At 35.1% G+C, this 72089-nt stretch overlaps 1 protein-coding gene across 3 annotated transcripts; it reads right to left on the bottom strand.

Moving 5' to 3' along the window:
• Positions 1-16533: 16533 nt before the first annotated feature.
• On the bottom strand, positions 16534-60079 carry CEP43 (centrosomal protein 43). Of its 3 annotated transcripts, XM_044675796.1 has the most exons (13): positions 59911-60079; positions 58584-58637; positions 56861-56915; positions 55002-55090; positions 48088-48225; positions 40699-40782; positions 37731-37790; positions 27274-27497; positions 26308-26420; positions 24238-24306; positions 21297-21336; positions 19682-19781; positions 16534-16861 (listed from the first exon to the last, which is right to left on the bottom strand). In XM_044675796.1, the coding sequence occupies exons 1-13, from the start codon at positions 60031-60033 to the stop codon at positions 16787-16789; spliced, it is 1224 nt and encodes a 407-aa protein (XP_044531731.1). In that variant the 5' UTR covers positions 60034-60079; the 3' UTR covers positions 16534-16786. The 3 variants fall into 3 exon arrangements, with proteins under 3 accessions (XP_044531731.1, XP_044531732.1, XP_044531733.1); XM_044675797.1 differs by lacking the exon at positions 37731-37790; XM_044675798.1 differs by lacking the exons at positions 16534-16861; positions 37731-37790; positions 40699-40782 and having other exon boundaries at positions 18384-19781.
• Positions 60080-72089: the final 12010 nt, after the last annotated feature.

Here is a 72089-nt window from a genome sequence, read left to right as displayed (position 1 = left end):
TTAAATCATGAGTCTTTTAAATTTTTTAACTAATTAAATTTAAAAATCAAATTTTTAAATTTTGATTTTTTTGCTTTTATATTGCCTAAATTTGTTTTAGTATTCCACCTCCTTCCTCTGAGAGAGCCATCCTATATAACAGTGATGGCAAACCTTTTAGAGACAGTGCTGGGCTCCCCGACCCCCACCCCTAGACTGAGTGCTGTGCCCCATCCCCACAATGAGTGCTAGGCTTGCCCAGCACCCCCATCCCCCATCCCCACTCTGGGGAAGGAGGAAGTGCTCCCATTGGGCTGCTGAGCAGTGGTGGGTGAAATGAGAAATATCCTCAGCAAGCATAGAAAGGGGAAGGAGAGTGGCCCCAGTGCTCTGCTCCTCTCCAGCTCTGCTGCCTAGGAGCTGCCCACCTTAAGCCTGTGCACTCCTACTGGACTACTGGGCAGAGGTAGGAGAGGGGGGATGTAAAAAATGTCATTAGGCCTTTAGGTCATTAGGGCAGAGGAGGAGGGGAGCAGCTCTGCCAGAGTTCCTCTATATTTCTAGTAACTAACTCTTGTGGGGGGAAGGGTTGGCCCAATTGCCACTCTGCATGAAGTCTTTGGCACTCATGGTATAGGTTCACCATCACTGCTACATAACGAGTATTTTTAAAGGAAAAATTAATCAAGAAAAAGAGGAAGATTTTAAAAATCAATAAAACTGATCAATATGTTAAAAAGATCTAAAAATATATACAACCTTCCACAACTATAGACTTTCTACTGTGACAAAAATTTCAAGAGACTGATTTCTGGATAAGAATATCAATTTATTAAGCTAGCATTAATCAAAAAATTAGTGGCCTATGATCCTCTTGATAATCAAAGACAAGTTCCTTCATGCAGGTCTATAAATTCAATTTGGGAGTTCATTATTCAGCCCCCCTGTTAAACATACCATGACATTATTGGCCAATGAGGCCATTGTCCATCAATACTTTCAACCCCTCCTCATCTTCTGGGGAGTGGTGAGGAATCCTATAGTTTAGCAGGAAAAGCTTTATTATCTCCCTTATCTACTAACTAGGTTTTAGAAGGAGGAAACATTCCTTGGAGTTCCAAAGAACAAAGAAATGAGCACAAAAATATTAGAGCCTCTAATTTATAACTCAGATATAGGAATAACTCAGTATATATTAAAAACAAATCTCTTAATCCCACCTGCTTCAGTTTCCCCAATAAATCATCCCAAATATATTATTTATAAATTTCAGGACTGACTATACATTTTATGGAAGGTCTAAGATGCTTGGATGTTTCTTAACATGATATTAAAAAGTGTTTGATAGATGCATGGGTATTATTCTTCTGGCACAAGGGTCTTCTTACAAACAAGATAATGGTGCATGGAGAGACATGAAAGGGACAGGTAACCTGATCCCCACTGTCCTGTCCACTATATCCAAGGTCTCAAAGCCTCATGCTGTAGATGTTTTGAATTTTGGAGATATCTTCTGTTGCTATCACCTTCCTCTTCTTAGGACTTTTAGATTCCTGCTGGTCTTCAGAATAGCTTCTTTGGCAGATGTTTTTCCCAATCCAGGTCACTGGAAACATCTTGCTCTAAAACTGCTTGAAAAATAGATCTTAATGGAATTCAACATAGCCACTAAAGTTTTGCATTGCCAATAGCTAGGTTATACAATGAGAGCTAACTCATATCTCGTGATTTTAATCTTATTAATATAAAGGATATCCAATCATGAATTTCTGCATTAGAGAATTTGCGTTTTGTATATTTCTTGTTGCTCTTTGGTGCTACCTGAATCAAGTATTTGCTTTGAAAAGTGCCAATAACAGACTGAAAGGAAATTCAAAACTCTATGAAGATCTAATGTTTAGTTTTTCTAGCTTAAAAATTTGATATATACCTGATTTCTACAATTTAGTGTTGGATTATGCTCAATGCCTTTGTATCCGATTAGAAACAATTATATTTGACATATATAATCTTATCGTCTTTCTTTCATTTCAATTATTTATTCTCCTTAATTAATTTTAATTATTTATTACTTATTATTTACTAGCATTTACTTATTATTATTTAAAGTTGTTCACTTTAATCTTCTCAATCCTCCCTTAGTAGAATGCAATTCTGCTATGGTCTTATGCTATACTATAGGCGAGCTATAGATGACAGCCCTTTTTGGAAACATGTGGCTTCTGTACCTAAGCTTTATGGCTATATAAGTGAAGTCACCCAAAAGGTGCTTTACCTTTTTATTATTACAATAGACTTGGGATGGGATTTGCTTAAAAAAAAAGCCAATGCAAATGATTCTTCATCTTATTAATAACAAGTTATCAATATTCAGGTACCTACCATGCTCAAATAAACTAGATATAACATCTACATAGACTGCTTTTAGATCTTCTTCCAAACCCTTGTGTAATCTGCTGCTTCATTACAGAATATATCCTATACACAAGTGTTAGTGTCCCAATAACAAATTTTAAGCAGAATAGAGGTCACAAAGAGATAATGGAAAACAGACCATAAATAATTTTTCTCAAAGTAAATAATGGCACAAAATTCTTTTAACAGAACAGAAAATGTTTCTGATGTAAGTTTATTAAATAGTAGAATTATATCCTGGTTCTACATCTTCCTAGATCAGTGATGGGCAAACTTCTTAAAGAGGGGGCCAAAGGAAAGGAAATGCTTATCTGCCAGTCTGTTTCTAAGGCAACTTTTTCAAAGTTTCATTGTATTGTATATTACTCATTTTATTCCTCAGATTAGGAATAATGTCAGGCAGTCAGGGATAGAACATTTCAGGGGGCCACACCTGGCCCGCAGGCCATAGTTGCCCATCAGTGTCCTAGATCATAGTCTAATCTAACTATTCTTATGCAACATTGAGATATCTGAAGGATTTTTAGTGATTGATGACAAACAAGGTCAAATCCTCATCAGTCTAGGTTAAGAGTCATGATCTTAAACACAAGTAGCTTAGATGTAAGAAAAGGATTTATGTTCATATATTTCACTGATCACTTTCTGGATGATTAGAGTTGCTATGAAAAGAGCAACTTTGCTATAGAAAATGGATAATGGTCTCGTGGACTGATGTCAAGAGTCAAAGACAGCCTGTTGCAGTGACAAAAATTCTAAAAGCCAGGCTCAGAATCAGCTAAGTGGGAATATTTTCCACTTTTAGGGGAATTAGGGAAGAAGAATATTAAAGTAAGAGATTTAAGAAAACATGAAATTCTGTTAAGTGCTTTGTTTTATTAAAACATGATCAATTTTAAAATTTAATAAAATTGCTGTTTTGCCACTTCTGAATTTTGTGTATTTTTAAAATGTCTTAATGATTCTCTTCCATTTTTTTACATCTTTGTCTCTACCCACTAACTCATACAACTATCTCAAAAAGAAGCCTTGAGTTGTAACAAATAATTATAATCAGGCAAATCAAATTGACATAATGGCTATGTCTTCTGTACCTCTAGTCCATCTATCTTTCTGTAGAGGTATAAAGCATGCTTCATTCTCACTCTTCTCAAATCATAACTGAATCGTACCCAGAATTTTGAAGAACCGAAAAGTTATTTTTCCTTTACATTATATTATGATCACCCTATAACTGCTTCTCCTATAATGGAAAAAATGTAAGGAAATGAAATCAATGCTAGTAACCTAGAAATGGAAATATCTAGTCCAATCCTCTCCCATTCTACTCTTCACCCAAACTATACCCAGATCACTAGGTATCCAAACCTTTTTCCTTTTCTTTGATCTCTTTGGGAAAGACCGAATAGTGGTATCGCTGGATCATAGGGTATATGAAATTTTAGAGCCCTTTGGAATAATTCCAAATTCTTCTCCAGAATGGTTGGACTAGTTCACAACTCCATCAATAGTGCATTAGTGTCCCTACTTTTCCACATATCCTCCAGCATCTGTCATTTTCCTTTTCTATCGTGTTAGTCAATCTGGTAAGTGTGAGATGGTACACCAGTATTTTACTTTGCATTTCTCTAATCAGTAGTGACTTAAAGCTAACTGTTGATAACTTTGATTTTTTTTTTTGTCTAAAAAATGCCTGTTCGTATCCTTTGACCATTTATCAACTGGAGACAGCTCTCATTTTTACAACTTTAGCTTGGTTCCCTATATATTTGAGAAATGAAGCCATTATCAGAGAAACTTGCTGCCATAAATTTCCTCATTTTCCATTTTCCTTCTAATTTTAATTGCATTTGTTTTGTTTGTGCAAGAGCTTTTTCATTTCATGTAATCAGAATTATCTATTTTATTGCCCACAATTTCCTCTATCTCATTTGGGCATCAACTATTTCTTTATTCTGATAGGTAGATCTGATAGGTACATTTTTCCATGCACTACTAATTTACTTATGATACTTCCCTTTATGTCTAGATGAATTCATCCATTTTAACTTTATCTTGGTACCTGGTATAAGATGTTGGGCATGTTATGTCTAGTTTCTGCTAAATTGCATTCTAGTTTAACATCAATTGTTGTCAAATGTCCAATTTTTAACCCCCAAAACTTATATCTTTGGGTTTATCTATTCCATTGATTATTTCTTAGAAAGTACCACTGTTTTGGTGATTATTATCACTTTGTAATATAGTCTGAAACGGAACTGCTAGTCCACCTTCCTTAACAGTTTTCCCCATTGATTCCAATGATGTTACTAACCTTTAGTTCTTCTAGGCTAATTTTATGGGGTTTTTTTCTAACTCAATAAAATAATTCCTCGGTAGTTTGGTATGGCACTGAATAAGCAAATTAAGTAGAAATGACACTTTTCTTATATTGATTCCATCTACCCATAAGCAATTTGATATTTCTCTCATTCTTTAGATGTCTTTATTTATGTGAAGTATTTTGTAATTGTGTTCATATAATTTTTTTAACATTAAAAAAAAAAACACACACCTTACCTTCTGTCTTAGAATCAATATTAGGCATTGGTTCTGAGCCAGTAGAGTGATAAGGACTAGACAACCAGGATTAAATGACTTGCCCAGTCACACAGGTAGGAAGTGTCCAAGTCCACATTTGAACCCAGGACCTCCCATATCTAGGCCTGGCTCTCTATCACACTAGGTCAGCTAGCTTTCCCTTGTTCATTTATTCCCTAGGTTTGTCTGGGCAGGTAGATGTGTAGACCTATCAAGCATTTTATATCATATGTAGTTATTTTAAAAGGAATCTCTCTTTTTACATTCTCCTGTTGGATTTTGTTGGCAATATATAGAAATGCTGGTGACTTATGTGTATTTATTTTGTATCCTTCAATTTTGCTTAAGTTGTTTCAGCTAACTTTTTAATTTTTAGTTAATTCTCTAGGGTTCTCAAAGTATATGATCAAATCATCTGCAAGTGATAATTTTGTTTCATTTGATTTATTTTTATTGCTATAGCTAGCATTTCTAATACAATATTCAGTAATAGTGGTGATGATAATGGCCATCCTTGCTTCACTCCTGATCACAATGGGAAGATTTCAAGTTTATCCCCATAACAGATAATGCTTGCTCTTGGTTTTAGATAGTGTGTAAATAGAATTAGCTCTAGCCCATTCATAGTTAAAACTCTAGCCACCAGAGATGATGTCATCCCCACCTCCCTTAGTGGGGAGGGGAGGGGAGTTACCCACACGTGACAATAAGTAACAAATCAAGAACAAGGGACTGCCCTTTGGGCAGTCCAAATCAGTGTAGAGGCTGCCATTTGTCCACTCGAATTAGAGGTGGACCCACAGGAAGTGATGAAAGACACTATATTCAAGTATGTTGGCAATTTCCTGTTGGGGAGTTCCTGCTTTGAACTTGGTGCTGAAGGATCTCCGCCTAGACCTCAGGCAGCTTCCCCTCTGAATTGTCATGTGGGTAAGTTAGGCTGACTTCCTTGGCCTACCTTGGCCTTTCCAGACTCTCTATTTTCCTACCATCTACCTTCCTAATTGTAAATAAACTACCTTAAACCGGATCCTGACTTGGGTCTATTTTAATTATGGAATCTATCTGAATTATTGATTCCTGGCGGCCACACCTTAAATATATATCTATATCTATATATATCTAAATTATCCAATTATTACAATAGACACTTTATATTTTAAGAAAGACTCCATTGATTCCTATGCTTTCTTATGGTTGGTTTTTAATAGGAATTGGTGTTGTATTTTTCAGAGGTTTTTACTGAATTTATTGAGATATTAATGATTTTTGTTGTTAGAGCAATAATATTATTGACATAGTCAATTGTGTTAATAGTTTCTTGATATGGAACCTGCCCTACATTCCCCTGGTATAAATCTATAAATCCGATGTGGCCATATGTATGATCTTTGAGATATATTTCTATAACCACCTTGGCTAGTGTTTTAAATTTGCATGGATTTTCATAAAGGAAATTGGCCTACAGTTTTCTCTGTTTTTGCTTCCCCTAGTTTAGGTATAAAAATCACATTTGTTTCAGAGAAGGAATATAGGACTCTATTACAAATACCTTATATAGTATCGTTATTATTCTTTAAATGTCTGGTAGATTTCACTTGCAATTCAATCTAGTCCTTAGATTTTTTCTTAGGAAGTGAGGAGTTCATTGATTGCTTGTTTAATTTCTTTTTTCTAAGATAGGGTTATTTAAGTATTCTATTTCCTCTTCTGTCAATCTGAGCAGTCAATATTTTTGGAAATATCCATTTCACTCAAATCATCAGTTTTATTGGCATATAATTGGGCAAAGTAACCACTTTGTGATTTAAATTCCTCTATTAGTGGTGCTTATATCTTTTAATTTTTGACACATTTTGATAATGCTTTTTTTAAAATCAAATTAAACCAATAGCTTGTCTATTTTATTTTTCAAAAAGTCAGCTCTGATCTTTATTAGCTCAATAAATTCTTTACTTACAATTTTATTAATCTCTCCTTTTTCAGGATTTCCATTTTGGTGTTTAATTGAACATTTTAAATTTGTTCTTTTTCTAGTTTTTTTAGTTGCACGCCCAATTCATTGATCTGCTATTTCTTTTATTGTTGTATACAATTAGATATAAAATTTCCCTTGCATATATTCATTCTCTTGGATTAGATTTAGTTTACAATTAGTTTTTAAGTTATATGTTCATGCTCCTTTATTAAATGTAGTTTTTGTTGTATTATGGTCTGAAAAGGGTACATTTAACATTTCTGCTTTTCTGCATTTGGTTATAAGGTGTTTGTGCCCTAATATATGGCTTATTTTTCTGAAGATGCCATACATATAGCTAAGAAAAAAGTATACTCCTTTCTATTCCCATCCCGTTTTCTCCAGAGGTCTCTTTTCTAAGATTAAAAAGTCTCCTTTTTCATTTGGAGAATTATTTTTTTAAGGTATTAATTTTCCTTCAGTATTTTCTTTTGTGCCTTTTACCAAGCTATTGTCTTTTCATAATTTTCTAACGTGCTTTCATTTGCCCAATTTTTCCTCTTACCACTCTTGATCCTTAAAATCATTTTACCTCCTCCACGAAATCTTGTTGGGCTGCTAATTTCACTTTTTTTCCTTTGAGGCTTTGTTTATAGCTGTTTTAATTTCATTGTTTTCTAAGTTTGTGTCTTGATCTTGTCACCATGGTAACTTTTATAGTCAAGTTCTTTTTTTTGTTTTTTGATCTTTTTTTTCTACCTTATTTCTTGATTTGAAATTTTTTGTGAATGGTCTTCTCTGCTCCCAGCATGAGGTCTCACATGAGGGGTGGGACTATCTCAAGTATTTAGGCTTTTTTTACACTGCTATTTTCTGAGAATTCTAGGAATTAGACAAACGTTTTCAGTGCTTTGAGGCAATGATCTAGAGATGCATGGTCAATGCTCTCTTGATCTGTATTTTTGTCCTTGCCCAGGGAGGACCTCCCATCCCTTGGATTTGCAATCAATACTGTTCCTCAAGGACCCTCAACCTTTAGGCCTGGAAAAAAACCATGATTCCTTGGGGTCCCTGATTCCTTGGAGCCAGAAGTGATATTATTATTCAGAGCTCCCACCATTTCCTCCTGACCAAAAGTGCTCCTCACTGTCCTAGAAACATGACCTAGAAAAGGATATGGGTTAAGTTACCAAACAAGAGCCCAGTGCTTGCACAGAAGTACCTGTAATGCCTTCCTGACCAGTTTCCAGGTGGCCTTACTGTCTAATCAGACATCCTGATGATGCTGCCGTTTCTGTCACTATCAGTTAGTTCCATCACTAATGCTACATCTATGTGGGCACCAGAGTAGCCCCCACCAACATGTCACATCTCTCTCAGATCTCTCAAGTTGTCTTGGGCTGGAAGAATATCTCACTCTGACCTTTTGTCAACTCTGCAATTCAGTTTGAGGCATTAGTTTAAAATTGTTTGGAGGGAAATATTGGAAGAGCTTGCCCAAGTGCTTCTCTACTCCACTATCTTCTCTACCCAAGGAGTCCTTCATTTTTTCCCTAATGGTATTCCTTACCTTTCACCTTTGATTTTCTCTCTTTAAACACATATGAGATCTGATTCTGTCTTTTTAATTACTTTTCTGACTTAGGAAGATGGCATAAAGCTTAAAGGACAAAGATTATCTCTTTTAACTCCTTTTAGGTTATATGCATTTGAACATATTTAGCTCTTTCAAGTTTACCTGTCAAGGTATCTCATATGTAGTATCTGCATTTCAGACAATTTACCTAACTTTGGTTTTCTCAGTAAGACTTGTAAGTCACTAATCCTATTGAAAATCTGTTCTTCAAACTAGAGGTTTTATGTTCTACACTGCAGATTATATGGTTGTTGGTTCCCTTCTTCTGCATTTTCTGCCTGTGTTTTGATCAGATTCCAAGCTTTCTTTTCCAGTAATCATCACATATTTTTGTTAGATCTTGACAATGGTGTTTTGGTAAATTATCCCTTTTTTTCCTAGTGCGTGGAGTACTTTCTCCATGAATTAGAAACTGGAATTTGGCCAATATATTTGCAGGTGTATGGAATTGATAGAAAAATATGAAGAAAAAGTGGCTTTTGGCCTTGTAGTACCAGATTTCAAACTTTGTTATTCCAAAGTGGCAATCATCAAAACAATCTGGTAAGGCTAAGAAAGGAGTGGGGAGAGCAGTATAATAGATTAAGAATACAATATATAGTAGTAAATGGTCGAAGTTATTTTAGCATGTGATAAAGAAACAACTTTTGGGGCAAGAAATCAAAATTTGACAAAAATTTCTGTGAAAACTAGAAGGTAATTTGGTAGAAACAAGGAACAGACCAACATCTCCCACCATAGACAAAACAAAATAAGGTCAAAATGGGTATATGATTTAGACATAAAAGGTGATATAATTATAGGAAGATGGGAAAATTTACCTGTTAGATCTATGGATAAGGGAAGAGTTTATGACCAAACGAGAGACAGAGAAGATCATGAGAAGTAAAATGGATAGTTTTGATTACAATAAATGAAAAAGTTTTACATACACAAAACCAATGCAGACAAAATTAGAAGAAAAGCAGGAAAAAGGAAAACAAAATTTACAGCAAATTTTCCTGATAAAGGACTCATTTCTCAAATACATTAGGGAATAGACAAAAATTTGTGAAAATTGCCATTCCTCAGATAAATGGTCAAAGGATATGTATGGCAGTTTTCAGAAAAAAGAAATCAAAGCTATCAATACTCAAATGAAAATGCTTTAGATCACATTAATAAGAAAAATGCAAATTAAAACAATTCTGATATACTACCTCACACCTATCAGATTGGCCAATATGACAGAAAAGGAAAATGACAAATGCTGGAGGGGATATGGAAAAATGGGAACACTAATGCATTGTTGGTAAAGTTGTGAAATGATCTAACCATTCTGGAGATCAATTTGGAATGCCAAAGGGTTATGAAATTGGGCACATCCTTTAACCCAGCAATATACCTACTACAGCTGTATCCCAAAGAGAGCAAAGAAAAAAGAAAAGGACTTTGTGGTGGCAAAGAACTAGAAATTGAGGGGAAGTCATCAGTTAGGGAATGGCTAAACAAGCTGTGGTATATAATTGTAATGAATGCTAGCTACTGTGTTATAAGAAATAAGTAGGGGATAGTTTCAAAAAACCCTGGGAAGACTTATACAAACTGATGCAAAGAGAAGTATGGAGAATACTCTACATAACAATAATATTATTAGCAACAATAAAACTTAACTATTCTGATCGACACAATGATAAAAAAAATTCAAAGGACTCATGATGAAAAATGTTATTCACCTCCAGGGAAAGAACTGATAAACTCTAAGTGCAAATTGAAGGGCATTATTTTTTCATTTTTTCCTTTTCACAATATGGCCAATATGGAAATAACTATATGCAAGCACATGACTTCACAGGTATAATCGTTATATTATTTGCCTTCTCAGTGGGGTAGAGGAGCTGGACAGAATTTGGAATTCAGATTTTTTTAAATAAATGTTAATTTTTTTAAAGAGATGAAGAACATTCCTAAACTCATGACATAAAAAACATAAGGCATTAATAAAAACTTATTTAAAAAAATAAAATTGATACACTTGTCATTGGGTGCTTTGAGTTAGATGCAAATGAGATCAAATTGTTAGATGCAACATATTTTAACTACCTACTCATCACCATCTTGAAGTAGCTTGAGCAAGAGGTGACAGTAAAAGATAACTCACACAGACAGAAACAAAATACAAATAAACATACATATACATCTTTTCTCCCCAATCTCCTATGCAAGCAATGCCCTAAAAAGGGAGATGGCATCCTATAGCTAGATGTCCAAAACAGGCTACTTCTTTCTCATCCTTTGTCAATGGAGTTCCTTCTACTTATTCTCTAGAGACCTGGCATGGTGAACAAGGGTTGAGGATAGTCTGAAAAAAACTTCCCAAAAGTAGAATGAGTCAGTGCAAGAGAAGAAAGTCAAAAGAGTGAAAATGCATCCCATTCCAGATACAAAGGGATAAACAATTCACCCTTTCATGCCACTGATCTAATACATGCAGGGTGTATTGTTCTACAAATGAGGAAGTATAGAAAGTTTAGATGGCATTTTCACTGTTCTAATTGGGAAGGAATCATGACACATATACAAATATACTGTATTTTAAGTTTATAAGAGTAGGATACATAAGAGTATGATTTTGGTGATGAGCAGTATATGTGTTATCTAAAAACTAATACTGGTTTGGCTAAGGGATGATAAATTTTTCTACCACAGCAATTCTTGAGAACAATCTACAAAATAAAAGGTTATGATCTGACACCAAGAGAAGTAATAGTCAAATCTACAAAATTATTTTTAAATTTCTAAGTTAAGAGATATGCCAATAAAGTACTATATGAGGGCCATTGGGGAAATACAATAAAAAAGACTTTAGGGTCAGGATAGAAAAGGGAGGGAGGGAATAAGCATTTATACAGTGGCTACTATACACCAGGCCCTGTGCTAGGTACCTTTTACAAATATTATTTCATTTAATCCTCATAACAACCCTGTAGATGGGTGCTCTTATCACTACTTCACAGTTGAGGAAACAGACTGAGAGAAGTTAGGAGACTCACCCAGGGACACAAAGCTAGTGTCTTGATGTCCCATTTGAACTCAAATTTCTGATTGCAGGCCCAGCACTTTATCCACTGAGCATGATTCTTGTAGGGCTACGGATATTAAAGGTAGGATTCTGTAGCCATGGTTAAGGGTAATGGAAGGAGTGAGGCTATAGGAGCTTTAAGCAGAAACAAACACAAAACACATATGAGACATAACAAGACTGATAGGTAGGTGAGGAACAGTTATTATCCAAATGGAAAGATAAGTGTTGTATAAATGAGTACCACCATCAAATTTTCCATTTTATAGGAACTCTAATTACTATAAATATACAATTTTTAGGAATACAAATTTTATGAATTTGATTTTGTATCTCCATACATGACTTGCATTATTTCTTTAAATTAGTAATTAGATGGCATTTGCATGTTTTAGAAGTTAATAACCTTTTCTAACCAGACCCAGGTTACAGATATCTATCAATCTAAATTCTTAGTCTTGAAAGTAGAAATTCCCTACTTTATAGTTTGAATCTTTCAAATCCTGTTCATAACTTATGCTTTATTAAGTGTTCAGCTCTGGGCTTCAAGGCTTAAGGTTTATCATTGGATAAGCTAAGATTGTCTAGAAATGGGCAATAAGATTGATAAAGGGGCTTGAATCCATGTCAGAGGAGGATCAAATAAAAGTTATGTTTACTTTGGAGAAAATTCAGGAAGATCAAGATAACTGTTTTCAAGTATTTAAAGGTTTGTCATATGGAGGAGATATTAAGACTTGTTCTGTCTGGTGCCAGAGGGAAAAATCAGGAGCAATAGGTAGAAGTAGACAAGAGGGAAATTTGGATTGTGATGTCAGTAAAAAACTTTCTAAAAATTAGAGCTGTCCAAAAGTTGGACAAGTTGCCTTGGAATGAGTTTTTCTTTCCACAAAGGCCCTCAAGAAGAGACTAGATGACCCCTTGCCAGTTATGTAGTAATGGAGATTCCTTCAGGGTATGGGATGGATATATATCTAGCCAATGAGGTCCCCCTTCTGATTCTCAAATTCTGCTATCTCTGTGAGTCTCAGTTTCCTCATCTGTAAAATGAAGGATAGGAAATAAGTACTTTTATAATACTATGTTCCAGGCAGTGTGCTAACTGCTTTTTAAAAATATTATCTTATTTGATTCTCGCCACCCCGGGAGGTAGATGCTATTATTATCCCCATGTTACAGATATGGAAACTGAGGTAGACAAAAGTTACTCAGCTTGCCCAGGATCCTAATAAAGTGTCTGAGACCACATATGAGTCTTCATGACTCCAGATAGTGCCTCATCTACTGCATCACCAGTTGCCTCTTATATTAGAGCAGATGACCTCTAAGATCTCTTACAGAATTCAATCCTGTGAAACAGAAGTATATCTGCAAAAGTAAATTACTAGAGAATGCAAAGGAAATTTAAAAATTATGCATTTGCAAGGAAATTTATTTCATAAAATACAAATATCTGATTAGGTTACAAATGAAAAAATACCTTAAAATATAAGCAACTGCAAATAGAAATGTAACGAAAGGGTGGCAGAAAGGCAGGACACATGCCGGAGCCCAAGGAGCATGAGACAATACTAACAGGCAATAGTTTTAGCTAGCGCCAGGCAGGGGTACCTACCAGTTACATCTTTTGTATGGGTTATCTTTATGCATGTGGGCACCTGATTCAGTCTGTCTTCTTTCCTCTCAAATGCTCCGGCCCTGAGGTTGTGGCTTCCAAGCAATTCTTCTTTTTCATCATCTCCCAGCCCCATATCCAATCTCTTTCAGGTGGAATCCTTTTTGCTCCTAAGAAAACCAAAACATGGAGTGGAGGGAGATCTTATCATAATCCTGGTGTAGTGCTCTTATTGCTGATGGTAGTGACAAAGAAAAAGAAAAGAGCCATATAAGAATATCGTCACTATTCCACTGGTAGCCAGGCCTCTAAGGCTCCATGCCCTTTCCCAGGCAATAGCAATAGTCTGCCATTCTTGCTGGCATCAGCCTTTGTTAGATCCTCAGAAAATTCAAGGACAAAATATGGCAGGTTGTCTAATGGAATGGCTAATATCAACTTGCACTGGGACTTGCCCCAGGAACAAGAAATTCAATTAATAACAAAAAGGAAGTCATGATTAGGAAATAATAAAAAGGACAATGTTTAATAAACTTCTTTCTGAAAACTGTAGTACTTGAAGAAAAATAGAATGGGGTAAGAGGATGAAGGGAAGGTACACTGGGATGATGGATAACAGGGTATATGGGAAAACATGCCGAGGAGAGGAGTTAGAAATACTTTTTTCCCTGACTCAGTTTCCTCAAATGTAAAGTGAGATTGGACTGATTGATCTGTAAGGTCTCTTTCCAGCTCTCCATCTAGGTTTCCTATGATGGAAGGATATGAACACACAAAATAAGGACAATAATGCTACTTTCTGGAATCCAACACAGGGCCCAGTAGAATGCTTTACATAAAAAAATGCTGAAGGACTGGCAGAAGGAAAAAAGACGTAGAACGTTTCTTTTTCTTTATTCCAAAAGCAAAATGAGGTATGGCAGCATGGCAGGACATCTCACATACACAAATAACTACTACAAATGGAAGGAGTCGTGTACTTTGCCTAGCGTAGTTAAGTTTTTCATCTGGCTTTACATGAATCCAATCAGAACAAGATGGTCCAAAGGGATCTAGAAATTTTGGAGTTACGTGTTCAGGAAATGGGAAGAATATGTGAAATAGATTCTTTAACTCAGTTATTTCAAAAATGTTTAATATAAAGGACAGATATACTGTATACATTATCTACCTTTGCCTGATAGTCTTTTTTAATATGCTTTAAATACCCAATTATTGACATTAACAGTAAAGTATAAAGATGAGAGAACATAAAAAAGGAAAAAGCACTTTTATTTTTTTGTCAATTAATGAAGGACCTGAAATATGAAAACTTCCACTGCAGAATACTGTTTCACCGCATAAAAATATATTCCAAAAAGTATGTTACCTGGGATTCATATACATGTGTCTAAAAAATCCCTTCACACTCAAAATCTTCTGGCCTTCTACCATTCTAAACCTTAAAGCTTAATCATTATTCAGATAGGTAAATATATTTCAAACAAGGTGAAGGAATCCATCTAGCACCATAACCTTTATTTTTATAGCTGAATTTTAAGTACTAAAAGCTACTCAAAATGCATACAGTACTAGCATCATAGAATGATCTCATATTTGGTATTTTTTTCTCCCACATTTCCCCAAATTCTATCTGAAATTCAGATATTCTAACAAGTAGGAAAATGCCATATTTCAGATGCTATTATTCAACAATTTATATCTGGTTATGTAAAGGCCACATCTTTCAACAAAGTTTCAGAACATTTCATTGAAATCTCAATATCTTCAATAAAGATTTTTTAAAAATACATTTGTTACAATTCACAGGTGAGTAGAACAAAAATATTTTAATTTACAACAGCCATTTAAATTTCACATTGTTTCATGGATATTACACAAAGCATGAAAGGTATTTTTTTAATAATTTGGACAGTTTTTTGCAGTAGATACTTCCTCATACAAGATGTCGTTTACCATTTAAAGGTCCTCTTGAAAGGATTCAAATACACAAAAATATAAAAGGCCTTAACTACTTTGACATAATGCTTTATAAATCTAGGGCAGACCTGAACATCATCAGTGGTCTGTTTTTTTTTCCTTTTTAATTTCTTCTTGATATTCTTGGATTAATTGTCAACCAACAAAAAGTTAATTCCAGATTTTAATATTGTAATTACCATGAAGTGAAAAGTCCTTATGTAGCTATCACCTTTTATACTAAAAACCCAACAATTATTACTTTAAAATATTTGGGCCAATGTGAGAGTACCAGTTAGCTTTATGTAAACTATGTATTATCTCCTCTCTTCATTACATAAACGTATTTGGTTTAGCATGCTGCTTCTATTAAGGTGACAAAAATAACCATAATTTAATTGAAATAAAAAAGTATAAAAATTTAACACAAATGTAGCTGCTTATATTCACCTGCATTTATCATGTCCAATTATTAACAATGCTCAAGTGCAATTTAAAAGATTTTAGTATTACAAATGTCAATGACCTATAAATAGCAGCATTATGCATGACAGTATAAATGAAAGCTGTCAGCATTTCCATTATTGACCCTGTTTTTATAGAGTTATAATGAAAACATGCACAGTATATAAGCTTCTGTCTGAAACTGAGTATTCATGTGGTCTTAGGCCATCACTAATTTTGTTTTCCAATTTGGATTTAAACTTAGATGTCAACTTACAGGTCTGAAGCAAAAAAAGAAAGAGTTGTTTAGTGGTTTCAGACTTGTCTGGGTATCTTAGAAGGCAAATTTTTTTAAAAATGTAATTGTAATGAGTATTTTTCTGTTTGTAAATTAAAGATTCTCACACTGACACAGACTTATCAACAGTAATTTGACTGTGATACTGTCCATCTCTAGAAACTCAAAGCCTCAACCACTATTAGAGTCCATTAAATAAAATTAATTAGCAGACAGAAGAGTAATTTAAGATAACCTTAATGGTCTAACAAACCTTCCAAAAGGAAGGAAATACAAAGTTAAAGCTGATATACCAAACTTAACTTATACTGATATATCTCAGTACTAAATTATTTACCACATAACTCTTAACTAATCCAGAATGACTTCACCAATAACAAAGTATAATTGAGTGGATAAGCCTTAACTCCAGATGTCCTTACTTTTGAGGCCTAAAACCATTATTTGAAAAGTATCATAATGCCACACACACTCACTCATACACAATTTTGTGTGAAGGTATAGTTTTGTTGATTTCTTCTATTATACTTTCCATAACACTGGTAATTCCATGGATCCATTGCCTGCAATGGACAAGTGCTGAGAAAATCCAACTTCCAGAGTGAAAGGCATATTTTAACCAAATGAAGAATAGTAAATCCTCCACACAGGCTCTAATTGGAACTATTTCATTTAGTATATGCTGTAAAATGACCAGTTTTTTGTTTTGTTTTTTATCTGCAGTCTTTTTGAAACACAAGGCACAAACAGGAAGCAGACATTCCAAAGAGTGATTGTCTGAAAGAAATGTAACTGTTCAGAGTCCTTAGTCCATTTTATTAGAATAGCTCCTTCTTTCATATCTATGCAACATCTTCTAGATAATCTGCAACATCACTAAGTTGAGAAACAGTAAGGTCCTGTGTGAGGTCTTCAAGCTTTTTGTAAAGAGAAAAAGAAAAAAATTAATTTTATAAAATAACAATTATGATAATAAACTTGAAATTATTACAATTTACAAAGTAAATAATTGTTTAACAAAGCACATCAAATCCATTATTTGTTTTTTATAACAATTCTATAAGACTGGTATTAGTTATTTAATTAATGAGAAAATTTAACACTTAAGAAACTTTACTTGGGCTTATACAGTTCTGGAGAGGCAGAATTGAGATTAAAACTCCAAATTTCCCATTTTAAGTCTCATCCTCTTTTTGTTAATCAAAAATCCAAATAAGCTATAAGCAAAAAATTTAGGAAAATTTGGCTAGGCTGTACTTCAGTAAGACCAATAATATTAAAAGAAAATAGGTCCAAAAATATCATTGTTAATTTGTCTTATTGGTAACTATTGTACATCTCTCTGAATTTCTACCTATGTACTACATTTTACTGAAATTTATTAAAATCAAGAGAAAATGGACATTTAAAAACTTCTCCCAATGATTTTTTAAAGATCATTTTTAATAATCTTTAATGAAGAAATCTCAGAATTAAAAAGTTTTCTAGGTAGTCAATAAAAATTAAGTGTCTACTTTGTGAAATGGTCCAATCCACAACTTAACAAGAATCCCCTCTATATAATATACAGTCAGTGGGCATCTAGAAAAACCTCCAATGAGGGGGAAACTGAAGCAAAAATCAAACCTAAGGTATCTTTTGAAACTCTTTTGTCATATATTAAATACAGTAAAAATCAAGTTAAGTCCAATGTCATGAAACAAGCACATGTGTAGTCTAGTTGAACTATAACTCCCTACTTCCCCCATTTCCAAATCATGCTGCCTATATACTCTTCCTGGGTGAACCCGGACAGCATTCTTGAGTGTGGCCCAAACTAGATTAAAATATAAGCGGAAAACATTTAACAAAATAAAAATAAAATTTAAAAAGATTGCATTTTACAACTAAGTTAATATGAGTCCCACGTTGGGATTGATTCTTTCCTATTTAAGTTTGATATCAATGGTCTACATTGTCAAAATGCTTAAGAAGTCAGGAAGGATGAGGACTGGGAAAAGGCCAGGGAAAGGGAAAATCTCAAATAGCACTTATTTGAGGGGGTAGGGGAATGTGATATGTTAAAATGTACTAAAGCAGGCTATTAAAATGTTACTTTAATGCCTGAAATTCAAATAGCCTGAAATAAGATTTTGTCAAGACAAAAACATAGAATCAGAACATAGGAAGGGATTTCATTGGCCACCTAATATAACCCATACCCTAAAACGAATTTCCAATAGTCTTAAGAAGTCTCCCTCTTAAGGCACCCCATTCTACTTTTGAACAGCTCTAAATTTCAGTTTTTCCTAACATCAAGCCTAAAAACTGGTCTCCTGACAACTCCAATGCAATGTTCTTGGTTCTGGCCTTTGGAGCCAAATAGAAAAAAACATCTTCCTCCACATGATAGTCCTTAAAAATGCTTGAACACAGCTATTGCTGTCCCCTCTAATTTTTTCTTTTCTACGAGTTAAAACAAGCCCAGTTCCTTCAAATAGTCTTAATATGACATAATTCATCATAGCTACCTTTCTACAAACATTAAACATCATTCCTAAACCACCATGCCCAGAACTAAATCCCATACTTTAATTTAGTATTTAGGTTTAGTTTAGAGTTTAGCAGAACTATCATATCTCAATTCATGAAAGCTATGACCCCTGTTAATGAAGTCCAAGACTATCAGCTTTTTTATTGTCAATTCATACTGCTGGCTTGAATTGAGCTTATAGTCTAGTGAAGCCTCTTGATCCTTGTCAAAAGAGTTGTCTACTCATTCTCTTTCATTGTATAATGGAATTAATCTTTTGTTCTAGTGTAAGACTTTACATTTGCCCCTACTGAACTTCATTTTATTAGATTTAGTCCAATGCTTTTTTTTTTTTTTTTGATGATCTTCCCATTATCAATGACAGTGGCTCAGCAATCAAAAATACTAGTTCCTTCAGGACCAGCGGAAATCATTCTTCTACAAAGGGTGGCAAGCTAGATACTCTCTTATTATCTCCTTATTTATCTTGGCTTTCAATTGTTAGCCGTTTTTGTTATGTCATTTCCAGGATAAAGGTTATCCTCCTTTGCAGAGGAAAAAAAAAATTAAAAAAAAAACTCTGCCTTCTTTCTGTTAGTTATTTCTCATCTACATCAAGTCAAGCGGTCTGATCCCATCTTTGATCTTCCTTTTTTTTTCCTATTATAAGTAAAAAAAGCCCTTTTAGCTTCCCTTGCTGGCTTCAGCTCATGAGCTTTGGCATTCCCAACACTGAATTTACAAGATTTTGCAACACTTAAACTGATTCTCTGTTCTTGCTTTCATCTTCTATACAGGTCTTTCTAAAACTCTTAAGTTGGTGGACATTTTTACTATACAACCACAGCAATCTCTTTAGGAAAATCTATTTTATCCTCCTTATTGGAACTGTTTTGTGTAATCAAAATTTAATTCTAGAGCACCTACCCAAGGCTGACTTCCCCTGAAGCATTTTAAGCCATGGGATCCTACCTGTATTTCTCATAATCTCAATTTTTTTCTCAAAATTTAGGGTGCATGCTAGACCAAGCTCAGTTTTTCTTTCCTCATCTAGAATATTCTATTCTGTTCCTTCAGACTGACTGTACCCCCAAGAATACAAATTAATGAACTTCAAAATTTAAATGTGTGCATACATAAAGCTTCCCTAGTTTACAAGTCCATTAAATACATTTCTTGAAAAAGCAAACAATTCAATAAAAACAATGCATACATAAAAGCATACTTTATCATTGATATTGATGTCATCTAGTTCCACAGAAATGTCTTCTTCTATTTCTTCGCCAATACTTATTTCACTTTTCTCTGAGCGATGACTTATGGTGCTACTTTCAGAAAAGAAAAAAGACAAAAGGATTGCAAGGATGATAAAACATTTGTAATAATTATCCTATATAAAATTTTCATTAAAAAAATTTTAACCACTTAAGCCAAATGTCAGAATAATACAGAGTAATACTGAATTAATGATATTAAATATCCTTTGAGAAGTAGTGCAGTATAATGGACAAAAAGCTAGTAGCATAAGAGTATCGATAACTTGAGTTTAAGTCGTATTTCTGATATTCAGAATGGGACATTGGATAAAGCACTTTACTCAGGGATATACCCCTCTAAAACTATAAATTGTAAGAGATTTGCTAACCTACATTAGTAGTGGGAGTTAACTCATCATGCAGTTCTTTACACCAAAGAAATGAAACCAAAAAATTCAACTGTTCACATATATCAGTGGTTCCCAAACTTTCCTTTCCAGAAAAAAGGGGGTTTCCAAACCCCCTTTCCAGAAAAAAATATTATTTAGCGCCCCCTGGAAATTATGAAACTATTTATTGAACTCAGAATAGAATGTAATACAAAAAAAGTGTGGCCATCACCACTCTCATGGATCACTGCAGCACCCACCAGAGGGCGGTGGTGCCCACTTTGGGAATCACTGACATATATTGAGGATAGATCAAGAGCCCAAAATTTTAAATATATTTTCTCTAACATGTACTCATTAAAAAAGAGACTTTTTAACTAGTTAAGTTTCTATAATAGCTTATCTAGATGACATTTTAGTTAAAATATATGGATTATATGATCAATATATAAAAGTAAGAAATAAGACTAAATCTGTAACAAATTTTGTTTTCAAGTTTGGCATGCTTCTTTAACATGTCAACTATGCTAAAATGTTATATCCATTACATTTGAGAAAAGCTTTTAGAAACTCCAAAAACTAATTATGCTCTCGTTATGGAAGGTTTTAGAGCTGTTACTGGAAAGGAATGGAAAAACATTTCTAAAGCACTGTGTGTCAAAGAACTATGATAAATCCTGGGAATATAAGAAGAAAAAGGAGGTAGTCTTTGCTATCAAAGAGCTCAATTTCAAGTTGGGAAAAGAAACCCATATAAGTGTTCAGCTGCAGGGCAGATGACATGACTCAAAGATCCACAGAACAAGTATCTATGCCTGGATTGGCACTAAGACAGCAGACTACTGAATGGAGGAATTAAAAAAATAGGAATCAAGAAGTTGCTGTGTATTATTGCTTTAGAGTTTATTCATATGTTAGGTCTTCATAGTAACCACTATCTCACTTTATTCTATTTTAGTGAGTTTCTATTATTACCACTATATGCCTCACATGATATAAATCTAAGAACATTCTATAAAGTCAAATATAAGTAACTTTTGGATTAGCTATTGCCCTCCTGACATCTCCACTGGTAGGAAAATAGTTTATTTGTAGTTATAAATCCTATATAGTGTTTATTTTCCTTTCTAAAAATGCTTTCGGAAATTATGTTCATTAGTATATATTCAATTTACTTGGAAAATGCTTTTCTTACCTATTAAAATCATCCATGTATTCCTCTTCATCTCCAGTTCCTGAATTTAAAAGCATAAACATTTATATACACACATACATATATTCATATGCAAACAATTCTTTAGCTAGAGCTACATTATTCTAAAGTTTACAGTCCCTTTAAAATATTGGATTTTACAGAATCATTTGATAAAACCAGTCACTCCAATAACAAAAATGATAACATGAAAAGCAAAAGTTAATGTTAGTTAATACTTCACACTAGGAAAAAAAAACCTTAAATCTCAGAATCACGTCCAAAAATAAGTAAATTCCTTATCAAGCCTAAACACATTCCCATATCAGGAAAGAATATGTTAGTAAGACAATCTGTCAATAAAGTCATAATAAAACTTCTACTGATAAAGACTTATTGGTAATATTATGAATTCCTGAAAAGTTTCAATTAAAAAATACATCCAGCGGGGCAGCTAGGTAGCTCAGTGGAGTGAGAGTCAGGCCTAGAGACAGGAGGTCCTAGGCTCAAACCCGGCCTCAGCCACTTCCCAGCTGTGTGACCCTGGGCAAGTCACTTGACCCCCATTGCCCACCCTTACCACTCTTCCACCTACGAGACAATACACGGAAGTACAAGGGTTTTAAAAAAAAATACATCCAGGGAGATGGAATAAGCAAATTCTGTATTTGATTTCATATTATATCCACATCCAAATTCTTGCTGTCTCAAGAGCCCAGGATCAGGGCTTATATTCAATAAGTGTCTTAATAAGTTTCAGCTGTTGCTACAAGACAGAGCTACATTCCATTCTACAGCATAACTAATATCATTACAGTCAAATACAAGCCTGTCTTTCTCTACAAACTAATAAATCTAATCTTGCTACCAGAGCTTCAAAAAGATATTGTATAAGGTATTATACAGACATATGAAGGAAGCAATAGCTGTCATAGCCATAGTAACGTGGACAATTGAGTGAGGGATGGCAGCCTTCAAATGGACAGTAAGAGGTAGCTAGCCATATTTTGCACTCAAACACAATGACCATCTTGACAGCTATTGTAAATGCAGTTAGATACAAATGGTCTCACAATAATAACTGAATCATCCCTATCCCGCCTGCCACCCCCTACTGCCCTTAGAAGCAAGTTTCAGAAACTACTGGCTAAAATACACAGTGTCATTTGCAGCACACATAGTTACATCCTTTTGCTGTAAGAAACTATAACCTTATTCAGGATGAATCTCTACACGTGTATTAAGCAATGTGCTAAGTGATAAGAAATCTCATTCTAACTTCTGACTAAAGGATGTCAATTTACTGTTAATTAAGAATTCAAAATATCCATTAGTAGAGTTTGTATTTATACTATATATATACTATATTGACTATAACAAAAAAGCCATCTTTTTTCCCCTCTCCCACTTTTGAGAAATTGTGGTTTGAAGTCTGCATAAATATGGACTAATCAAAATGCTGCCTAAATGTCAGGCATGTTACCAAATGCTGGGCAAGCTAGGTGGCAATGCTGATGAAACATCAGGCCTGGACTGAAAAGACTTATCTTCCTGAGATCAAATCCAATTTCAGAAATTTACTAGCTATATGGTCTTAAGTAACTTAATTCTGTTTCTCTCAGTTTTCTCATCTGTAAGATGAGCTACAGAAGAAATTAGCCAACCACTCCAGTATCTTTGCCAACAAAGCAAAAATAAAAGTCCTAGTCTCAAGGAATTAATTTTTTTGTTTTGTTTTGTTTTGTTTTGTTTTTTTAACCCTTGTATTTCGGTGTATTGTCTCATAGGTGGAAGATTGGTAAGGGTGGGCAATGGGGGTCAAGTGACTTGCCCAGGGTCACACAGCTGGGAAGTGGCTGAGGCCGGGTTTGAACCTAGGACCTCCTGTCTCTAGGCCTGACTCTCACTCTACCTGAGCTACCCAGCTGCCCCTCAAGGAATTAATTTTTGAAAAATTACAGCATCTCTGCCTTGGGTAATATAAGGTAGATTGCTGATTGCCATTGGTCTAGAATTTGCAATAAGTACTGACAGCTAGAATGTGTCCCTCCCCTACTATCTTCTACCTTCTAAAACTCTTCTCCTCCCTGACCCCAGAAGCCTCTCTTGATCCCTTTGTCACATGGCACTTTGTTTTGATTTTTATAAATTATTTATCATATATTACACTATGTTAGTTACTTCTGGATGTGTTTGTTTTTCTAAATTGTAATCACCATGAATCTTATTTGACATTTATTTTCCCCCAACCTCACTTAAAAGGACCATTCTAAGACTTCATTATATGGAGATTATTCTGGATTCCCAAAGGCTATCCAAGAAGCACACAAGCTCCAGTAGGTCCTATTAAATTGAAAAGGCATTAAGATTGAGTTTAGGGATGGATTCTATCTATCAATGGATGTTGTATGAGGATAATGCCCGAGTAATTTCAGAGAGGCTCATTCCCTGCCTGGGTACAATGTGATGATTTTGGGTTTTTTTTTATCAGAGTAATTCTCAAAGACTGTTAAAGTAATAGAAGAATTGTAGTCAGAGTAAATGAAGGGGGTAAACAAAAGAAACAATCATATTAATGAAATAACAGATTCTTGAAGTATCACAGTGTTTTTCTACTACATAGGTTCAAATCTAGCCTCAGACACTTCCCAGCTGTGTTACCCTGGGCAAGTCACTTGACCCCCATTGCCTACCCTTACCACTCTTCTGCGTTGGAGCCAATACACAATATTGACTCCAAGACGGAAGGTAAGGGTTTTAAAAAAAAAAAAAAGAAAGAAAAATTAAGGCAAATTCCTGTTTAGTGGCAAACCAATGGCAAACTTCAATTTTAATTTCAAAGATGACCATTTCAAAAATAATTTACTAATTTATTTTTATTTATATTTATAGTAATTTACTAAATTACTAATTTAACACTTATGAAAATGAAAAATTTAGTTACCTAATCCCAGAGATCCAATTTTATCACTGACCATCTTCAGATCTCTCAATACCGAGCTTCCTCTCGAATCTGAGGAAAATAAAACACAATTATCAACCATAATTTTTTTTGTAATACTATTACTAGAAGGTGATCCTTTAAAATTTCTCTTTTAAAAACTGCATGGAACTTATTTTATATGATAGGACCATAATGGTATAAAAATGACTAGTCAAAAATCAATAGGCTCTGGTTATCAATAGTCTGATTATATAACATTCCTTATCAAATGCTTAAATGCAATCAGTGAAATATTTTGTCCTCACTATATCAACTATATTACTCTCATCTACAAAGATTGCAACTTTTTATTAGACGCAAAACTTATAAGGTAACATTAAAAAGTCTGTTTCACTCCATTTTTTTCTCTTTGTCTTGATTTCTTTTACCCTTAGTGTAAGAGATCTTTACTTTCAAAAACAGTGAGCCATGATGATAATTAGGATGGGAAAGGGCTAGGAGGCTGGCAAATGCATGCAGGGAATGTAAATGGGTGAGAAAATACATGGACAGCTTAATCAGTGTATGGCTAAGTATGCCATACAGTCCTAACAGTGAGTTCACTAGGTTCATAGTTGAGTAATAGACCAGAAGTTAGGAAATACTATAATAGGTTACTTATAATTATTACTTCAAGTATTTTTTTTCTCTCTCATTCTTGAGGAAATATGATGTAATGGAGAGAGCTGGACTCTAGGAAAACAACCAAGGTTCAAGTCTCACCTTTGACACCAACTAGATTTGTAATCTGAGTAAGTCACTGAATTTTTTAGTACTCTAGGCCAGTAGTGTCAAACTCAAATGGAAACATATCCCCGAGGACCATATATTGACTTAGGAAAACATAAATGAACATTATCAATGTTGCATTATGTTTTTGTTTATTCTGTTAACATTTCCCAATTACATTTTAATATAGTTCTGTGCCCTAGGGAATTTTGTCTACAAGATATGAATATGACATTTCTAGGCAACTCTAAAACTTGAATTTAAAGTGAAGGAACCGAGGGCAGCTGGGTAGCTCAGTGGATTGAGAGCCAGGCCTAGAGAGGGGAGGTCCTAGGTTCAAGTCTGGCCTCAGCTGTGTGACCCTGGGCAAGTCACTTGACCCCCATTGTCTAGCCCTTACCCCTCTTCTGCCTTGGAATCAATACATAGTATTGATTGCATTGATTCCAAGACAGAGAAGGTAAGGGTTTCTAAAAAAACAAACAAATAAATAAAGTGAAGGAACCAAGCTGCATTGGTAGAGAAATGTTTCCTCATCCATCAGTTTCCTATGCTAGTGAAATCACAGGTTCATTCTCTATCCCTATTCTTACACATGGAGAATATTTATAAAGTATACCATGCACTCTCAATAAATACATGTCTTTTCTCAAAGATTATCAGTTGTGCATGAACAATATATAAATGAATTTTTACAGTCAAATTTCCTCAAAACTGACTAATTCCTGGAAGGCTTATATAGTACCTGTGTAAACCTTAGCATCCTTATCTGTAAAATGGGGAACAATTGTACCTCCCAAGGAAGTTGTGAAGGTCAAATGAGATATTTGTAAAATGCTTTGACTACCTTAAAAAATTAAAAAATGCTAGGTACTAATAATCTTCTTATAATGATCAGTAACTAGGATCATATAGCCTCCACAAATCCTGAAATTGCACATGAAATCTAAACTTAATACAGAATTAATCACAAAAGAAAAAAATATTAAAAAACCTCCAAATAATGACAATGATAACAACCTAAAGCATTTAAAGTTTTCAAATGGCTTTACAAACATTACCTCATTTGATCTTCATAATATCCAAGTGAGACAAACAATAAAAATGTTTTCATTCTTGTATTACAAATGAGCAAACTGATATTCAAGAGTTTCTGTCACTTGCTCATGGATGCAGTAATGTTAGAGGCAGGAAGAGAACCCAGAGTTACTGACTCCAAATCTAGTACTCCTTTTACTATCAAACCAAACTAAAGCCATATCAAAGAAAATTTGGGGTTTTGATAACTTTGTGGGTACTTACTTTCAGATTCTTTTAATAAACGTGTTCCAGTAAGGGAGCTAAGCCCACTTTTTAAGGGAGGTGCATCAGAAAGTGATGCAAGGCTTCCTACTTGTTTGCTTGATTCACTTTTCCTAATTGGGAAAACAAATACATAATTTATAGTTTACAATATATTCTTTCTTTCATCATTTGAGACCTAAGCTACTTGAGTCATGTTTATATAAAGAAAATATAGACTTTACTATGCAAAGCACAGATTCAAAAGCTTTTGGTATGCCTACTAGGAAAACAGGAAGAAAAAAAACCAACAATCACAAATTCATGCAACAAGATATTTAATAAAAAATTACCTCCTCACCTCTTTTTAGAGTTTTGTTTGACATCTGTTAAATCAAACAAATCTTCTATGTCATCTTCAGTGTCACTGTTTTTATCAGAAGCCCTTTTCCACCCCATATTAAGAAATGGCAGCCAGGAAAAAAAGATTTATATATGAATAAGGGTACCTACTGGCAAATGGCTTACAGAATAAAGTCAGTAGCACTGCCTAAAAAACTAGCAAACAAGAGATAGTGAAGAATGAATTAAGCATGGGGAAAGTAGTATAATATATTTTTCTCTAATCCATAAGAATTTTTTTTTGTTACTTTTGCTTCTCAGTGTCATCACTGGCATGAAAGACACACATGCCTTTTTCCTGTGGTATTATACTTAATAAAAAGACCAGTGAAAAACATGTCGCTTATCTTTTGGCTGCATTATAATCATTCTATCTGCCTAAAAGTCAAATGTTAAGTAAAAAAAAAAAAGTTTCTACATAGAGACGTTTTGCTTCTACTAAAAGCTGTTTTCTAAATGTCTTAGATATTATTATGAATTAGTCTACCCACCTGAAAACAGTTAATGAACTACCTTACACCATAAAACTAAGAATTTAGGAAGACATACTTTTGTATGGTAATCTGTCAAGCAAAATTCACTCACCAACCAAAACTTTTTTCTGGCTTAGGAATGGGATCATCAAAGAAGGAATCTCCATCCATATCATTTTCAGTTAGACATCGACCAATTTTGTCTTTGCCATCCAGAGCTCTATTGTTTAAGGAAGAACCATGTTTTGTTTCACTGGCTAAGATATGATGGCTTCTGGTCTTTATTTCTGACGATGAGGAGATACTTGTATCAGTCTGATTTGTTTCAGTGGCCTTCTAAAATGAAGGATAAAACCATTCACATATATCTTTCTTCTAGATGAAATTAAGAATTTTCAGATATTTTAAATTCAGTAAGATTTCTGTACATAAAATTTTTTATTTAGCCAGTACATTGTTTATAACAGGAGCTTAATAAATGTTTTTCTGAATCAGTAGAAAAGTACTGAATAGAATTTTAAAATATCATCTAAGTCAAACCTCCTTGCTTCTATGTACACACACACTTCTGTATTTGTATCTTTACCTTAAAAATTCCTAAATAGATTGTATTTTTTGTTGTAAAACATTAGATGCAATCAATAATAAACATGGAAAAGAGAGGCTCCACCACTTAAAATGACAAGAAAATAATTATTCATAAGTATAAATAGTGATTTTCATCCAATATTTAAATACCACAATCTCCAAAAGCTTGAAACTGCACCATGACTTTTCTGCATAACAGACCACTGAGTAAAAAGAGCAGCTCCATTAGACCCACCACCAAGTAGATTTCTCCCTTGTATTTTATTATATATAGCCCCCCCCCAAAAAAATTCCTTCACATACTTACCATTATCCTAGCTAGGATAATTTATTTTATGGGTGTCTTGAAAGATCAGTAGACTGATTAAGTATAATAATAAAAAATAATTCCATGGAGTTTATTTCAATTATTTATCCTAGTCACAGATAAAAGTTCCCTTATGCTCTTTTCCTATTTTATTCTGGATAAAGCAGTACAGAATAGTGGTAAAAACACTGAACTGGGGCATTCAGGAAACCTGGGTTCTAATTCCTGTTCTGCCACTGACCATTTTTGACCTTAAACACAAAAACTTAAATCCTTAGGTCATTAATTTCATCAGAGGGAGTTTGACTAGATAATGTTCAAGATTTGATATGAACATTTTAAGATTTGAGTACATGAAAACATACTTGGGATTTTGACATAGCAAACATCACTAATTAGTTTTAAAATAAATTGTCTGACAGTGGCAGAAATAATATTTTGCATTAAAATATGTGTGAAATGTTTTAAGAGCATTCTATCATGAACTTTAATATTCCAAAATTCTCAGTCTTATCCACATGAAAAGAAAATAATTACATAAACTCAGAATATAATCATATGACTTCTGTACTGAAATATTTTAATAAATAACATCCTCTTGGACTAGGAAAAAAAAGTAATTCTGTCAAAATGGATGTTAACTTCTATTTTTTTGTATAATATGGTTATCCCAGATAAAGTTATACCAAATTCAACTATTAAAAGAAGAGTAGTTAAAAACATAGAGAACTTATATGCCAAAATTTGCACACTACATTTCAAAGGAGTCATGTTAATACCTCAGTACTTTGATGGACCTATGTTCTCATGCACTTCACTAATTCAATTCAACAAGTATACTAGAAGTAGGATGGGAAAGTGAAAAAAACATTGGAATATATGCACGGAGAAGTGTAAATAAAAATATAAAAAGTAAATTCAAGGCAAATACAAAGTATTATGAGGGTGGGAAAGGCACTACTGAGGGAATCAGGAAAGGCTTCATGTATAAGGTGATATATGAATTGAACTTATTGTAAAAAGGGATTCTAAAAACTAAAGAAGATGAAAAGCATTCTAATCATGGGGGACAGCTGGGCAAAAAGCAAAAATAGAAAACAATGTTGTAAGAAAGAGAAAATGGGCATTTGCTGGCACAGAGTACTATATGTAAACAGGAATAATGTTAAATGTCTTAAAAGGTAGGCTAGAGCCAGTTTATGAAGTGTTCTAAGGATCAAAAAGAACTTGTGTGTTATCCCAATGGCAAAGGGGAGTGATATGGTCAGAGCTGTGCTTTAGAAATAGCAGGTTGTTAGCTGTGTGGACAGAGAATAGACTAGAGAAGGGAAACCAATTAAGAGAAATCCTGAACTTGATTAGTGATCTTGTAAGTATATAGAGAAATAAACACATTTTATAAAAGTACAACTAATAATACCTGGAAAGTGATTAGGTATAGAGGATAATAAGAAACATAAATAATATAGGACAGGAAGTCTTAACCTGAGGTCCTAATAATAAATTTCAAGAGGTCTCTGATCTTGAATAGGGGAAAAAAAAATCACCTATATTTTAATATAGTTTCCTTTGTAAGACTAAACAGCTAATGGAAATTAAGATAGAGCACTGGGCCTGAAGTCAGAAAGACTCGAGTTCAAATCTAGCTTCAGACACTTATTATGTGACTCTGGGCAAATTATTTAACCTTTGTTTGACTCACATTTCCTCAACTGTAAAATGAAGATATTAATGGGGAGGGTTTTCACAAGGATCAAAAGAGAGCCTGATAAACATGCTTAACAGTACCTAGCATATAGGTAGGAACTATGTGAATGCTTATTCACAATATATTTTGTGTTTTAAAAACATAACCAGAAAGGGTCCATAGACTTCACCAGATTGCCAAAAGGGTCAAAAATAAGAATACCTAATGTAGAATCACTCCAATGTAGCAAACCAGAATGAATGGAAGGATGATGGTACCCACCATTGATACAGGGAAGGCAAGAAAAGGGGAGGGTTTTGGAGGGAAGATGAGTTCCATTATGGACATAATGAATTAAGAGAAGAGCATCAAGATATCTAACAGGCAGTTGCTAATGTAAGCCTGGAGATTAGGAGGAAAATGAAAGGGGATAGATAGATAGACAGATAGACAGATACATACATACATACATACATACATACCCACAAAGGTTATGGAATCATCTGAGCAAAACTGATCATTGAGCTACTGGGAACTGATTTAAAAAAATGAAGTGAGAGCACCAAAAGTAAAGGGAAATGTGCTTCCTCTCTCTTAAGTCAATTTCCTCATTTAAGAAGCACTGTCTTCTGCAGAAAGAAGCCTTTCTAGATTTCCCAAACTACCCTGTATTTAACTACTCTGTATATACCTGAATTTTTCATCTTTTGCTTACATTGTTTATATGGATAGACGTAAATGCTGTCTTTTCCATTGGAATATAGGCTCCTTGAGAGTAGGAATTGCTTTATTCTTTATATTATCTCCAGTGCCTAGCATAGTACTGAAGCACACAAAAGGTACTTAATATAACATTTGTTGATTGAGAATGGGGTTAAGAAAACCCAAAGAGGAGAGAGTATGCAGAAGAGCATCAATCACTGCAGAGAGGTAGAAGAATGAGAGGACTAAGAAGGAGTCACAGGATTTAGTGATTAAAAAGATTTTCAGTAACCTCAGAGAAAATAGTTTACTCACTAATAAGATCAGCAGCAGACTGTAAAGGGTTAAGAAGTGAGTGGGTTGTAAAGATATATAAACAACCTTTTCTATGAATTAAAAGCAACCCTCTGTTAATAGCTTTTGGTGATATATGTTTATTAAGGTTATTTAGTCATCTAAAATTAAGATGGAGTCCTCCTCCTTCAATCCACTTCCATTAAAATTTTCCTGTGTGACCCTGGGCAAGTCACTTAAAACCCACTACCTACCCCTTACAGCTATCGTGTCTTGGAATAGTATTGATTCTAATTTACAAAAGGTAAAGGGTTTTTTAAACAATGCATTCTATTCCATATATATTTAAACTGGATATTAAATGTTATTAAAATTTTTTTTTATGAAATAGACAAGAAGTATGGAGTAATAGTTTGATGGGACAGTAGAATCCAGTAGAATTTTTTTTTAAAGGCTAGAGAATTAGGTCACATTTGCAGGTAGGTAGCAAGGAAGGAATCAATGAATAAAATGTATATGTAAGATAAGAAAAGACAGAGATGATGAACAAGGGTAAAAGCTCCTGAAGGAGATGGAAGGAGATAAGATCAGACACAAGGAAGAGAGCTGGCAGTAACAGAGAGAACTCCATCCTAATTAAATATAGCTTGATTTTAAAAGGAAGAATGTGAGGCCAGAATGATGGTGATGAAAGGAAAAGAGATTATGGTCAGAAATAGAGAAATTTCCAGATTTGGAGTAGTAGAGGTACAACATGTATGGGTGATAAAGAAAACAATGAGATAACCATATGGTGTTTGCTAAGGTAAAGATGTAGGTCAGACTCACTTCCCACGATAATAACTGCAACTCATCTGTGCCTGCTCAGTCTGTGCCTCCTATCCATCCTCTCCGCCAATCTTCCAGAAAAGGTCTATACTCACTGTGGTGGGAAGCTTTCCCTGAGATCTCATAGATCAGCTTCAGATGGCCAACTCATTCTTTACACAGTTCCTCTCATGTTTCAGTCTGCTTACACCCATCATTGTCCTTTGGGAGCTTCTGAATTTTAATTCTTAAGAGACTTTGGTATTGTATAATAGCATAAAACACTATTATCATGTTGATAAGACTGTACTTCTTCCAGTGAAGTTTAAGTTATTAAAAATGTTTCTGGGACTGCTTTTAAGACAAATTTAAAAGCTACATGAATAAATCACTTTCAATGCCTTAAAGTAACACCTAGTTTTTTTAGCCCAAAATGGAACCATCTACCTTGATCACTCACCAACTTTAGCTGTCAATAATTTTAGGTTATTTCCAAAAAATCAAATCTATCTCCAAAGAATGAATATTTGTCCTTAATGAACATATTTAAAAGATTATATACCACAGGACTCAAAAGGTAAATCTATGAGCAGAGTTCTAAATCTATTTAGAAGAATGACATTCCATTGGAATAAATGTATTCTTATCAAGATAACTGCTTTAATTTGAATCAATAACAAAGCATTTATTGTTTTTAAATCAAATATATTACTTAAAAGATCCCTCAAATCTCTTCCATCATTAATAACTTGTGAATCTATTTACATCTCACCTCATATACTAAACAGAGATTGTCAAATGTAATACACAAAACAGAAACATACTAAATATAGTTTAATATTTCTTTAATGATGTTAACACACTGACATTTTGGGATTCTATAGTACATCAGGATCATCATTGTGATTTATCCATTCATAGTGATACCAATCTCTCCCTTACAATCCTAAAAGCGATGTAACATCATAGTATGGAGATGACCTTGAGTTCTTGATGGCTACACTAAGAGAGTACAAGCTCTGACAGAGCCAATATCATTTGTAAAGGCTTCAACAACAGGCCTGTCAAAAGACAGATTTTTGACCATTATCCATTAAGTTGTGAAAGGAACTATCAGTAGAAAGAAAACCTACTCACAAAAAAAAACCACATCCTTGAAATACTGGGAAAAATATAACAGTACCAAAAGTGTAACACAAACTAGATCCATATTGACTTTATGATATTCCCTAGAAACTGCTTTTTTAAATAAATGGACATTTGGCTTATTTGTCATTTATTTTCATCAAAGCAATGAGAAAAGAGGGAGAGGGAGAGAAAGGATAGATTTCCAATTATTTGAGTACAAGACAGAGTGACTTTTCAGTATATATTATTTCATTACGATGATGGGTTTTAACCAATAAATGGTTCTTATGTATATTAGGTTTTACTGTAATGCTTTAGGATTTATGTCCTAGACGTTAGGCAAAATAACATAATTAGGTACATACTTAAATAAATAAACTCCCCAGGAGGAGGGATTTAAATGCCTTGTTCTAAATATCAACCAATAATACACAATATACTTCATCATTAGTACTCCAGGATACATGTACATTTACACAAATACTGATTTACCCTATAGTTATGTTAGTGAATTTTGAAGGGCACTATCTTAATTGCTATAATACCTGACAGGCATCTCATTTTCCAAAACAGACCTGTATTTACTCTAGCTAGAATTAGAATTAGCTAAAAATCAGGTAAAGCAAGTTTTGTTTTCTAACTTAATTTCTTATGCTACACTATCTATAACAATGGAGTTTCAGACTAAAAAAAAATTTATTATTACTGAAAATCATGTAATACTTATGGCATCTTTTAAAAAAAAACTTTATCTTCTTATCAATTCTAAGACAGAAGTGAGACAAAGGCTGGGCAATTAGGGTTAAGTGACTTGCCCAGGGTCACATAGCCAAGAAGTATCTGGGGCCACATTTGAACCTGGGTCCTCCTGGCTCCAGACCTAACATTCTATCTTCAATTTTCTTAAGCAGAGGAAAAAATATCAACTTTTTGCCCATCATATACAAAGATATTCTTAATCTTCACAAGGTAAACTATTTCTTGGTTTAAGATTTAAATCTCTGAAAGTCATAGCCAAAAGTATCTAAAAAGAACAGAACAAAAAACTATTTTAAAACTTAAAAACTTACTTAAAACATACTCTTAGGAAACACCTTGTTCTAAATACAAAAATTAGCAACAATAACAATTTTAATTAAAGAAATCCACCTAAATTTTTTTTCTTAAACTAAAAGGGGAAGGAACTGATGCAAATCAATAATTCTGCTATGCATTAACTTTTTGAAAATATGAGGATACCACCAAATGATTTACTCCTAAAGAAACCTCTATGATCTTTAAGAGGTAACATGCTTTTCAAAGTGTTCAATCGCAAGTTAAGATTACCGAGTAAGCTCAAAGAATCAACAAATTTCTCATCTAACAATTATCTCTCTAATGGCTGCAACACTCCAAAAAATTGAGTCCTGCCTATTTTACCCTGGATCAAGAAGCTATAAACATAATGTCCAAAGAGGGTTCCCTAGAGGAGGGAGGGAGAGAAGGAGAGGGTGAGGGAGAGGGGAGAGGAAAAAGGAAAGAGGAAAGAAGAGAAAAGAGAATATGCTCTTGTTTACAACATCAAAGAAGTTACAATAAAGAGTTCTGCAAAGTATTATGTTATCACTACAGATCAATACATACATAACCATCTGTTATCATTACTTACTAATATGTATATAACCAGTACAATTTTGATTTGAACAATTTCCAGAGTGAACAAAATATACTGCTGGTGGAGTTGTAAACTGGTCCAACCACTTTGGAGGGCAATTTGGAACTATGCCCAAAGGGCTTTAAAAGACTGCCTGCCCTTTGATCCAGTCATACCTCTGCTGGGTTTGTACCCCAAAGAGATAATAAGGGAATAAGACTTATATAAAAGTATTTATTTGTGGTGGTAAAAAATTGGAAAATGAGGGGATGTCCATCAATTGGGGAATGGCTGAAAAAATTTTATCTGATAGTGATGGAATACTATTGTGCTCAAAGGAATAATGAACTGGAGGAATTCCATGTGAACTGGAATGACCTCCGGAAATTGATGCAGAGTCAAAGGAGCAGAACCAGGAGAAAGCTGCACACAAAGACTGATACGTTGCGGCACAACAGAATGTAACAGACTTTTCTACTAGCAGCAATGCAATGACCCAGGACAAATCCAGAGGAACTTATGAGAAAGAACGCTGTCCACATCCAGAGAAAGAACTGTGGGAACAGAAATGCAGAAGAAAAACATATCGTGTGGTTGGATAGGGATATGATTGGGGTTTTAATGTTAAAAGATCACTCTACAACAAATATGAATAATGCAGAAATAGGTTTTGAGCAATGATATATGTATAACCTGGTGGAATTGCTTGTCAGCTACAGGAGACAGGAGGAAAAGGAATCCTGAATCATGTAACCATAGAAAAATATTCTAAAGAAAAAAAGAGATTAGTAACTTAGGATAGAGTAGTTTCAGTTTAGTGACAAAATCATAACATATAAGCTTGGAAAGACAGGCTGGAACAAGGTGGTGATAAGCTTAAAATGCAAAATAAAGGAGACTATGTAATTCTGCCAGGAGCCTTAGTTTCTCAACTTTTCCTGCTTTATTTCCTCTATCATACAGGAGGTTCAAGGACCTAAAGCTGTATGTTCAGAAAACAGCACCAAGGTAAATGGTAATAGGTATAAGTCTAAACAATTAAATCATCCATGGTTCTAAAGACAAACAACATTGGGTATAGACACAGAGAGGACAAAGATAACATGTCTAGGAAAACAGAATAAGCTTGAGTGTCAGATAAGGTTCATGTTTAAAAATGCTACAGAAATTAAATGACTGGGGGCAGTTGGGTGACTCAGTGGACTTCTAGGCCAGGCCTAGAGACAGGAGGTCCTAGTTTCAAATCTGACCTCAGCCACTTCCTAGCTGTGTGACCCTGGGCAAGTCACTTAACCCGCATTGCCTAGCCCTTACCACTCTTCTGCCTTGGAGTCAATACACAGGAATCAATGCACAGTACTGACTCCAAGACAGACGGTAAGGGTTTAAAAAAAAAAAGAAAAAAATTAAATGACAGAAAGGAGCCCCAAACTACAACATATTAGTTACTGGGCTCAATACTATATTGGTTAATTTGACAAAAATCAGGTGCAAGTGGCTATTTCGAAGTCATATCCAGAAACAGTGATAATTTTTTTTTTAATTTTTTAAACCCTTAACTTCTGTGTATTGACTTATAGGTGGAAGATTGGTAAGGGTTGGCAATGGGGGTCAAGTGACTTGCCCAGGGTCACACAGCTGGGAAGTGTCTGAGGCCGGATTTGAACCTAGGACCTCCCTTCTCTAGGCCTGGCTCTCAATCCACTGAGCTACCCAGCTGCCCCACAGTGATAATCTTAATATGTTTAAGAATGCGTTGATGGGGTCAGCTAGGTGACATAGTGGATTGAGAGCCAGGCCTAGAGGTCCTGGGTTCAAATTTGGCCTCAGACACTTCCTAGGTGTGTGTGACCATGAGCAAGTCACTTAATCTCTATTACCTAGCCCTTATCCTTCTGCCTTGGAACCAATATACAGTATTGATTCTAAGATGGAAGGAAAGGATTTAAAAAAGAAGAAAAAAAAGACTATGTTCACAAAATATACCCAAGAAAAGTTTTTGGTGGTAGTTGTTCTCTTTTTTAATATTAGGTCATGAAATATACTTCTTTGTATCCACTGGATTATATTTGCCAATGAGAAGTTATTTCATTCTCTCCATAGCTGTAAAAGCAATATGACTAAGAGACAGTCAATAAGAATACAGTACAAAGAGGAGTTTCACTAAATAAAATAATTTCCTACATTTTAAATAAGTAATTTTTAAAAATCAAATTTTCTTTTATCCTTCGTTTTTAAATTTAAAAAAAAAAGATAACCCAATGGTCTAGTAAATAACTATAATGTAAAGGAATTAAAGTATAGCAATTAAGCTACTTATTTCATCATATCTTCTCAGATCACATACTACCCCCAGCTTACTAATCAGTGGTTTAATGAATAAACAACATGAGATGTAAAGTGGTCTGTGACAGAGAAACTTTATAAAACTAAGTTTTAAATTACTGCAACTAAAGAGTAAGTTCTTGAAGAGAACAAATTAAATTTATATACATGTCTATTGTTACATGGAATAGCTCTTGGGAAGAGGAAAGGATACAGTGACAAAAAAGAGGGGGAAGGGGCAGCTGGGTAGCTCAGTGGATTGAGAATCAAGCCTAGAGACCAGAGGTCCTATGTTCAAATCTGGCCTCAGACACTTCCCAGCTGTGTGACCCTGGGCAAGTCACTTGACCCCCATTGCCCACCCTTACCACTCTTCCACCAAGGAGCCAATACATAGAAGTTAAGGGTTTAAAAAAAAAAAAAAGAGGAGGAAGAATACAGTGATAAAACAAATTGAATATCCTAAATATCTGCATAACAAAAGCTTAATAGTATATTCATAAAGCTCTAGATTCAAGTTTTTTAAAAATAGCAAAAATTCTAAAACTCTACTTACCTGCTAATAAAAATAGAAAAATAGGGAAGTTTATTATTTATCATTAGCTGAGTAAAAATTGAACTTTAAAATGGTCATGCTGGGGACAGCTAAGTGACTCAGTGCACTGATAGCCAGGCCTAGAGACAGGAAGTCTCTAGGTTCAACTTTGCCTTCAGACCCTTTCTAGCTGTGTGACCCTATGGGATAAGTCACTAAACCCCCACTGCCTAGCCCTTACTGCTTTCCTGCCTTGGAACCAATACAAAGTTATGGTATGGTTATGGATAGTTATGGGTTTTTAAAAAAATAATAAAATAAAATATTCATGCCAACTGGAACTTTTGTTTTATGCAAACCACCAAATAAGTTTTTAGATTCTTTACATAACAAAATAATGATTGTTTCCAAAGAAAATAAGAGCTTTTAATGTTTAAACTCAAAATCATAAGCATATCATGATGCCAATGCAAACCAACTACAAAGACTTTTCAGCATAGGCTACTTTTCCCCTATAAGATCTAAAAGCACTTGTCGGGCCTTTTTGCTCTCATGCATTTTACCTTTTCACCAGCCTTCTCCCCGCTTTTCTTCTTTTTACCTTGTCCTTTATACCTTGGTATCTGAGCATGAGAATAAAATGACATCTTTTACCACAAAATACATATCCTTCTATGAATAATATCAAGAAATAATGGATTGCTCATAAACCACACTCTTATGAAGATAAATGGAAATTTTAAAACAAATGGAAAATCTCTATCTATGAATTTCTTGTCCCTCTTTCCATTCATATACTGGTATAAATCATATTCTTACCTAGTAATTGCTTAGACAGATACAAACAACATATAATTTTAATTTGTGATGACCCAGAAATAGCCATACTTCTGGGAAATCCAAAAGATAAACCAAATAGTCATTATACTGCATTTAAGATGGTAAATGATCTGGTTGAAGGAGTCTGATTTGGGACCTACTTCTGTCTACAGGGATCTACTCCAGCCAAACAATCTCAAAAATATCTGGCTATTTGAATTGCCTCAAGGTTGGGGAAAATGACAAAACAGAAAAGAGGAGGCTCTAAACCAATATTCTCATTTAAAGAATGGGCTAGAACTTCTTTGGAATAAGGGTGGGCATGAGTTTAAGAGTAAAATTCCTTAACCATTAGGGGATTTCCACACTTACCAAAGGACTACTAAGATTTGCATTGTATGCTTATAATTCTCTATATCCCAAAGCTAAAGGGTAAATCGAAAATATAATTTCCTTTTGGAAAACAGAGGAAGAGAAAATATAATGCTCTTCATAATACAGCTTACAGATTTATCTATAATTGGACTTTGAAACAATATTATTTCTATGAAACTACTATTTTTATAAAACTATAAAATGATAAAACTATATTACACGTGAGATTTTGGTTCCTACGTGACTAAAATAAAAATCCAAATAATGACCCCTTTTAAGGTCCAAGAAACAAAGATAACGAAAAATATATCATTTCATTTTAATGACGTAATTCGGAAAAATGAAAGACTACATCCTGCTAAAGTCCTGAGATGTCTCATCTGTGATATGGAAATGACCATGAGTCTCAAAGGCTATGCCAACAATGCATAAACTCTGGCAATTCTTACACAAACTAAATAAGCTTCCAAAAAAAATTGGCCCATTGTTAGACTGTATGTCTGTCATTCAAGGACCAGCCTAGCTAAGTCTAGAAAAGTTCACCAGATTAGCTGCCAAAGATGATGAAGTTGCAGAAGGGTTGCAATCTGTATTTGAGGAAGGACAGCCCATACAGATGAAACCATAGCTCACTCTAATACTGAATAAAAGGGAGATTTACATATGAGATTTTGGTGCTCCAAGATAAAATAGCTACTAAAAAGCTAAAAGTGCCCATTATAAGTTTAAGAACAGAGATATTCCACAAACTCTGTGATCTCATCCATGTGAGTACTCTTCCCAACAACTCAAAACTGAAGTGTTATTTCTATATAGAAGTAAACTTATTTCATGAAGAAAACACTTGATTTTAAGACATAATTTTAATAAAAGGTTCATTTTAAGATTTATTAAACTGAATCTACATATACTTAATTTTCATTATAATTTACTACAAATATCTGATTAATATAAAGAAACTAAGTTTAAAGAAAAGTCTAATAGGTGAGAAGTCTAACTTAAAGAGGATCTCTCTTCCTGCTATTTCCAGACTGCCTGGTATAGAGAATCACAAAACAAAATAGTGTTTCTTTGGCCTATCTAGAAATACAATGTAAAAAAGTTACATTTTGAGATTTTACATTCTCCCTACCTCAAAATAACCCCCATCCTACTAACACAACATTTCACTCCCAAAATTATAGGGTTTTCCTTCAAATTTCCGTATATGAAATATATATTTCCAGACAAGCAATGAATACTCTCATCTGATTGATAAGCTATATGTTTAATGACTCCTCATGAAATAAATTTGCTTTCTCATCAAGAGTAATGCTACAAAAAAACAAATGAAAAGTAAATGGTGAAATAAACACGAAGCAGAAAGTAGATACAAATATTATGAATAAGTTATGATACTATTTCTCTTTTCTGTATGTGAAATCTAAGATTTGTTAAATTGGCTCTATGTACATACTTTACTTCCATTATTATCTACTATAAATATTCTGATTAATATAAGTTTAAAGAAAGGTCTAAGTATAGTGAAGTATCAAGTCACTCAATCATCCAAAAACCCCAACAAATGCTACCCTGAATTTAATAAATTCCAGTGTTTATCTGAATCCTTCCCTTATATTAACCAAAAATATTAGCCTGTCCTCTCCCCACAGGGTACACTAGAAAAAAATACTGGTTCTGGGTTCTAATTCAGTTTCTGACACTGACTATGAGACCTCAAACAAGTCACTTCAACTCAACTTTCCAGAGTTCATTTTTTAAAGTACAACATATAAAATATAGACTAACATAACCAGAGAATACAACTAACAATTTTAAAAGCAAAATATTAACAAGTCTCACACCAAGACAACAAATCAAATTTTGTTCTTAGCTCCAAACCTGAGTATCTTTCAGTAACAAAAGCTGAAAGAAACTCAAGTTAATAGTATTTAATATAACAACAATACATTCTTGAAGTCAGAATCTCAAGCAGAATCTTTAAAATAAAAACCATTCAATTTGGAAGATAAAGATTGAAAGATGAAGAAAATTTGAAAGATAAAAAAAGCACCACAAAAAGAACCAGGTGAAAACATACAAATACTAAACAAATCTAATTGTAATTATTATAACAAATTCACATCCACAAGACAGAATTTAAAACACAATTGACAAATTACAGAAACAATCACAAGTCACCATATCTGATAAAGGAAAAATAAACTTTTTCAGCCAACTACAAAACACAGTTGTATCTGACACTACCATTTCAATAAAAATGATAAATAAAAAGCAGTTTCTGTATAATTCTTAATCCCAGAAATGCTTTACATGTTGACAGTATAAATGACTTACCTTACTTGGTACTGAATGAGAGCTTGTTATCCTTCCATCTGGAGATTTTGGTGGAGAATGCAAATCAGATAGATCTAGTTCTCCCTAAATATAAATACCATAAAGCATACTTAAGTTATAATTTTAATAGTTTTTATTAGATTTAAAATTAAAAAGGCAATCAACAGTTTTTATATACTTATAACTTAAGAATCAATCTTGATATCTGAATTAATCTTGATGGAAATGTTATTTTTATTCAATTCCTCCCTAATATTAACAAAAAGACTTGAACTTTAATATAATCATCTCTTATCAATGAATCAAAAACATTCATTAAAATTCCTATTTTCTGAGAGGCCCTAAAGATATGAAGACAAAAATGAAACAATCCTTGTCCTCAGGGAACGTACATTTTGTATAGGGAGACAATATGCATATAGATAAGTACATGTGAAGATGATACAAAAATAATTGAGAGAAGATGAGAGAAATGAACACTATGAATTACAGGTGTGTAAAGGACTATAATTCAAATACAGCCTGTAGAATGCACAAGAATGCACAAAGGCATAGAAATAAAAGATAGAACTGTGGACAAGGAGCAGCAAGCAGGTCAATTTGGCTGGAACATCATGCATTTGAAAGAGATTAATGTATGAGGAGCCCAGAAAGACAGGTTAGAACAAGATTATAAAGGGTTTTAAATGCCACAAAGAAGTCGTTGATTTTTTAAAATAGGCAATTGGAAAACACCTGAAGTGTTGAGGAAGATAGTTTAAAAAAAAAAAATCACACCTGTCCTTTAGAAATATCACATTGGCAGAATTCAGGAAGCTGATTATCATACAAAATTGCCGAAGTATAAAATTAGTTACTTTTGACAGGAAAATGCTTCAATAACTTTTCACTCAGGAAAGAAAATGAAAATGTATCATCCCTCTATTCTCACATTAACTTCTTTATTTTTATTAGTGGTAATATTCTTACGGCACACTGAATCCTTATAATAATTTTATTCTTTTGAAACATTCTGGAGTTTCTTGCTGTTGTTCTATAATCTCCGGAGAGTTTGATGTCTTTTTCACTGAGGATTTCTACTTCATTTTTCTTCATAGTATATACTTGTTTGATGTATTATTTTCTTTTTTAAATGTCTTACTTTTTTTTCTTCTCTTTGTCTCAATATTTGGTTTATCAGATGAGAAGCAAGGTTTACACTCAAGACTTTGAGTTCTTTGTTCTTTTTGCCTCTTCTTTTATATTCCTACTACAGATATCTCTTCCACTTCATGGGGGTTTTTAGGGGCAGAGTGCCCAGTGATATGGAAAACTCTTATAAAAATTTTTGGCTCTTCCTTTGTACCCAAGAAGTTTGAATTTTTTCTTTTATGGGGTATTTACAGTATTCTCATATGCATTTCTAAGTTTTTCTGTGTCATCTACAGCTTCCACAAAACTTCCAAAATATTCAATCCATTTAATTTCTTATGCCAACCCACAATACATTGAAACTATGGGGAAAAGTCACAATGTAGAAGGGATACCTGTAACTTGTCTCTATTTTCCTCATCATTCTTTGGCAAATACCCCCTGGAACTGTCCCATACAATCAATGCTATGCATTCTTAAGCCTCTCTAAGTTGTAGAGTCTTGAAGTCCAGGTGGGTCACTGACAGAATAGTATCATTATTTTGGTGATCAGATCTATAACTGTACTGTGTGAGAAACTTTCTCTACAAAGGCAGAATGGCACGCTAAAGAGTTGCAGCAGGATGGTTCAGTGGATAGCGAGGTAGGCCTGGAGATGGGAGGTCCTGGGTTCAAATCTGGACTCATATTCTTCCTTCCTATGTGACCCTGGGCAAAGACACTTAACTCCAGTTGCCTAGCCCTTACCACTCTTCCGCCTTGGAACCACTACTTAGTAAGAGTTTAAAAAAATTACATGACTAAGTGATAGCTCCCCTACTCCCACTCCCAATCACATTACCTATCAAAGGCAATTCAAACCTAGGTCTTCCTAACTCCAAGGTCATCTTTCTACTCAATATAACCGCATCCATATTACCTTTCTACCATCATAAGATTTGGAGGATAGAACATCAAATGCCATCTAACTTTAACCCCTCTAATTTTATAAGTAAGAAAACTAAAACCTTTACAATTTAAGTGATTCACCTCAAATCAAAAAGGTAAGAAGCATCAGAAGCTGACTTTGAACATCTCAAACTCCAGAGCTAGAGCTTTCCATTGTATCCTATGGGGAGAGGACTGACATTGCTTGTTTATATTCCTCTTTTCCCTCATAGTTCTATTATTATCCCTACATTGCAGATAAGGAAATTGAGGCAGAGAGTGATTGGCCCAAGGTCACAGAGCTAGTAAACATCTGAGGCAGCATTTAAGCATGAGTCTGCCTGGTTTCAAATCCACTAGAACACCATCTATCTAGTTGCCACAAGTGAAACTGTCAGGAACTCTTCACAGCCAGATTTGAAAAACACAAGCCTCAAAGGTTGTTTGCATTGGCCACTCCAAGTAGACTCTTCCAACACATGCCACCTCCAACTGTCAAAATCCTATCCAACAACCAAAAACTGTAATAAAGTTCAACTTCCTCCTTTAAGATGTCCCTAAAAACCCTGGCCAGAAGTAATGAACTCTCTACCTTTACTGAAATCTCATGGTAATTAATGGACATAGATTGCATAATCATATACAATATTGTTATTCCACTGTCTTGAACTTAAAAAAATATCATTAACCAGCATTTATGAAGTATCTGAAAGGTTTGCAAAGTATTTAATATATATCATCTCACTTGATTCTCAGTTGTAAGGTAGGTGTAATTAATATTCCCATTTTACAGATGAGAAAACTGAGGTCAAGATATTAAGTGACTTGCCTGGGTTGAAGAACACAATCTGAATACAGGCACTTATGACTCCAAATCCAATATTCTATCCACTGTGCCAGCTATCTCTGACTAAATTACTAAGCTCTGTAGGAAAAAGTTCTTTTTTGAGTTTGTCATCTTCACATCTCCAAAACATGTTTTACAGTAACAAGTAATCAATATTTCACAATTTGATTTTAAAAGATATTAGCCTTTCAGCAGCAGGAAATACACACTAACACATTTCCAAAAGTGCTAACAAATGGTTTTATGAGATGTATAATCTTGCCTAATAACATTTGTGACTAGCCACACATTTTGCAATTAAGTAGTTAGGGCTAGGGAAACACTATCTGGTCATAAGAAAGATTTCCTTTACATTAAGCTAGCTAGTCTACCTCAGCCTCATTAATAACATCTCTAGCCAAATTAACTAAGAGATTAGACAAGAAAGAATGATTTTGGTGGGTTGATATTAGTAAAATTTGATACTAAACCAAGATTAGCAAAATCAATGACCCTGGCACAATTTAAAACCTTGAGGAAATTTAAGAACACAAATATACTTTCCAGCAGACAAAATATGTTAGTCTTTTAATATTCCTTTTTTTAAAGGAAGAGTTAGGAGTCAGGCTGTTAGAGAATGCTAGTGTAGAATTTCTAGTGAGAAAACTCCTTGCAACAACATAGATTGGCAGCACCTCAGTAATTTATAGTGTTGGGAATGTCTGAGATGATGGGGGGCTAAATGGCTTTCTCATGACCAGAAATGACATCAAGATTAGCTTTTGATCCCCTAGACTATGCTGCCTTCCTTTCTACATTAATTAAAAATAGTTGTACATATTATGAAAGTGAATGCCAGTAACCTGAATAAGTATACATAAGATTATACACTGTATTTTCTTTTTTCAGTTTAATGTTTTAAAATTGGTAACCATCAACAATATAAAATACATTATATATACCAAAATAAGTAAATACATATATATGCATATTTAAACTTTACTAAAAAATAATAGCAAACTTTTTAATAGCAATATAAAGTGTTAAATGCTTTACAGTTATTATCTCATTTGACCCTTACAACAACTCTGGAAGGGAAGTACTATCATTATCCCCATTCTACAGAAGAAACAAGCAAAAAGTTTAAGTGATTTACCCAAGGTCACACAACTAGTAAGTATCTGAGGTCACAATGAATTCAGGTCTTCTTGACTCTATTCACTGAACTGTCTAGTGGCCTTGAAATAGTTGTATATTTCTGTATCCCTTTTTGAACATTTACATATTACATATTTCTGATTTCTTCACTCCCCATAACACTTTTTTAAAGGCTTCAAATTTGTCATATGGTACCATCTGCATACTCCAATTTGTTCAATCTTTCTTCAATTATTATAAACTTTGTTTCTGATGTATTGCTTTTCTGCACTGCAGAAGCTATTTTTAGAGAATTAAATCCTTAGGTCTTGATATATATGTGTATATATATATATATATATGTGCACATATGAATCTGATAAACACAATAAACTTTCACTAGAGTTCTAATCTGACGTCTCAGGACAGCACAAACTATATAAGGTACTTTATGCTCTAGTAGGTCCTGTCAGAATAACACAATGATGGACTAACATTTAGTGAAGGACTAGCCCAAGCCAACCAGAAAATTAACCACAAGGTGGTGAATTCTTTTTGGCCACACCTAATCATAAAGACTACTTGATAAGTCATAGAGGAATTATAAATCTAAGTCAGTGGGGAAACTCTCCATATTGTCAAAATTACAGGCCTTATGATGTATTCTAGATGGTAATAATCTTAATTGTTGGTAACAATATTCAATAATGTGAAAAAAGGCATAAAATATAAATTTTGTAGNTATATATATATATATATATATATATATATATATATGTATTTTTTTAAACATTTAACTTCTGTCTTAATATCATTTCTATGACAGAAAAACAAGGACTAGGCAAAGTTAAGTAACTTGCCCAGGGTTATAATTATATTTCTTGGAAAAGTTTCTTCTCTAAAAGTGTTATAATTATTATAATTATTGTTTTAAAATTTCTTTTAAGATATCTACATTACCAATCCATGTGGAAATTATTATAGAAAGTCATGTAATGAAGCCCTAATTCTACTTTTCTTATTGACAAGATTTATTATGCCGATTGCTTCCCAAACAACTTAACATTTCTTATATAAGCCCTACAACTCAGAACATTGCTATATTCTCTTTTCTGGTTATTTTAGATGTTTGCATCATCATTTTCCACTTTTATCATAATTTTAATGCATTATGACTATTGAAATTTCCACCTCTAAATTTACATATTTGTGTCCTATAATATGAATTTAGGTGAATGGTCTATAAATATAGTTCATGTATTTTTTGTGTATGTGTGTGAATACATTTAAGATTCAGAAAGAAAAAAAATTCTTATGATGTATATTGGACAAGTTAAGAGGTGAGTGAGGAAAATCTGATTTCAAATTCAACTCAGATACTTTAGGTCTATGACCTTGAGCAAGTTATTTAATCAGTCTGCCTCAATTTCTTCACCTATAAAACAAAGAACATAATAGCACCTACCTTCCAGGACTGTTGTGAAGATAAAATGAGATACTATTTGTAAAGCAGTCTGCAAACCTTAAGGCCCTACATTTGGGGAAGAGGGGAGCAAATTCTCTATCTTATCTAATTATTTCCCTCCATATAATTTATCAAATCCCAATTCAATCAATACTCTATTAATGTATGCAAATTCTTTATATTTTTGCCTGAGTAACTGCATTCCACTATTGGAGTATTGAAATTTGATTATTAGAGATTAATTATTTTTTCAACTTTTAACCTTTCCTTTATAAATTTAGTTGTTATGCCATTGCAAAAACTAAGAAATTAGGACTTGAAATCAAAGCCAAGCTCCTTTACAGTTTGTCCTAATAAAGAGGGAGACAGAGATGATGAAACAGGAACCAAAAAAGTGTACTCTGAAAATGCAGTAAGAAACTAATGCCACTTAAAAATTTTTTACTGTTAAAATCTCACATATGATGCAGAGTGAAAGGAGCAGAACCAGGAGAACATTGTACATAGAGACTGATAAATGATGTGTGTGGAATTGTTAAATTTTTTTTATCACTATTATTTCCCAAAAAATCTACTAATTTATCAAGGATGATAATAATGATGACCAAGACAACACTTCATATTTGCACAGTATGTTAAAGTTTAAAAGCTGTTTACAAATATTTTTTAAACCTAAAGGTCTTCGTGATCTGGTTCCTTCTTACCTTTCTAACTTTATTATACATCACTAGTATTAAAAGTGTGCTTAATGAAAGTGCTTGCTATCTGATCTTATTTGGTATTCAGAACAACTCTGTGAGATAAGGATATAATATTTCATATTTTCAACCTTCTGGGGAAATTTTTCTGTATGGCTTACTTAAACATAATGGTTTTAAGGGGCATTATTAATTTTTAAAACTTTATTGTCTTTGCTTAGCTCATTCAATTTATCACAGTGATTTTAATGACAGAGGGGAGGTTTTTAAGCTTGTAGTTTTTACTGAATTCTTGTTCCAATAAAATAGGTGTCTCCATCAAATATGTTATTTTGTATAAACTTTCCATAGATTTCTAAATGGTAAGATTTCATTATCATCATCTAATATTCCTTAAATCACAATCAGTTTCTTAGTTTTCTACATCATATTTCCACTATAGAATCACAGAAGTTGATAGGTGGGAGGGACCTTCGTACCCATCTAGTCTAACCTATATAAGAAAAAATCTTCATTATAACATACTCAACAAGCTGCTCATCCAGTATCTGCATAAATACCTCAAAAGAGAGAGAATCTTCTATCCCTAAGGGCAAGACTATCTCTAACTGCAAGAAGATTTTTCCTGACATCAAGCCTAAAATGGCCTCTTGGCAACTGCAATGAATTAATCCTAGTCCTACCTTCTGTGGTCAAATAGAATAATTCCTCTTGCACATTACATTCCACAACTATCATGACTCTGACTCTTCTTGACTTCCTTTGAGTCAGTGAAACGTGTTTCCAAACTGCAACCTAAAAAGATTATAGCTTTTTTCTAATGTTACTGCTGAGATAATCTCCAACCATTCTGAAAGGTTTTTTTACACCTCAGATTCTTTTAGGACATCAACATCTTCACTGTGTTGAATCTATTCTTTTGCTTCTCTGTAAATTCTCTTTCTTTTCAAATTTCTTTTCAGAATTTCTGACAGTTTTGTGGTTTTTTTTATATTTTTACTCCTGTTTTGAGGGGGGGATAATGAGGAGATAAGATTCCTAGGAATATCTTACTCTATTATGTTCTCAGAGCCATAGTGTTTATGTCTTTTCAAATGTCAACAAAATGCTTACTTACAATTTAATTCTTTCAAACTCTGAAGCTGAGAAATTTAATAAGCACATTTCTGCCAACAAAAAACATGCCAAAAATAAAACATACTTACCTCCCCACTAATTGAACCTCTTTCTTTATGCTGACATCGTCTGATTACCTCTAATAGTAAAGGTCCACCTACAGTGCCTTCTGCTTCAATAATTCCTAAATCTCGGGCTAAATTCTCTCGAGCTTCAAGCCCATGAACCTGAAAAAAAAATTTTTTTTTAATTTTAGAAGATTTAAATGCACTCTAATATAGTAAAAATATTATTCGCGTCCTAAAGGAAAAAGGAACAAAAAAGAACAATTTGGCTTACTAAAATAAAATGTTCTTTCTGGAATGTTATACATACACAAAATGTTATATATGTTGTTTCAAAAACTGTACAGTTTAAACCATGTAATAACTAACCCTGAAACAGTGGCGACAACATAACAAAGCAACTTATTCAACTGCCAATTATGAACCAGACAACCTAAATTGGGAAGAAAGATAATTTGCAACAATGTGTCCAGATCAAAACTTAACTCAATTTTTCCTGGTAGTTTTCAAAAGCTTAATTTTCATGACTTTTTCTCTAAATAAGAACAATTATAACTAACAGAAGGCAACAGAAGGTCTGTGTTACCACTAATAACCAGTTCAATTAATGTAGCATGTATATTTAAAGTGGTAATTCCTAGACTATTAAAATCTCTGAGCCTCAGTTTCATCTGTTTTTTTAAAAGGATAATACTTATATGATCTACTTCTCAGAAGTGCTGAAAAAAATGTATTTTTGTAAACCTTAAAGTAGTATGAGTTTTTACTGTAATTCACACAATAAAGATACATATACATGGCACATACATATATATACATATATATATATGCTAAATAAAAGATTAATTTTAAGCTCTTAAAGCTTAAAATAACATGACTCTTGGGATACCCTGTGCATGGATATGAGGAAGGCACTGCAATATAGTGGAGAGAACTCTGGAATTGGAGTTTAAAATGTATAGGTTCAAATTATGGCTCTTCTACTTGCTAGCTATATGGTTTCTGGACAAGTCTCTTCAAATATATTAGGGCCTCTGTTTCCTTATCTGTAAAGGGAGAACTAGATAAGTTTTAAAGTCCCTTTAAGTCCTAAGCATTCTATAGTTCTAAGCTACAATTAGTTTGTAAATATATATTTATTAAAGCACTACCATGTGCCAGGCATAAAACTATAAATAAGCAATGGGAAAAAAAAAAGATAAAACAGCAGAAGGCAATCCCTACTCTCAAGGAGCTCACAATTTAATGGAGTAGACAAAAAGCAAACAACTACAAATAAGCTAAATACAGGGTAAACTGGAGATTATCAACAGAGGGAAGGTATTAGAATTAAAAGGGAATCAATAAAGACTTCCTATAGAAGGTGGGATTTATAACTTGAAGGAAGCCAAGACAGGTGGCAGAAATAAGAGAATTCCAGGCAAGGGTGACAGTAAAGGCCAGGTACATCTCTCATTAGTTAGATAAGTTGAAATTTAGAGAAAATAGGAAAAATTTACCCATATAATATTAATAGAAGAAGGGAGGCAGGCTGGTGGCTCAGTGATGTATAATTATCCTAAAAATCCAAGGTTTAAGATCTTTAAAGCAATTTTAGGAAAAGAAAATTGCCCAAATCAAGAAAGTGGATCTTCTGGAGAAGATGCCATAAGGATGCCTACAGAAACCACACACTACATCAAAAGATCCAACGTGAACTTTGAGATATAATGAACTGAACTGAAGGGGGCTGAACCTATCATTTATTCTAAATGTAAACTCTTATGCCAAAGAGGAGTGACCCTAATTGGCTTTTTGTCAATGCGTTGTCTATCAATCATGTTTTGTTTTATTTCTTCTGTTTCTTTTCTTTCCCTCTTAGTAACAGAATCTTTAGATATATTGGCTACATATGTAGAATGATTCATTGGGAAGATCTGACATGCTAATCTCCTAGAAACACCAGGGTGAAGAAATTTAACATGTTGGTCTCCCAAAGAATCAAAGGGAAGATTGTGCAAAAGGAAATTTCTCCTCCCCTCTTTTTACTATGTGTATCTTGAGTGAGCTTCCAGGCATGAGCCTGGAAGAGAGCACTGTGGCAGGGAAATTATTGGATAAATTTAGACATGAAGGTAAAACAGCCAGAAAAATGAAGCAATGGAGTCAAGAATATTGTGAGATCAGGAGGGCAGGATGATCTTCCCTAGACTGCCCGACTTGGGTGGCGCAAATAAAATGGAAAGCCATGGTTGGTTCCTGAGATATGACATGTGAGAGTTAGTGGGTGGAGAAAGGATTTTATAAAAAGGTTTCTGACAAGGAAGTCATGCTCTGTCTCTGGCCTCCTGCCAAGGAACTTGAATGCTGGGATGCTGCTGAAGAAGCCACATGGCTAGCTAGACTAGGCTTTTTTCTCTATCTCTCTGCTTTCACCTATCCAAGTAATTCTAATAAACTTTACAAAATTCTAAGGACCAGTCTCTTAAATTTAATTATAACACTGAATAGAGCTCTAAGTCTTCAGATGGAGGATCCCGCATTCAAATCTGGCCTCAAACACTTCCTAGCTGTGTAACTATGGGCATATAACTTTACCACATTTTCCTAACCCTTATCCTTCTGTCTTAAGAATTGTTACTAAGGGGCAGCTGGGTAGCTCAGTGGAGTGAGAGTCAGGCCTAGAGACAGGAGGTCCTGGGTTCAAACCCGGCCTCAGCCACTTCCCAGCTGTGTGACCCTGGGCAAGTCACTTGACCCCCATTGCCCACCCTTATCAATCTTCCACCTATGAGACAATACACCGAAGTACAAGGGTTTAAAAAAAAAAAAAGAAAAGAAAAAGAATTGTTACTAAGACAGAGAGTAAGGGTTTAAAAAAAAAACAAGCTAGAAAAAGGAGAAGGAATGTTAACAGTTACAACAAATATTAGAGAAAAATAGGAATCTCTGGCCATATAGGAAGGATCAAGTCTATAAATATATACAAAGCAACTACTATGAACAAGGTAGGGGAATTAGTAAAATCAGTAAAGTTCTAAAACCAAAAAAAAACAAAAACCTGATGTAATTACAAATTATTTCAGTAATAAGGAAAGTATGTAAAAAGTGGTGAAGATATATAGACTACTCACTAATATTCTCCTGAAATATCATTCATGGAGGTATAAATTGGTCCAGTCATTCAAGAAAGCAATTTGGAACTTTGTCCCAAAGTTATTAAACTGTACATACTTTTGACCTAGCTGTACTACCTACTCTACACTTTTTTAAAAGGACTTATATGTACAAAAATATTTATAGGAGCTTTTTTAATAATAGTAAAAAATTAGAAACTAAGGAACTATTCTCTTTTTCAGGAATAGATAACCAAACTATGAATATATGAATGTAATGAAATATTTTTGTACCATAAGAAATGACAAACTGGAGTTTCACAAAAAAACTGGGAAAAACCATAAATTGATAAAGTAGTAAATAAAACGAGGGAGAATGATTTATACAGTAACAACACTGTAGAGAAAAATAACTTAGAACTCTGATCAACATAATGATAAACCATGAGACCAGAAGACTGAAGATTACACTACTAGTCTCCAGCCAGAAAAGTATAATTTATGGAGATGTAATTTAGAAAGGGTTCAGGGAAATGAAGGCAAAGATTAGAAACTAAGACCTACCAAAAAACAAAACAGACAAAAACCTAAAGGAACCAGTAAGAATTGATATCGCTACTGAAAAAGTACATCAAAATGATTGTTTTTAGTTACCAATTTATTGAATGAAACTGTTTGAAGATGGTCATTTCAAAGTTTCTTTCAGCTCTATGGTTTTATCTTAACCTATTACCGAACAACCAGAAATCCTAAAATTTCCTAACCTTCTCTGATTGATCAATATAATTGAAAATCAGTCTAGAGAAATTTAAAGATTGATCACCAAAAATCTGGCTGACAGAGCATATTTTTTTCTACGAGATTCATAAGGACCTAAGTCTAAAGTTGCAAACTCCCTTCAGCAAGACAACCCACGTGAAAGAAATAAAAGATCTTTGAAATTAAAGAACGCTGAGTGCCATGAGAAAATAAAAAAATCAAGGAATAATTAGGAAAATAACTATATTTTTTCCTATTTTTATTATGCTCACTTAAAAAATACTCAATTGTTTTTTTTCTAGTTTAAAATCAGAAAGCCACCAATGAATAAATTTCTTTCCTACTAAATTTCATGTGGTCAAAGCAATATTTTAGGTCATATGCCATCATTAAGTGATCTATGTCACTACAAATTTTTTAGTTTCACCAGGACCTAATTTAAACATACCAAAATCTATTGCTATCTTTTTACACCTGAACATGGTCTCACTTCTTAGTACTTGCTGAAATTAAACTGAGGAATAAACCTGTGATATCTATCCTGCTCTAGGTTTAGTGTATATGTAGCAATACAACTAGCCCCAATTAAAACAAAATCTAGAGAAAAACCAAAAGCAAAGGAAGGAAAATTCAACTTCTTTTTCTATTAAACATGGGGCAGGAAAAATACTATGAATGCCCTTGGTTAACTACAGAAAAACCACTAGCTCCAAGTTTTCATGTATTTGGTAATGACATGCCAATAAACTAGTTTTCTATTAATTATTTCATGATAGGTGACAGCCAATAAAAATGGAATGAAAGGAAATTTAATGACATGAAATCAACAAACTCTCCCACTTCTAATCAAAAACATATAAATCTATAAACACAAAGCAAAAAATAATAAACTACAGCATCACTTGAGGTGCTATTGAAGTACTCAGTGAAAGCTACAGTATCCCAATGTGGCTGGTCTGGTCACCATGATTTTCTGTCAACTCTTCCTGTTCTGGAAGTCCTAAGGGATGTAGGATTCCCCCTTTTCTGCCACAAGCTGATCATTCTTCTGTTTACTTGACCAGGAATTTTAATGTGCCCCCAATTTTTTTTCCTTCTCTGGATTATTATATTAGGATTCTGGTAAGATTTTTATTACTAGATAGAGGCAGGTAGATGATGCTATGTAGATAGAACACTAGGCACTAAGCCTGCAGTCAGAAAAAAAGGAATTCAAATCCAGCTGCAGATATATGTTTAGGCAAGTCACTTATCTTGTCTGCCTCAGTTTCCTTGACTGTAATAGCACCTACTTCACAGAGCTGTTAAGGATCAAATGAGAGAATATCTATCTTATATTGCCCTAGGCATAGCAAACAATTAATAAATGCTTGCCTCCTTTAATCTCATTCTATCTTTGCTTTTCTTAAATGTTATAGGCCCATTTTTTAAAAATTATTTTTTGTTTTGGAAGAGCTCAACTATTTTATTAACCAACACTGCAGAATGCTCTGGAAAGGAGCAATATTTGGCTTGTGCAAAAGCCAAGTCTTTATCTCCAGTGTCTCCATTTTGACCGTTCCACAAGATCCAGCTACTCTGAAATCTCTAGTCATTGCCTCCCATTCTTCTCATGAAGATCTCAAGTATTCTACCCTAGTCTTTTTTCTCCCTCATTCTACCCATCCTCCTCATTCATCACTCCTAGTTCACTAACTTCTAAAAAATTTGTTTTATGTTCAGTGCCTCCAATTCTTCATCTACTCATTCCTTAAGGCTTACAATGATTTCTGTCCATACCGTCTATGATGAGTTGCTATGATGGCGAGTGCAAACTATTCTATCCCATAGTAGCTAGCTAGCCCCAGCTGAGAATATATTTGATATGCCATATGACTATCATGACTATCTTCCCAAACACCTTGTCATTGCTATTCTACCTTACTTCTCCAGCAAAAATTTCAAAAACCATACTGCTATGTGTGCTGCCACCACCACCCCTTCCACCTCTTGCTTTGGATACAGTGGTCAATTCAATACTACTACTACTATTTTATGGATCAACTCACCATTTCTGTGACTCTCAGATAAAAATTCTCCTTGGCTATCTCTCCCCCATAGGAATTGTCTCTCCCTATTAGAATGTAAGCTATTAGAATGGAAGGGCAGGGATTGTCTCACCTAGCACAGTGCCAACAAATAGTAAATGCTTAGTGCTTTTTAATTCATTTTCTACATTATTTGACTAAAATGCTTTCCATGAAGGATTTCATGACCTCTGCAATCACACTCCAAGCTATCTTAATTGCCTTATAAACATTTGTTAAATGTCTAACATGTACAAAGTAATGAAGATATGATCTGTGCTCTCAAGAAACTTATAATCTTGGAAAGGGAGGTGGTGGCAATGAAAGAGTTAAGAATACAACATGTGTCTCCTCTTTGAGACTACACTATGGGAAATAATTTTAAGACCAGAACTTAATTCTCAATGCAAGGCAATTAAACTGTTATATTAACTACCCTAACTTGTAAGGTAAGTTAAATTTATTTGAGCTAAAAGTACCCTTAAGCAATCTATATTTTAATTATGGGGTACTCAATAAAAATACAAAACCAATATAGAGGAGGAATAATGTTTTTGTCTATAATCTGATAACAATAGGCAAAAATCACAAAGCAGATCCAAAGTCCCCGAGTCTTTAAACATGTACAAATGTAGAACTCATCTTTGGGAGACCCTCACATAATGACCACAATGAAACAAAGAAGTTCTTCTTCACAAAAAATGTTGAGGGCATCTGGTTTAGAGCATTGCTTTTTTTCCTGTAGTCATGATAAAAAGGAGTAATTTTTTTCCTGGTAGTCCACTTTCTAGGGTCCTAGATGATTTGGCCCTACAAAAAAAGTGTTTCTGACCAGTTTGTGGGAAGTAGGGACACAACTATCTTAGAAATAAAGCCATTCAGATTACTTCTTGAGTTGTTTAAATAATTCAAAATGAGGATAAACAAACAAACAAACAAGATTTGACTACATTCAGTTAATTTAATATTCTAAGTCACAAAAAGATACAAGATAAGATGGTCAAGTTCGTATTCTTACTGTGCTAGTTTCAGGCTGAAAGACGGCCAAGGTAAAGTCAAGATTGAAAAACTGAAGGAATTCTGCAACAAGACTTGCCACTAAACGACCTGGAAAAGTAAATGGGAAAAAGACAAATGTTGAGGCAAATTTTTAGTACTTTAGAATGCATTTTTCCTATATTTTGTGAAATGACACCATACTGCAGGAGAATAAAGTTTCTAAATTTTTTAAAACAAAACTTATAGGAAAAATCTGAAAAGATTTCCCTGTAGTATACTTAAAATAAATTATGAAAAACAGAAGAAATAGCCCCTTTTAATTTAACAAATTACTGAGAAACTACAAATAACATGTAATTACAACATTAAAATTATCCATACAGGATTTTCTAACTTGCTGTGTCAGGGTTAACTATTTCTATGGCAAGTTTCCTTGTCCAGGAAGTATGGTTATAGGCACTGTGGATGATACTAACTACAATACTCCATTATCTGACACAATTAGTAGAGGTTTGATTCTATAATCAAGTTCTTACATTAACTTTTTTAAAATTTCCATATTATTTTTGTAAATGAATAATCTTGTAAAACAAATCCCAAATCCTATGCCCAAATAACATCTGTGTTTCTACCCCAATAGTTCTCTGAAGGTAGATAGCATTATTTTTCATTAAGTCCCCAGAATTGTCATGGATGACTATTGCTATTAATAGCAAAGTCTATCACATTTGATCATTCCACAATATTTCAGTATAATATTCTCATGGTTCTGCTTATTTCACTCTGTATCAGTTCACATTGGTCTTGCCAGTTCTTTCTGAAATCATCTTATCCATCATTCCTTATGGCACAATATTATCCTACCTCCATCACATATCACATTTTGTTCAGCCATTCCCCAACTGAGGGACATCACTTTAATTTCCAATTCTTTGCCACAACAAAAAGGACAGCTATATTTTTGTACAAACAGGTCATTTCCCTTTGTTTTTTCTCTTTGGGATAGAGACCTATTAGTGTTATTGTTGGATTAAAGGATATGCATTCTTTTATAGCCCTTTGGGCATATTTCCAAATTGCCTTCCAGAATGGTTGAATCAATTCATAACTCCACCAGCAATGCATTTAGTATCCCAATTTTGCCACATTCCCTCCGACATTTATTATTTTCCTTTGCTGTCATATTGGCCAATCTGAGAAGTCTTAGGTGGTATCTCAGAGTTGTTTTAATTTGCATTTCTCTAATTAAGAGGGACTTGGAACATTTTTTATGTGATTATTGATAGCTTTGATTTCTTCATTTGAAAACTGCTTATTCATATCCTTTGACCATTTTTATCAATTGGGGAATGACTTGGATTCTTATAAATCTGACTTAGTTCTTTATGTATTTGAGAAATGAGACCTTTATCAGAGAAATTTGTTTTAAAAAAACTTTCCTAGTTGCTTCCCTTCTAATCTTGGTAGCATTAATATAATCAAAATTATTCATTTTATATCTTATAATATTCTCCATCTCTTGTTTGGTCATAAGTTCTTCCTTTCTCCATAGACCTGATAGGTAACTAGTCTATGTTTTTCTAATTTACTTATAATATCACTATGTTTTAATCATTTCCCCATTTTGACCTTATATTGGTATACGGTGGGAGATATTGATTTAAACCTAATTTTTGCCACAGTTTCCCAATTTTCCTAGCAATTTTTGTCAAATAGTGAGTTTTCGTCCCAAAAGCTGGTTTCTTACATTTACTTTGAAGAGGAAAAGAAGAGAATTCTTTTATGCTACAATATCAAATGGAATTCTCATTTTCTCCCAAGTTTTGATCTCAAGATTTAGTTCAAGCAAACAATAAACATAGATAAATAGATGCTTACCATCTTTAGTATTTAAAAACTTTTTCAGGCTTTCATTCACTAAAGGTGTTTTGTTCTATTTAAAAAAAGTAAATACGTAAAAAAAAATTAATTAACATCAGTTCTAAAAACTTTTCTATTTTAAAACTTATACAATCTTATTTCCATACTATGGTCACAAAGTAGTACACTGCCATTTTTAACATTACATTTAAAACTTCATCAACAGAAAAATTCTATTAGCCTCTAAAACTGCAACACAACCATACAAAGTTTCTCTGAATCATTTATAGGTTTTCAGAAAGTTATGTTTTGTTTAAAGCAAAAATAAATTATATATTACATTTTAAAAGATATGGGTGTCTGAATGTATTTAAGGACTTTAGAGTGTTTCGTGATGTGTTTGAAACCAAATACCAAATTTAATTATAAACACAGCCTTTTTATAGTTCTATTTTTCAAATACTCTCTTTGAAACTTGAGACCTTTTTGCTAGGTATCCAACCTTAAAGTTCACTATCCTGAAAGATCTTAACAGAACATAAATTTGTTTTAGCTTTAATAATTATATCATTTATATTAGGACTCTTAACCTGGGGGGTTGGAGGGCTGTGAACTTAAAAAAATGTTTTGGTATTAAGGCAGAAGAGCAGTAAGGGGTAGGGAATGGAGATGAAGTGACTTGCGTAGGGTCACACAGCTAGGAAGTGTCTGAGGCCACTTTAAACCCAGGACTTCCTGTCTCTAGGTCTAGTTTTCAATCCACTAAGCCATTCTAGCTGCCCTTGTCCTTTAAAAAATAATTTGAAAATTATAGTTCACCATGATTGGTTTCCTTTGTAATCTTCTGTATTTTATTTTCTGCATTTAAAAAATTATCCTGTGAAGGGGTCCATAGGTTTCACCAGACTGCCAAAGGGTTTCAAGAGAGAAAAAAAAGTTAAGACCTCATGACTTTTAAAGCGATATATGTTTTAAAATGGTCACTGGTCCTGAAGAATGCATTACTTAAGGATTGCTATGCAGTTAGCTAAAGGAGGGAAATGCATATTACCATATATATTCTGTAGAAGTAATTTTTACATTAGGAAAAAATTTGGATTAAAAAACAAATGCTATTATGTATATCTGTCAGAAAAGTTCAAGAAACATTACTGTGATTATGCTTCATATGAATCCACCAACAAGCTATTTATTGAATTACCAACTACAACACAAAAATATTTTAGGTAGAAGTTAGAAATATATTCCAGGTAGATTAGGCAGGCATATTCGAAAGCATGGAACATCAGGGTTCAAACATCATTCTTATGTTGGGCCATTTCAAATTCTCTATACTGAATCATCATTTACTGAAATCAAAAAATATAGGACTAAATTAAAATCTCCCCATTCTACTATATGCTAGCACTGTAAGTGCTTTATTGATGAGTGGATGCATTGTCATCCCCATTTTAAAGTATTTGAAGCAAGACATGAATTCATGTATTTCTGACTCTGGAACCAGTGCTATCCTACCACCTAACTGTAAACTCGTAAATTATTGAAGCATCTTCCAAAAAGTAGTGTTAGCTTTTTCTTTATATCTGTTATTACACGTATTATAATCAGTTCAATGATTCTTCAAAAACTACTTTGACTACATCCTGACAAAACTGAGAAAAAAATACATGAGTTTTTCCTAAGCTGTTTAAGGTAAACATTAAAATGGTACAACAAAGATGAAATAATTCTTTTTGCATACCTCTACTTTTTCTTGCTCTTCAAGTGCTAAAAATACAGCTGCCCGTAATTCAGCCTAGAAAATTTTTTAAAAAGAGAGCATTCAAAAAATAAATTTTTCAAACACTTTAAAATGTTGACACACTGCTCAGTCAGAATTTTTTTTTAATACCAGATAGTTGACTTGACTAAATATATATATATACACACACACACTTTACTGAGTACTAGACCTGTTCAAAATGTAACACTCTACAATGAAACCTTCCATATAGAAAGGTTCACATAAAAGCTGTTTTCCTATTAGCAATAGGCAGAGCCAGGGCCCAGTCACAAGTTTGTGGACAACTATAGGAGGAAGCAAATAGTAACTGATGCTGGAAGCCCACTGCTGTTTTCTGTACCTATGACACTCACAGCCAGATTAGATATTTGGATAAAAACTACTTGCAGGTGATAATCACACGGTACTTACCGATCTAATGGTGAGCCCATCCAACTGGACAACAAATGGCTGTTTCTCTCTCACACACTCACACACACACACACTCACTTTCACACATTCACACTCACACACAAACTAACTAACTAACACTCTCTCTCTCTCTCTCTCACTCTCTCTCTCTCTCTCTCGACTTTTCAGGTTCCTTCCAACTGTAAATCCCAGGATGCTATTATCATCTGTATTTATTAGGCATTCATTCATTCCCCATAAACTTTGCATTGCCTTTTGCAAACGCTGGGTCAAAGTTACTACCTCCCTTAGGAGGAAAGTGAGTGTCTCAATCTCCCACTCTCTCCTCAGACAGACAGAGAAGTCCAAAGCGAACAACAGGCAAAAGGGGAGAGGTGGCCCTATAATAGCTTCCGAGACTCTTCTCCTGGCAGGGATCTCCAGCCTGAGTGTGGAATCACCTGCCGAACCCAACCTTCCCAAGCCGCCCCTCCCCCACCCTCAGGCGCCCCACCGAGGGAGGGAGCGGGGTTGAAAGCAGTCTTCCAAACCAGAGGGGGAGGCCGGCCCCAGTTTCTCCCCGAGGGCGAGGAAGGGGGCGGGGAGGGGGAGGATCCGCAACCGCGGCAGCGAAAGAAGACAACAGAGCAACGCAAGCGGCTGGAGGAGACTCCATTATGAACTCAGGCAGCGGCACCCAGTGACCCCCAACACTGCTTCCTGCACATGGCTCCCTCCCGGCTCCGGGTCGGCCCCGGACCGCGGGTCCCTCCTCCACCGGGCCCAAGTCCCCGGGGTATCCTGGGAGGTGAGCTCCAGCTCGGGGGGCAGCCCCGGCGCAGCCGGCAAGGCCCAGGCGAGGCCGCTCTGACCCAGACTCTCCCACCTGACTTACCTTGATCCTGTTGAGGACTCCGCTGTTCTCCAGCGTCTGAACCAGCAGGTCCCGCAGCTCCGTGTCCTCCTCCGCTGCCGCCGCTACCACCGCCGCCGCCGCGGCCGCCGTCGTCGCAGCCATTTTGCTTCTCCAAGACAACCGCCCAAACTGCGCTAACGGCCCAACGGCCGCCGCAGATTCGACAGAGGGCGGCGGGAGGGGGAGACGCTGGATGGACCTCGGCCCCGCCCCCGAGGTGCCGCGACGCGCCTCTCTAGCTGCCGCTCACGTCGCCCGGTGACCCGGGGTGGGGCGGGGCGGGGTCCCGTATTTCCGGAGGGGGCTGGCCTCCTGTCTGGGGGTTGGTGCGGAATGTGCGGACCGGAATTAGACCGACCCCGTCACCCCCGGGAAGTATAGGCGGGAGGTTTGAAGAAGGTGATGGGAGGGAAGGGGGAGGCAGCGAAGAGCTCGGTCCGCATCGCGCAAGCGCAAGGCAGGAGGCGCCGAATAGTCCCGGGACCCGCTGGCACGAGGGAGTGAACACCTGCTGGGAGTCGCGAAGCCTTTCCAGCTCTGGTCTTTGCGGTGCCCACCCACTCCTTGTAATGCGCGTGCGTTATTTTAGTTCGCAGGTGTTCTGTTTCATGCTGTCTCTTCCTGTATGTCTGAGAAGATTCCAAGTTCACTTTCAAGCTTGCGTTTAGTTATTTTTATCTTTTACTAATTAACAAGGTGCCCCAAAACAGAAGGTCATTTTCTTTAAAGTGATAAGATGAATTCTCAAACTGTTAGACCAAAACTTTATTTTCTAATTCATGTATTTTTAAAGACAATTGTTTCATTAGTGTGTGTGTGTTTTTTTACTTCTTTAAAATGTGTTAAGTCTTGTGATCCCTATTTTTCAGATGAAGTTATGGAAGAATAGAAAGAATAAAGCTGATTCAATCTCCCACAAAGCCACTAGTTGTAAAGATGGTCTCAACTACAACTTAGCTACCAAATGTAATCGAATTTTAGAATTGTAGAGTTAGCAAGGATTTTATAAATTATCTATTCCAACCTCATTAGAGAAATCTTAGGATTTACAACTATAAAGAATCTTAGAAATAGTATCAAATTTTTTGGTCTTAGGATTCCTTTGCACTATTATTGTATTCATTATAACAATTATTTTCATAAATTATAAGTAACAGATTATATAAAATATATAAAATATTATATATGAAATATACAATATGTATTATTAATTATACATTGATATATAACAAATTATGTACATTTTATGTTTATAAATTATGTATGTATATGTGTGTAAATATAGTATACATTATATAGTATGTCTAGAATAAAATGATACAGGTAATTATGCACTTGTATAAAGAAAAATTATAAAGAGCTTTTATTTTCCTTATCTCTATCAATATTTATCATAATAGAAATAAAAAAATGTCTTAATATCATTAATAAAATATTTTTGACATCATGGACCTCCTGAAAGGGTCTGGGCATCCCTAGACCATGCTTTGAGAACCTCTAGCCTACTCTAACCCTGCCTCACTCCTCATTAACAAATGAGGAAAAACAGACTCAGAATGTGTATAACTGAACACTCTGAGGCCAGGCACATAGTATATGGGAGAATCAGCACTTGAACTAAAATCCAGTGTTCTTTCAACTATACTTGATTTTTATTATATCATTTCAGATTATTATTTAATTTATAATATGATACAGAATTTAAAATAATTTGATTATTATAAATTCAATTAGTCTAATACTTTCCAAGATATTGTTTTAGCATGTTAGAACTTTGGTTAATTAGAAATCATCTTGTCCAACCCCACCTAACTCCTGTTCAATAGATGAGGAAACTGAAGCTGTAATAGAGAGTAATTTGTCCCTGTCCAAGCATAATAGGACTGATGATTTGTGGAAATAAAGCTTGTCTACAGACCTTTGAGAATGGAGAATAGTGATTTTGGTTATAATCATTTTGAGATCTCATGCTTCTATAACACCTAAACAGTTACAGAGCTCTTTCCTCACCTACATCTTGTGAAGCAGAACAAGTATGGTTCTACCCAATTCATAGATAAAGAAGGGGGGCAGACACAGTTGGATTAAATGGTCATCGTATTGGACCCCTGCCTCCAGGCTTTCTCCAATCTAATCTACCCTCCACACAGTTACCAAAATGGTTTTCCTAAAGTATTGGTTTTACCATGTTACCCTTCCTTCTCAAATTGCAAGGGCTCCCTGTTACCTCTGGGATCAAATATAAAGCTCTTAACCTGACCCCTTTATATCATTCTAGATTTTCTTTTGTTTTTTAACACATAACTTTACTCAATCTGTGATCCAACCATACTAGCCTTCTTGCTGTTTCTCACAAATAAAGTGCCATCTCCAATCTCCATTCCTTACTAGCTGCCCTCCACCATCCCTCTCCCTTCTAATCTCAGCTTCTTATCACTGCCATCTTCCTTTAAGGTTCAGCTTAAATGCTTCCTACCCCAAAGAGCATTTCCTGCAGCTAGGCTCCCTCTCCACTCCTTACCCACCAGAGGTTCCTGCCTTTCCCTTTAAGGCTCCCTTCTGTCTACTCTGCATTTAGGGAAGACAGGGTTCGAATGTGGGATGCAGTACAAATCACAATTACTTTCCTCATCTGTACAATTGGGATAATCATAGCACCTCTCTTGCAAGGTCAATAAGATAATTAGATGAGATGGTAATTGTTTTTTTTAATTTCCTTTATTTTAATAACAAATTTCCACCTGTTTTCCAAAGTTATATGACTCATGTGATCTCTTTCCCTTCTTCCTTCCTCCCAGAGGTGATGAGCAATTCAGTGAGACAGTAATTGTAAAGCCCTCATCACATAAGAAATGTTTATCATTATTAGCATTTATCTCATGCATACCAATTTCTAGATATCTGTCTCTCCTGGTTGCTTTTTCTTTGAATTTCCAGTGCAATACAGCATCTTGCCCATAGTAAGTCATTAATCAATGCTTCTGGTTTGTGGATTGATAACCTGGCTCATTCTGACTAGCACCACCACGGGGGTTTAGCACCTCCCATGATTTGTATGGCAGCCTGAGGGTAAGGGCAGAAAAGAAACTCATTCACTGACCAATTGAAATCTAGGTTCTAGCTCATTTTCACTGGTTGACCAGTGTTTGGGGGGCCCTGAACTGACCCAGATGACACAGAGCAATCATTCCAAAGCAAAGCAGTACACTACTTAGCTATGAACCCAGAAGATCAATCATCCTCCCAGCATCACCACTTAGGAGCTGTGTGGCATTTGGGCAAGTCACTCAACCTTTCTGAGTGCCAATAAGGGCAAGAAGAGTGCTTGATTGTCATGATTGTGAGATTAGAACTATGAATTCCCATACTTTTAAGAATATAAATTCTAGAAACCCATCCCCCCCAGGTTCAACCTGGTCTCTTCAGATTCTCATGACCGGCCTTTGACTTCTAAACTGTTAGAGCTGGGTTAGACTAGGAAGAGTAGATTCCCAGCTCCCTTCAGAGGCTTATTTTATTATTATTCCCTCTTGCACATTTTCAGTTCAACTCAAACTGTGAATTGCATACAATTCTCCCATCTCTCAGCAATGCACCTATGCCCAGTCTGTGCCCTTTGTCTGGAATGCATTTTCTTCTGTCTTTTAGAATCTCTAGCCGCCTTCAAAGCATAACACAGGGACTACTAACTATATAGGGCTTTAGGGAATCTCACAGTTGGTAATACCTGCTGCCCCTTGAAATTACATTGAAGATACTTTGTATTTACTTATTTCTGGTATTGTAACTCTGCCCTCTTTACCCCATTCTCCAGAAGAATGTACATTCTCAAGAGAAGGAATTATTTCTTTACTTAACTGATTAATAAATATTTGAATCAAATTATATCTGTAAAATGAAGAGGTTGGACCAAGTTATCTTTAGGTCCCTTTTATATTTTATGTGTGGAGTGGAATTTTGGGGAGGCTCATACTCCTAGAAATCACTCTAATGAGCAAGGAGATTTAATAAAATGCTGGCAAAGAAAAGCAGCTTCATTTGGAGAAAACAGGCAAGGGGGGAAGGGAGGTCGGAAAAGGGAATCTGCCCACACAAGTGGCTTGCTTGGGGGAAAATGTCCTCTCTTCTTCTAGCTACAATCACAGACCTTTATAATAATCCTGACATAAGAGTCTACTCCTCTCCTCTCTCCAATCTTGTACAAGGCAGGGCTATGATATTCAGTCTTGAGTGCGTGATTTACAACATTACATACCCCTAAAGACCCCCATGATCAAGAAAAACCCATGACTATCATGGGATTCCGAGGCTGGGACCATAATGATACATTTGAAACTCACTGTACTTTCCCTCCTTTAGTTTGTCTTGTAGTTGGCTTTCTTCCCCCAGGACAGATTAACTCTTCTCAAGGTTTTTGAAAATAGGTCAGGAAAACTAAAAATTTTATTGAGGGGGTGAAGTTTTAGTCTAAGGAATACTAAGGTGTCTTGAATATTGGGGTAATGGTAGAGCCAAGATGGCAGAGTAATCCAGAGCAGCTCTGTGTCACCATAAGAATCCTCTCTGACCGAGATTAAAATATCACCACAAAACAAATACAGGAGTGAAAGAACCAAAAAGGAGACAGAGTGAAACAACTTTCAAGGAAAGAAAAACCCAAAAGGTAGGTAACAAACATCTGGGGCACTAGAGTGAGAGGAGAGCAGACCCAGCAAGAAGCTGTAACAAAGAGAGAAGAGGAAGCCACACACCTCGACCCCACATCTGCTGCCCCAGGTTTATAACCTAAGCCCAAGCCACCATCCAGAGCCTGAGACCCTTCCTGAGCAAATAGAGGTACAAGCCAACCCAAACTCCTTGAAATTTCAAACCTATGGAGAAGTGCAGAGCCCCAGCCCAGAGAATTCTAGTCTGGGCTTAGGATAAGGGGTTAGTTCACACTTTAGGGTGTCTGATAGTACTAATTACTAAGTACTGATCTTTTTGCCTAAAGCTCAGGGTGGAGCTCCAAGACAGGACAATAAAGGGTGTAACTTATTGGATCAAGTACACAGTGAGACCAAAAACTTAAGCCTAAGCCCAGAGCTAGAATTGAAAAGTCCCTGAACTGATCAAGATCACAGTAAGATCAAAAGCTTACCCCTAACTCTAAGGCATATCTTTAAGCTATCAGCATCTCAAGGATCAATTGAATCAGTAGGAAGAAAACAAAAATATTAAAAATGTATATATTTCACGGTCACATAGGTATAGAGGCGAATTTCCAAAAAATAAGATTCATTTCCTCTTTAACTTGCCATGATCTGCAGTGTGTGTGCAAATGAGATATATATAGCAATGTGAGTGCAAATAAGGTAAAGCAATAATACATTCAAGAAAATACAAAAAGAATTACAAAAGGCACAAAATGTTACAAAAGGTACAGCAAGTCAATATAGGCCACTAATACAGTGAGGTAGTATATGTATAGTTCAAGTACAAGGATTAGTCAAATAAAGTGCAACAAAATAGTACAAATCCAGCAATAGGGAAATCATATCACAATCAATAGTCAAATTCAATCAATAGTCAAATATAAGCACAGACAATTATTCATTATCAATAGACGGTATTTGTTTTACATGATTACAATGAATCCATGAGTCTATTCCTTCATTTTTAATGATTGTTGATATAGTCAATAGGACTTAGAATGGTCCATCATAAGCAGGTTCAGTTGACCCAGTACATTTGAAATTCTTTATGTACCACACTATCACCTGGGTTCAAATCATGAAGCAAAATGTCTATGGGGCCTACCTGAACAGCAGCTCCAGTCATGGAGTTCTCGCAATTTTGTTTATAATTGATATATGTGGCAATGGTTCTATTCTTATCCTAATAATGATGTATAGGCAGGGCTAAATGGTTGTGCCTGAATAGGTGGATGTCCAAATAGCATCTCAAATGGTGAGATGTGTAAATCACCTCTGGATCTGCTTCTGAGATAAAATAGAACCAGAGGTAGAATTTTGGGCCATTTTAAATGAATCTCTGTGCACAATTTGCCAATCATAGTTTTAAGTTCTTTATTCATTCTTTCAACTTGACCAGAGCTCTGGAAATGATATGATGTATGAAATTTAGGAGTTATGCCCAAACATAAATAAATTTGTAATAAGACTGAATCAGTAAAATGAGTTCTTTTATCTGAATCAATATATGCTAGCAGGCCAAATCAAGGAATAATTTCTTTCAAAAGGGGTTTGGCAACAAAAGCCACTGTGGCCCAAGTAGTAGGAAATGTTCAGGCCATCTAGACAGCTGATAGACTATGACCAGACAAAATTTATACTGTCCAGCTTTTGGCATAGAGATAAAATCAATTTGTAAATGCTCAAATGGTGTGTAAGCAAGAGGACATTCACCGAAGGCTTTTTCCTCAAAAGGCATGTTAATTAAAGGCCCGGCAGGGAGGACAAGCTGTACATATTTTGGAGCCAATTGTAGTTATTCCAGGTGCTATCCATACTCTTTTAACAGGGTCTACAGTGCCTTGGGTGCTGAAATGACCATGTTTATGGATAGAATGACAAATTCGGTTATAGAAAGCTCTAAGGAGCAGGGGTTTGCCTTCAGATGATGCCCATACTCTATTTATTTCTTTTGCTTTAAATTTTTGCTTCCATTTTCCCACTTCCTTGTTATTATAGGAAAGGGATACATCTAGATCATCAGTAATTGTTAGTGGCATAATTAATTCAGGTCCTTCTAAGGCTGTTAATTTGGCTGTGATATCTTCTCAATCATTTCCCCTGGAGACAGGTCAGTACTACCTGTGTGTGCAGAGCAGTGAACAACAGCTATGGCTTCAGGGAGCTAGTTGGCAGAAAGAAGTTCAGTAATAAGGTTTGCATTGGCAATACATTTTCCATTCCATCAATACATTTGATGTTAAGAATCCCCTCTGAAGCCATAGCATGCCAATGGCATGACATATGCCAAATGTGTAATGAGAATCTGTGTAAATTGTGACCTTTTTATCCTTTGCAATGATACAGGCATGTTTCAAAGCTGTGAGTTCTGCACCTTGTACATTTACATGTGAGGGTAAGGAAGCTGACCATAGAGTATCCAATTCAGTAACTACTGCAGCTCCTATATAGCACATGCCCATCTCTCATAAAGGAAGAACCACCTGTAAATAATATTAAATCCAAATTATCCAAAGGGGTGTCTAGTAAATCATTATAAGGCTTATCAGCAATGGACACTAAAGATGTATACTCGTGTAAAGGTTCTCTGGAAGTTGGCAAATTGGGGAGCAAGGTTGCAGGATTAAGAACTCCACAGAGTTTTAGTGTGACATGTTCATTATTCAATAGGTTTAATCTCATATCTTGTAATCTTTTGATCAGTAAATGCCTGAGTCCTATTTCTTAATAACAATGACTTGACCTTGTGTGGGCGCATTATAGGTAGAGGGCATCCTAATACTTAATCAGCAGATTCGGTTACTAATAAAGCTATAGCAGCAACTCCTCTAAGGCATGGTGGTGCTCCTAAAGCTACTGGGTCCAGCTGGGCAGAATAATAGGCTACCGGACCTTGAGCAGGTCCCAAAAGTTGAGTTAGAATACCTGAAGCTATCCCTTCCTGTTCATGGACATATAAGGTAAATGGTTTGTCATAATTTGGGATGCCCAGAACAGGGGCACACAGGATAGTCTGTTTTAAATTTGAAAGAGCTGTTAGTTGTTCCATTTCCAATTTATGTGGTTCAGGGACTGAATTTTTTGTGAGAGATACAAGGGCTTAGTGATTTCTCCATAGCAAGGGATCCATTGCCGACAAAATCCTGTTGCTCCAAGAATCACCCTGAATTGCTTTTTATTAGTAGGTGCACTTAATTTTTTGGATACTTTCAATACATTTAGGAGAAATTAAATGGGACCCAGCAGTTAAAATAAAACCTAAATATTGTACTTTGGGGAGACACCACTTAACTTTGTCTTTGGAGATCTTGTGGCCTCTCTTATGTAGCTCCAAAAGGAGATGCTTTCTATCCTCTTGGCATGCTTCAGCATTTGGTGAAGCCAAGAGCAAATCATCCATATATTGGATTAAATTGTTGTATTTAAATTTAATGGCATCTGTATCAACAGCTAAGAATTGTATAAACAATGTAAGGCTGTCCACAAAACCTTGAAGAAATGAGCCCAGGTCCTGGTGTATGTTGTCTTAGGTTTACCATATGTCCGTTGTGTCCTATTGCGGGCACTTCCCTTCAGGGGAGGAATTGGTCAATGGTTGTGGTTTTTTAGAAGTTAACTGTGGGGATACCAAGGCAGCATGGATAGGAACATGTACAGTAGGAAGACAAGATTTCCTCGAGGCTGTGATTGGTTGTGGAGTAGGAGAAAAAGATCAGGAGAAGTAAGGTTAGCTAGGAGTTGCAGGGCACGAGAGAGGAGCTTCTGCATCTGAGATATAGTAGAGGAGCCTTTCATCTCTATTTCAGAAGAAACAGGATTTTCCTCTCTTAGTGGTTCAGAAACAGGTTTGCAAAAATCAGACATGTGTCAGAGAGAATCTTCCTTTGCCATTTGATCATGGAAGTAATGCATGAAATTGTTTAATTGAATTTGCATGTTGGCCTGCATTCTCCATTAAGAAGCTTGTTGTGACTTAACAGTCAAGAATTAAAAAAGGAAAATTCTAAGCAACATAAGGAGAAGAAGGCAATCTGGAACATTAAAGATTCCTAATTGGGCAAAAGCCAGAAGAGTTTCTTGTAGAATAGCATTCATACTGCTGAGCATTGTAATCAAAATGGTAGATCAAAGGAAAGTGGAAGAGAGAATAATTTTCAATATATATATAATTTTTTATGTATTTTTATTTTTAAAAAAATTTTTAAACTTTATTTGAGGTAGGGGAAGGGGAAGGGGAATATTTTATGTGATATTATATGATTCTATTGGATTTTATTTTGAAAAAAAATTTTTTTATTTATTTGTAATATTTTTATTTATTTAATTGTTGGATGTTGCTGCCCTCTGGTGGCAGAAAACAGCCACTATGGCTCAGTAGAAAAAGGGAGAGGAAATTAAGTATTCAATATTGGTCTCTGGTGGCTAAGAGGCAACACAACCACAGGGAGGGGTAAGGGGTGTGACTCGCGTAGGGGGTGGGAGTAAGGGACAGGGTTTGGGTAGGGAGTGTATTTTGTGTGGTGGGTGGGAGTAAAGGCCATGATTGTGTAGGCCAGAAACCAAAATGGAGGCTATAACTATAAAAAAGGGAGGGTTTGCTGTTCAGGGGTCTAAAATGGTCTAAAAGCTGTTGCAGCTGGAAACTGGGAGTTGAAGCAGTTACCTTGCTTTTTGACACCCAAGTTGGGGCAGGGAGGAGTATGGGGATCTTACCTTTTCAACAGGACCAAAAAAAAGCACTTCCAAACAGCTCTCAGATCTTCCAGTCAGGGGCCGGGGTAGAAGCAGGGAGAAAGCAGGGAGCGGGAAGCAGGGAGCCCAGGGATTTCCAGGGCAGGAGGGATGAAGTTGTGGGGGGTTTGGGGAGACTAAGTGGAGGCAGGCAGAAAGGGAGAAAGGGGAAAAGAGCAACAGTATCAAGAAGCAGGAGGTCTGAATCTGGCAAAGGAAGGAGGAGGAGGGGAAGGAGGATAGCAGGAAAGCAAGGAGAAAGGGTGTCTTTTAAGCTTAACAGTCACAGAAGAAGCTGCAGGAGGAGGGATGGTTGCTGCAGTGGAAGCCACGCCAGGTGGTGGGCCAGCTGCACTGGCTAGCAGAGCCTGAAGGCAGCCCCTCAAGGAGGCAGCAGGGAAGTCCCAGCCCAGTGCAGCTGTGAGCACACTTGCAAAGGCTTGAGGCAACAGGGGACAGGGGGAATCAGTAGAACAGCAGCAGAAGCAAGGAGCTTGGGGATTTGGCAGGAAAAAGCCCTGCTGGAGAGCTTAGTGGGGGAGCTGGGAAACTTAGTTCCACAGGGGATCTGGAGGGAAGCAGGAGGTAGAGGAAAGAAGGGAGAGAGAAGGGAGAGAGAGAAGAAGGGAGAACAGGAAAGATGAGGGGGACAAGGGATCCAAAAGGCAGTAGATGGAGTGGGACCCAGTAGCTGGCTTCCCTCCTCTTGTGTGGGTGGGAAGCCTGGGAAACTCCGGGGAGGTGGGTTTTTCTATTTACCTATAGGTTAGGTTCTGGGGTCCCTCTGAAGGTGGCCAAATTGTGAGTTTTAAAATTAATATTCAATATCTCCAAAGTATAATATTTAAAAAGATTTATTAATATTTACCTAGAGAGCTAGAGAACACAGGGACCATTCACCACTCAATCCACATGGAAGAGAGAGCTAGGGCAACAAGGAATGGTCACCACTGCAATCCATGTGGAAAAGAGAGAGGGGTGTTACCCAAAAATTATATACAATCACGCAAAAGAGGTATGTAAACAGAAAGAAAAAGGAATTGTGGGTAATACAGAAAGGAATTTTGGGCAATACAGTTCCAGGGGTTCAAGATTTTCCAACTGTATAGTAGGATGAGCTACTATAATAAAAATGACAATCTTACCCAAATTAATCTACTTACTTATTCAGTGTCATAACTATCAAACTATCAACAAACTTTTTATAGAATTAGAAAAATATTATGTATATGGATTTTGAATTAAAGGTTATTTAGAAACAAGATAAAAAAATTTTAATGCATTGATGCTATGAGTAAAATACATAATACTGGATCACTATTTATTAGCACATTTGGAGTTTTTTTTTTCATTTTCAATTCATTTTAGCAAAATGGCAAAGTAGCCATTTTACTAAATATCATGGGGTCATATATTGACATTGGTCAAATGTGTTAGCTATTTAAATTTGCAAAATTGTTTTACATTTTTTCCTCTATTGTACAATGAGGTGGTTGGCTTAGGTCTTCTTGGTCTTTAAATTTGCTTTAAATTTGTGATCCTGTGAACAAAAGATAATAAACATTAGAAAAATAGGTTTTGTAGCATTATTCATAATCACCCCTCCAAAAAAAAAAGAAAAAATAACAAGGTAACCCCAGAAACAGCTCATCTATCTAATGATTTGGGAATGGCAGATCAAATGATGGTATAGGAATATAATGGAAATACTCTGCCAAACTTTAATAGTTCCTTGGCTCTGTGAGGTCACCAACAATGCAGATTCAAATTGATCCAAGGCAATACTTTTCCATTCCCATTCTTAAAAGGAACTCACCCAACTTTGGGATTCTTAGGGAAAGTCATGATGGTAGTGTCAAGAAATGCCCTTGTTTTTAAGTTGCTGTTCCATCTCCAGTACAGATGAGCCCAATTACACAAATGGTTCTCCTGGGCTTCTTAAAAAGGAGAGAAGGAAGGAGAGAACCCCCAGATTTTAGCTCAGTATCTTTTGGTTCTTCCCCCTTCATAGCCTCCCTTTACCCCCATTAGGTGTCGTGTCCCTAGATTTCTCTCTCCATACTACCTTTCCTGTACTTCTCATCACATATACTGCCACAACAGACATTCAGACTCTTCCTTTTAAAAACTGAGCAGCCACTTGTGACAGCGTGGAAGAGCTCTGGGCCTGGATTTGAGAAGTCCTGAACTCAAATCCAGACTTAGTTATTTACTAAGTGTGAGAACCTGGACAAACCACCTAAACTCTGGATGCCTCAGTGTAAGAGGTAAAAAGAGGTTTTGGTTGGGTGAATATTAAAAAGGGATGGTTGCCAGGGAATTGAATAAATATCAATCCCCAATAAAAAATCCTCAAGTCAAAACAACTTTTATGGTAGTTTATTTACAATTGAGAAGAGGGAGAGAAAGTAAGAAAATCAGAGAGAGGATAGGGTAGGATAAGAAATCTAACAGACTGAGTAATTTGTTCCAGCCCCTGGTTCAACCCAGGCAGGTTTAACTAGTCCTCAATTGGAGAAGGCCAAAGGCTGAGGGCCAGGGATAAATGAAGCAGAAGCTTCAGTCTCAAATCCTCTCTTGAAAGAAGAGTTCCTTCAGAGAAATCCAGGAAGATTTAGTCTTTACACTACATGCAGTTCCAAGGGAGAGATTAAGAGCAGTCTCACCTAGTCTAAGGTCTCAGCCAGTGCTCCTTCAGGTCCAAGTCACAAACAAGAAGAGAGTTACAGGAAG

The sequence above is a fragment of the Gracilinanus agilis genome, chromosome 4, assembly GCF_016433145.1.
Source record: "Gracilinanus agilis isolate LMUSP501 chromosome 4, AgileGrace, whole genome shotgun sequence".
In the NCBI taxonomy this organism is placed as follows: Eukaryota; Metazoa; Chordata; class Mammalia; order Didelphimorphia; family Didelphidae; genus Gracilinanus; species Gracilinanus agilis.
Note: the sequence above shows the minus strand (reverse complement) of the source record. Positions and strands in the feature narration are given on the sequence as shown.

Coding starts and splice junctions, on each gene's coding strand:
- CEP43 (XM_044675796.1), bottom strand. CDS start 60,033: ATGGCTGCGACGACGGCGGCCGCGGCGGCGGCGGTGGTAGCGGCGGCA. Junction 55,091..56,860: donor GTTTTTAAATACTAAAGATG/GTAAGCATCTAT, acceptor TTACTTTTCCAG/GTCGTTTAGTGGCAAGTCTT. Junction 27,498..37,730: donor GGGAGAAGGCTGGTGAAAAG/GTAAAATGCATG, acceptor CCTTCATTTTAG/AAGGCCACTGAAACAAATCA.